We start from the raw sequence: 72,089 nt of genomic DNA on the forward strand, positions 1-72,089 counted from the left end.
CGAAAAAAATGTGTTTATAGATATATTATACATAGATGTACGGTTTACGACGGCTTCATTGCTTACGACCATGATCAAAGCGTTACGATAGATGTAGTTGTAGCTTTAATAATAATAAGGTCCGCCAATGGCAATCATGAACTCATTTATATACATGTATTATAAATTTAAAGCTTCACGTTTTGTCAGAGTACACTTTCGAAATATATTACTTTCGCAACACGTATCGATGGTTTTTCGTAATTAATATCTCCATTTTTTTGCAAACTATTTATAATATTTACATCATTCACAACGATATATTTATAATATAAATGAAAAATGTAGAAAGAATTAATGTAACTTAAAAAAGATTGATATTGACTGTATTTTTTCCAAGTTTTCCTAATTTAATGTGCTAAAAGGGATCATAGAATTTAATTTTGAAGTAATAATATATATAATTAATGCTATAATTTATAATTATTTCAATAATAATTATAATTATTTCAATAATAATTATAATTATAATAAAATTGCTCGGGGGGGTATTAATCGCTCCCCGGATTCGCGATTGGCCTGTATTAGGGTGGTTTGAAGGACCAGAGAGGCAATCCCCTCACGATTTCAATTAGGCGAATAAAGCGAGATAGCAAACGAAAAGCGACTCACCGTTTCGTTGCCCGATGTTCTCGTGGTGGCCTCGTGGCTTCCGGTCCTCTCTGTGGTGCTGGAGAGCGGAAGGCGTGCAGCAGGCTAGGATGTGCAGGCATTCAAGTGCCGCAGCAGGCAGGCAGACAAAACGTGCAATACGGGCAAGCAGGCGGTATAGCAGGCACATGTGCAAGAGGCAAGCAAGCAAGGCCCGAGATTACTGAGACGACTTGTCGTGCTCCAAATGTGCGGTTCACTCGATCAACTCCGAACGGTGAGTGTCCAAAAATGTGTGTTGTCGAGTCCACGTTCAAACAGCGAATTCCTCACGGTACTCCTCGGCTCACGCACCTGCGAATTGCGGCCGGAGCGAGTACTCATAGTTCCAAATAATTGCGGGCCACCCGTGGGCGGGCAGCACGAGTCGGGTGAGTCGCGCAAATATTGACACCTGTCGCGTCCGCCAACGTTTCGCGCGAGTCCCAAATCACGATATCGCAATTACCGACGGTAACTCTAACGATCAGGAGCTTAATGACTAATTGTTTGAGATCGTGAAAAACGGCATCTCGAAAACCGCGTTCGGTTGCATGACAACGCATGCACGCTTGCGACAATGAATATTCGCGTAACATCTCGCATTACAGAAATCGCATCGCTGCAAATTCACAGCATGGATCCTTCCAATATTCGCTTTCAAGAACATTCTGGCAATAACAAAGTCAAGCTAACGGTTCGCAATAACATGGCCTCAAACAAAGGAAGGATACAAGCTGTAAACAATTCTGGCGAAAACATGTAACGATCGTCGAATTGAACCATGACGCAGGCACGGTGACGTAGGTCGCCGAGGGCCAATCACCTTCCCGAAAATGGGTGGAAATTTCTGGAAAGAGCCTCGTTTCGGGAGGTGATAAAAGCCCTTCGCCGTGCCGCGGCGAGCAGAGTACGCTTTCGTACGGTTTTTTCGCTCGCAACACGTATCGCTATACGACCGCTTTATACACCGCTGAGTTACACCGCTTTCCGCGAGGAAATCTATTCTGCTTGCTATCGCCGCTTGCCATTCTAACGCCTGTGCGTGCTACCGCTTTCTACGTTCTTTCAATCTCTGTAAATACTGTAAATATAGAACATTATAGACTCTTAAATTTGGTTACGTGCTGTGAACTTTCTTGTGGTCGTCCTTCACCTCGCGCCTTCCCGTGCAACCTCGCGCTTCCGAACACTAATATACAATGAATATACGCGAATCAACAACTATATCAATATTATATACATGCGACAAACCACTATATTACAATTATATACAAAACGAGCGCCAACCAAAAATTATAAAGAAATTTATATTTGCTGTGTACAATTCTTACATTTTTTTACAATCAAGGTTTTATAAAATAAAAAGAAGAAGAAAAGAAATAAAACTTAAAAAAATTAATTTTGATCGAGAAGTTGATGTGTTTTGAGTCGATATGTATCGCGCTGTCGATATGTATTACTATCACTTTTCCGCGCGAGAGTGGTTGGTTCATTAAGATGTCGGCGAGAGTAGTTGAAGAGACTATACATCGGAGCTCAGGTACCTCCGGGGGGAAGCGGGGCGGGCCGCGCGCACGCGGGAGAAACGCCATAAGAGATGGGCGAAGGGATCGAGGGGAAGGGTATAGGTTCATCGGAGGGGGGGGAACTGCGGGGGAAAAATTCCCCACGCGATTTACTAGTAACTGGACAAGTTTTTATCGCTGTCCAATCAGATTTGAGAACAAACTCAAGGCTGTCCAATCAGATGACAGTATTTTGTGGTAACCTGAAAGATGTAAATTCCCTAGGCGGGTGATGGGGAATTTCGCGCCGCAACGTTGGCACTGGGGTGGGGGGTAGGGGATCGTCAAACGCGGACGCTCCGAGGGGGCGCTTGGATCGGCGGATCCGCATTATCGACCGCGTTATCGGTCGCGCGCGGAAATCCGGCCCGATTCGTCACCGCGTTATCGATCACGTTTAAACTCGTTCGAACGCGTTCAAACTCGTTCAAGGTCGCTCTGCTCGACGTCCCGCGCGGCAGTGTGGGTGAGCGCGCGAAAACGCGTTCGAACGTGTTCAAAGTCGTTATTTTTTTCACAGTCACGATATCCGTTCTTCGTTCTTGTTCGTTTCGGTTTCGATCTTTCTCTACTACGTATCGTAGATGACGCAATCGCGGTGATTGTGGAGTAAACGGAGTCGGGGGATCTAGGAAGCGCGGGATCGAGATAGGTACGGATCTGGAAAAAGGGAAAAAGAAAGAGAGAGAACACATAGATGACATATGTAGTTTTATTTTGAGAAAAATAAAATATATATACAAAAGTCGAAACGCGTTTACATTTTTTTGTGCGTATGTGCGTCGTGACATTAGGATTGGAAACAGAGCGCGGTAATCTCGCAGTCAACGATATTGTTAGGATCGAGGAATTCGCTCTTCAGTATCGCAGTTTTAACCGAAGTTCCCGCCTTGATCGCGTTGGCGGCTATCTCCCGATGGCGCGAATACTTCGCGTCGACTTCCTCGGTCGCCGCGCTCAGCGCCGAGACGACGCGATCGACGCAAAGTTGAAGATCGTATAGCGTGAGCAGGGTTTTAAGCGACATCGCCAGACGAGTCGCGTTGGGTAGCTCCATACGTAAGATTGGCAGGTTGTTGATCGATGCGAATCGCAGCGTCAGTCCACCGATCGATATCGTTGAGGGGGGGGCGGGTTCCATCGGCGAGGTTGGATTGCAGACACGACAGTATCTCGCGTTTACGTTCGACTAGCCCTTTCCACATATCGAGTGTCAGGAAGACCTCCCTGCCTTGTTTGTCTCCCAGAGCGATATCCACGTACGAAGGCGTATAATGTATACTGTACCACGGTGACTTAATCGTGATACCTATGGTTATGTATTTGTAGCCAGTCGTCGTCAGCAGATAACGCGTCGTCAGGATGCGTACCGCAGGCAAGTCAGCGGGCATGTCGGTGGGAGGGTGAGAACTGAACCACCGCGACTCCCGATGATGGTGATGATGATCGTCCGCCGATTCGATCCTTCGTCTTTTGCCGTTGTCGTTCACCTCCAAATCCGTCTCGCGAGGGGAAAGATCCCTCGGCGCGGGTCGATCGGTCAACGTCGACAACATTTCGCGCACACGTTGTAGTAGTATCGTTCGTTTCTGATTTTTTTCCGACGCGTCGTATTCGGCTGACGACGCGTTACTGATGCTTTGGGGAGAACACATCGGTATAAGTAGAAAAATTCTTACTTATATCGCGCGATGTGTGGTAAGGATTTGCGCGGGTCCTCTAGATCCTTCGGTTGGTACGGCGATCGGAAAGCTGAACGCCCGAATCGTCGTCATCGTCCGAATAGCTCGCCAGTGACGTTAAATCGCCGACGCGTACAATTCGATCGAGAAGATCGCGCAACTGTTGCAACAGTTCGGTCTTAGGACAAACGATATTCAACAGCCGTAGATCGAATTTACCGGCAGCCGTGACGGTTTTCGTAAATTCGTTGAATCTGTAGAACTGCGTCCGAGTGGTGAAGTACAGATTGTCGTCGACGTATCGGAAGATCGACGTTACGCCGGTCGGTATTCTGGGAAACGTCGCCTCGAAAGCCGTAAATGTGCCAACTCTCTTGTTGCATTCGTTTATCTCGCCCACCGAGTTACCGTTGAACACCACGAAGGAACGTCCTCTGTGGGTGTTTACCGCTCCGTTGATTATCGTTCGTTCGGGAAATCCGAGTTCTTGCAAGGTCCTCGGCCAACTTGGTCGAAGCGTAAATTCCGGATATTGAACCATGTATACCAAATTATCTACGAACACCATGAGATCACCGGACGGGGCGGCGGTTGATAGGCGGCGGTCACGCGCGTGTAATTGTCGTGAAGAAAGCTCATGTGATTCGAAAGGGCTAGAGGTCCACTGTACGTCCTACCGTCGAGATCGATCGACCAAACGTAACGCCTGTACGAGATGTACATACGATTTTCCAAAATTAATATCCCGTTCACGCGATCAATGGTGCACAGGTCCAGCATTGGCGGCGGTGGCGGTGGCGGCGGCGGCGGCAGCGCCGGCGTCCGTGGGGGCTCGTTCATAACTTTTTCACCGTACAAACGTTGAATGTCGAGAATGTCGGATTTGTTGAGCTTAACCGGATACTGCTTGTCGGGCGTGAACGCAAACATCACCGATGTTCTGCGCTTATTGTGCGGCAATCCGAGAGAGTGGCCGATCTCATGGGTCAGCGTGTAATGCAGGGAGAACTTATCCGCGGGATGTTTACCGACGTGAATATGCCACGGCTCGTCCCCGTCGACGTGTATCTCAGAGACGAACCCCGCTACGTCCGTCAGGAAATGCGCGTGGGCGAGCACGTTACCGGGACCGTCGAATTTGGCCGAGCAATTTGGGCCGTTTACGTCGATATTCGTGTTACCGTGACGTAAAGTTCGAAAATATATTATAATGTCGGGATTCGTTTCGGAGCGTTCGAACGTCAATGCCGAATGCTGCGACCACAGGTCAAACGCGGCCTGCGCGGTATTCAAATCGTCCTGGGTGCCTACAGAAAACTTCCACCGCAGGTGAGTCCTCGGCCATTTGGATAGACTCGCTCTCGTTCCGTGTTTTAGGATATCTTGGAAACCACATCGCGGTTTACGCATCAATTGCAGCGTTTGGTTGTCGAGCGTTCCATCGCCGGGCAGACCGTAGTATTGTTGAAATTCATCGATGGCGTTGCGAAGAACGTCGTTTCGTCTCTGAGCTGGAAACGCGTCCACATCTTCGGTCAGATATCCGTATTTCTGCAGGTAATCGATCGTATGTGCGTAATTCTCGTCCGTGGGAGTGATGCACCTCGCGGTGATAAAACACGCGGTTAACGCGATTACGCGCGCGAGCCACATCGTCGAGAACGAGAGAGAGCGAGAGATACGGCGAAACTGCGATAACGGCGTCTCGCTATATGAGCGCGATCGCCGCGCGCGGTCTACGCGGTGACGTTCGTTGCCGATAACGCGGACAGGTGGCGGCGGGGTCTCGGGGCGGAAGAAATGCGTCGATTCCGACGGGTGAGTCCGTTTGATAAAAAATGCATTTCTTCCTCTCTGTGCAAAGGATAATTTTTTAAAATAGTTTTTATTACACAATATCCTGCTTCTTTTATAAGCGATGACGGCGCGTCGCGATATGAACGCGACGCGCGGTTTACGTGGGATGCTCGTTAGCGATAGCGTGGACAGGTGGTGGCGGGGGTCTCGGGGTGGAAAAATGCGTCGGCGATTCCGGTGGACTTTGGTCGGTTTGATAAAAAAGAAACGCAATTTCTCTCTCTATGGAAAACGCTATTTTGTATATATATAAATATTATAAATAGTTCTCATCGCGCAATATCCTTCTTTGATTGCACATATCTTCTTCGATCGCACTTCCTTATTTTATTGCACATCCTCGATATATAAGGACTCGAGGCTAGACTTGTGCGTAGTCCAACCACAAGTAGTGTTTCAAGCTAGTGACCGGAATTTTTGTATAAAAAAAACGCTATGGAGAAAATTGCCAACTTGAAGAAAATTGCCAATGTGCTGCAAGTTCAGGTTTTGTCCGTAGCTGGGGCTACGGACGACTTACGCGAGGCGATGCTGCAGCTGCAGCATTGCCTCAGGAATATCATCGATAGAGCGCCGCCCTGTCTGGAAGTAACGATTCGCGTTGACGAGGACGCACGGATGTTCAATCGAATGTAAGTTTTGACAAACGCAAAATTATATTGTTATATCAAAAAATAAAAAATAACAGTATTTACATTTAATTATTTATATTATAAACATTTATACCTATATTCATTTATCATCTTTATATTATTTATATATTTATTTATATAAACATGTATATATTCATTTATATATTCTGTTATTAATAATATGTATTTTTTTGCGCAGAGAACTCATCCTATCGGTGCTCAAAAAATCAAAGAACCACATGCGTTTATACGCCGCTCGGATTCGCAGCATGTATCGGGATGCTGCGCGACTCGATACATCGACGGAGCAGCTTCGCAATGCATGTTGCGACGACGATGGCGACGACGAAGACGGCAACGGTGAGGACGGGAATGTCAACCTGATAGACGTCGACGCCGACCTGATAAACGTCGACGACTACGACGACGACGTCGGTGAAGGCTGGCCCACCCCCTCCTCCCCAATAGCAAATAAATAAGCGAAAATGATAAAAAATAAATACAACAAACGAGTAATATAAGTAAATATTGAATAACTATATAGATGTAATGTTTAATATCAAATAAATATAATTCCATAAACAACTGAAGACGAGCATCTTTTATTTGCATTACGAAATCTGTTGTACACCTATAAATATAATTTTAAATAAATATTAAATATTAAATATAATTCTCTTTTATTTGCATTATGAAATCTGTTATACAAAAATCTGTGATTTATAGCTATAAATATAATAGTAAATAAATATTATATAAAGATAAATACGTGCGAATTATAACTTTAGGAGATTAGACGCTCCTGCCGCCGATATTGCGCTTCCGCTCGACGCACAGTGGGCCAAAACGGCAATCTAGCTGGACAAAAGTCGATTTTCGAAGATTAATATTTCTTAAAATAAACGATTATATTTTTAAGAAAGATATCTGATAGTTTATTTTCTACAAAATATTTACCATTTACACTTGTAGTTGTGTTATAACAATCATTTGAATACGTCGTATAAATGTCATCTCGCAAAACGTTAAATCATTACTTTAGCAGCGCTTGAGAAAGAAAGAAGTATTCTGCTTATATTGAAGAATATTAAAACTTCAAATAAGATAAATATAGAGAAAGGTATATATTTTTAAATTTTATTAACAAATTTTAATAATAGTTTTTTAATAATAGCGGTATTTTAAGTCAAACATTGCCGATTTTTAATTATAAAATTTTCAAAGTATGAAACTTAGAAAGGTCTACAAAAAAAAACGCTGTGGATTGCTGCCGTCATTTTACCAGCATATTATTCCTTAGACATTTCTGAGTTTTATCCTTGAAAACTAGCTGCCACTAAGTGCCGCTCTCATAAATACAGCGTTTTTTAGAACTCGCAACTCGTCCGTTTGCGTAAAGATACACGAGACGGTCTCGCGCTGCGCGTGTATTTGGCGAGACTACCGTGTCTCTTGATATTGACATCTATCTATGGTTATCTATAATTGCTGCAACGGTGTACGATAAACAATATTAACAATAACAACGATGACACTAATTCGCAAGTGATAAACGGACATAAAAGTCATGTGAAAGAGAAAGGTAATAAATAAAAGTTATAATAAAGAAATATGGAAATAAATAAATTGTGAGAAAAATAAAGACATAAAAAAGTGAAATGAATAAGGCATGTCGAAATAAATAAAATGTAAAATAAATAACTATAGATAACCATAGATATATGTCAATATCAAGAGACACGGTAGTCTCGCCAAGTACACGCGCAGCGCGAGACCGTCTCGTGTATCTTTACGCAAACGGACGAGTTGCGAGTTCTAAAAAACGCTGTATCTATGAGAGCGGCACTTAGTGGCAGCTAGTTCTCAAAAATAAAACTCAGAAATGTCTAAGGAATAATATGCTGGTAAAATGACGGCAGCAATCCGCAGTGTTTTTTTTTTGTAGATCTTTTTAAGTTTCGTACTTTGAAAATTTTATAATTAAAAATCGGCAATGTTTGACTTAAAATACCGCTATTATTAAAAAACTATTATTAAAATTTGTTAATAAAATTTAAAAATATATACCTTTCTCTATATTTATCTAATTTGAAGTTTTAATATTCTTCAATATAAGCAGAATACTTCTTTCTTTCTCAAGCGCTGCTAAAGTAATAATTTAACGTTTTGCGAGATGACATTTATACGACGTATTCAAATGATTGTTATAACACAACTACAAGTGTAAATGGTAAATATTTTGTAGAAAATGAACTATCAGATATCTTTCTTAAAAATACACTCGTACAAAAAAAATAGGGAACACTTCATGAACCCTAAAAATTAGGCTATTTTCAAACTGCTGTAAGTCGGCGAAAAATTGTCGTAAAAAAAAATTTAAAAAAGCATTTTGAAGCTTGAAGTTTCAACTTTAACGTACTTTTGAAGAATTTTTAAAATTTTTTTATTTTCTCTGTTGTACGCCTTAAAAAAGAACACATTGTTTTGTTCCTTAAAATTAACTTATGTTTGACTACTTGAAACTCAATTAAAAAATTTGTTTTCAAAAAATTCAATTAACGTTTCACAAACTACATAATTTTACCTACAAAATGCTTTTTTTAAAATTTTCCTACGATTTTTTTTGACTGATTTACACGACTTTGAAGCAAACCCTGTATTTTTGAGAAAAAATGACGTAACTCGATGAAAAATTATCGTAGAACAAACAAAAAAAAAGCATTTTAAAGCTCAAAATGTCAGCTTTAACGTGGTATCGGTGACTATAAAAAATTTTTCTGTCTTCCTTGTTTGGTGCTAAAATTAAAAATGTTGATTTATTCCTTAAAATTACACATTTTTAACACTCTGCAGTTTGATAAAAAAATTTTTTTCACAAAATTCAATACAAATACCACAAACTGTAACATTTTACCTACAAAATGCTTTTTTTTTAATCTTCCTACGATTTTTTTTTACCGATTTACACAATGTTGAAGTTAACCCTTTTTTTCTTGAAAAATGACATTTACCGCCGACATTAGCATTAACCAATGTGCACCACGTGGAGGTTGTCGGTCGGATTTTGCACATCGTGTGTGTGTGTGTGTGTCTGTGTGTCACAGCAGAGATAAGGACTCCGCAGCTCGTCATTTCTGCAGTATTTAAATGACTCCAAACCCTTTCTGCTGTGTGTGTGTGTACGTGCGAGCGCGTGCCTTTAAAATTGTGTGTTACCTCCTCTTTGATTGATTACTGCTTGCAATCGCTCTCGCATGTTTATGCACCTTTCAATTGCGCTTTGTGGAATTTTGCGCCAAATTTGCCTAAGCGCTTCTCCCAATTGGTTGAGATTATACGGCTGCTCCTCGCGACGCCTTAATCGTCGCCCTATTTCGTCCCAAATGTGTTCAATAGGATTTAAATCCGGACTATTGGCGGGATGTGGTAATAATGCAATATTATGCTCTTCGAAAAAGCGCCGAGTTACGTTGGCCGTGTGAGGACGAGCGTTGTCTTGCATAAACACAAAATTTCGGTGTATTTGACGCAAAGGCAAAATGTGAGGTCGAAGAATGTCACTCACATAACGCGCACTTGTCATCGCAGGAGGTGGTAAAATCACTAAATCGGTTCGGCTTCTCACGGAAATGCATCCCCACACCATCACGGAACCGCCGTTATGAGCTCGTACTGGCATAACGCAACGGCGATTGTAACGTTCATTTCGCCGACGCCAAGTACGTACACGACTATCATTGCCGTAGAGACAGAAACGCGATTCGTCGGAAAAATACACATTTCTCCATTGCCTCACGGTCCAGTTTATGTGATTCTGCGCAAATTGCAGACGAGCACGACGATGCGTTAATGTAAGTGTTGGCACTCGCGCACGAGAATGAGAAGCAAGACCAACTTCTCTCAAACGATTACGAATAGTTTCTTCGCTAATGTTGCGTAAGGGAATAATTTCATCGCGAATATTCCTTGCGGTAATCGTTCGTCTTTGTAAAACTTGACGAACAATATGACGATCTTGTCGGATTGTAGTTATTCGAGGACGACCACTGCCTTCACGTCTCGCATAATGTCCAGTTTCTTGATATCTGGCCCAAGTTCTACTCACTACGGAAACGGATACGTCAACACGTTGCGCTACGTACCGCATGGAAAAACCTTCTTCCAGAAGTGCAATTATCCGTGCAACTTCTATTGCCGGTAAATGTCTACGCATCATTTCGAAAATTTTCTTTCGCTTGTTACGCGCGAGACTTATCAAAATTTTGTTTCGTTTTTCACACTACAAAAATCGGCTGTGTACTGTGTTTATAAACTTTTTGTACGCATATCTCTAAAAATCAACGTCTTGCTGCAAACTTCGCGCCGTATGCAATCACGTGACTCGTGACAGAATCCCGCCAATATTTAAATCCCAAATGTGTTCAATCAAATCCCATTAAACACATTTGGGATTTAAATATTGGCGGGATTCTGTCACGAGTCACGTGATTGCATACGGCGCGAAGTTTGCAGCAAGACGTTGATTTTTAGAGATATGCGTACAAAAAGTTTATAAACACAGTACACAGCCGATTTTTGTAGTGTGAAAAACGAAACAAAATTTTGATAAGTCTCGCGCGTAACAAGCGAAAGAAAATTTTCGAAATGATGCGTAGACATTTACCGGCAATAGAAGTTGCACGGATAATTGCACTTCTGGAAGAAGGTTTTTCCATGCGGTACGTAGCGCAACGTGTTGACGTATCCGTTTCCGTAGTGAGTAGAACTTGGGCCAGATATCAAGAAACTGGACATTATGCGAGACGTGAAGGCAGTGGTCGTCCTCGAATAACTACGATCCGACAAGATCGTCATATTGTTCGTCAAGTTTTACAAAGACGAACGATTACCGCAAGGAATATTCGCGATGAAATTATTCCCTTACGCAACATTAGCGAAGAAACTATTCGTAATCGTTTGAGAGAAGTTGGTCTTGCTTCTCATTCTCGTGCGCGAGTGCCAACACTTACATTAACGCATCGTCGTGCTCGTCTGCAATTTGCGCAGAATCACATAAACTGGACCGTGAGGCAATGGAGAAATGTGTATTTTTCCGACGAATCGCGTTTCTGTCTCTACGGCAATGATAGTCGTGTACGTACTTGGCGTCGGCGAAATGAACGTTACAATCGCCGTTGCGTTATGCCAGTACGAGCTCATAACGGCGGTTCCGTGATGGTGTGGGGATGCATTTCCGTGAGAAGCCGAACCGATTTAGTGATTTTACCACCTCCTGCGATGACAAGTGCGCGTTATGTGAGTGACATTCTTCGACCTCACATTTTGCCTTTGCGTCAAATACACCGAAATTTTGTGTTTATGCAAGACAACGCTCGTCCTCACACGGCCATCGTAACTCGGCGCTTTTTCGAAGAGCATAATATTGCATTATTACCACATCCCGCCAATAGTCCGGATTTAAATCCTATTGAACACATTTGGGACGAAATAGGGCGACGATTAAGGCGTCGCGAGGAGCAGCCGTATAATCTCAACCAATTGGGAGAAGCGCTTAGGCAAATTTGGCGCGAAATTCCACAAAGCGCAATTGAAAGGTGCATAAACATGCGAGAGCGATTGCAAGCAGTAATCAATCAAAGAGGAGGTAACACACAATTTTAAAGGCACGCGCTCGCACGTACACACACACACAGCAGAAAGGGTTTGGAGTCATTTAAATACTGCAGAAATGACGAGCTGCGGAGTCCTTATCTCTGCTGTGACACACAGACACACACACACACACACGATGTGCAAAATCCGACCGACAACCTCCACGTGGTGCACATTGGTTAATGCTAATGTCGGCGGTAAATGTCATTTTTCAAGAAAAAAAGGGTTAACTTCAACATTGTGTAAATCGGTAAAAAAAAATCGTAGGAAGATTAAAAAAAAAGCATTTTGTAGGTAAAATGTTACAGTTTGTGGTATTTGTATTGAATTTTGTGAAAAAAATTTTTTTATCAAACTGCAGAGTGTTAAAAATGTGTAATTTTAAGGAATAAATCAACATTTTTAATTTTAGCACCAAACAAGGAAGACAGAAAATTTTTTATAGTCACCGATACCACGTTAAAGCTGACATTTTGAGCTTTAAAATGCTTTTTTTTTGTTTGTTCTACGATAATTTTTCATCGAGTTACGTCATTTTTTCTCAAAAATACAGGGTTTGCTTCAAAGTCGTGTAAATCAGTCAAAAAAAATCGTAGGAAAATTTTAAAAAAAGCATTTTGTAGGTAAAATTATGTAGTTTGTGAAACGTTAATTGAATTTTTTGAAAACAAATTTTTTAATTGAGTTTCAAGTAGTCAAACATAAGTTAATTTTAAGGAACAAAACAATGTGTTCTTTTTTAAGGCGTACAACAGAGAAAATAAAAAAATTTTAAAAATTCTTCAAAAGTACGTTAAAGTTGAAACTTCAAGCTTCAAAATGCTTTTTTAAATTTTTTTTTACGACAATTTTTCGCCGACTTACAGCAGTTTGAAAATAGCCTAATTTTTAGGGTTCATGAAGTGTTCCCTATTTTTTTTGTACGAGTGTATAATCGTTTATTTTAAGAAATATTAATCTTCAAAAATCGACTTTTGTCCAGCTAGATTGCCGTTTTGGCTCACTGTGCGACGCTTCCGACTATGCTCAGTTTCGCGCTCGGCGTTATCACTCGCTCTCGCGTTCCACCGTTCTTCTTCGAGTTCGACGCTCTCGTTCGCTTACGCATCGTTCGCGGTCGTCTCGCGCGCTCGACGCTGTCGCTCTCGCGCTCGGCGTTATCGAGCACGATTATATGTATAATGTATATGCGGTGTAGGTATGCGGAAAAAAATGAATAATTTTGTTCGTCGATTTTGCATCAGTTTTTTATTATTGATTAAAATATTATATATATACATAGATGGATACATATTTATATTTGATCCGTGGAGTTGATGCTGGAAAGACAATCACGTCGCTCGTTCCACCAGTCGCGCAACTTCATTACGTTCTCCATAGCGCAGCACCGTTGATGACGTCCGCAGCGAAACGCCCGATCGGCCCGAAGAAATTCCAATCGATCGATGTCGTCGTACTCGTCGTCGATGGTCTCGATCGTCGCGTCGACGTCGCGAACGGCGTCGCCGAGGATCTCCTCCAGCCACCTCTTCTTTTCGAGCCCTTTCACGTATATCCGCGCGCCGGGCGTTTCTCTTCTCTCACCCAGGTCGTCGCACACCGCGCGTCGAATAATCGACCTGGCTAGGCGATAGTCCACGTCCCCGTCTTTCCAACGGAGGCCGTGATGGTTCGCCATCAGCCAGTTAGCCCTCGCTTTCTCGGCGCTCGTGAGAAGGTCCCACGCCATCGGCGCGCGAAACACGTGATGCGCGAGTTCGCGCGTCTCGCTTCGGAGCACGGCCACCTCCTTCGCGACAAATCTGTCGTTCACCACAAATCCCTGCAGGTCGACGAAGATCGTCGTCGTCGTTGCAGCTGCGGCCATTGAGTCGGTGCGCGTCGAACAATTCACACTCAAGCTGCTCATTCTTAACGGGATCTGAGGAACGATCGAAGGATCCCCGTATTTATATATCTCCCATTTCCGGGATGTGGTGTCCCACAATCGCATCTTTCCGTTAGATAATTTTGCGCACCACGTTGGTCAGTGGACCTCGATGACGCGATCGTGAACGATGAGACAAAAGGCGGTGGTCTTCGGCGGAACGTTTTCCTTGCATTCGAATTCGATGCGCACGTCCACGGTGGTGCTCTTCACCGCTTCGTTTTGGCGGGAATAATCGATCACCACGAGCGGAGCTACACGCGCGAATTCGCGCGGGGAGAAGAGCGCGTCGTCGCGACTGTCCCCGTAGTACGCTCCTCGAAATTTCGCGCACATCTCGTACAGCACGGCAAACTTGTCGCTCTCGAAATCCGCGTTCACGTCGTCGTAGGGATAGAATTCCGAGTTGAGATACAATTTCACGTTGGCGAGCGCGCAATGATCGAACCTCCGTAAATTCGTTTCGCCGTCCGGTCTGCAGCGCGAATATGACGTATCGCGGCTTCTCCAACTGCGGCGCGGCTTTCACGGCCCACGAATGCTTGGTCGTGCTCTGCAGCAGGGGAAATTCGTACAGGTCCCAAGAGCGAAAGCCCGCGCTCAGAAATCGTCCGCTCTCCAACGTTCGCAATAGCGACAGTTTAGTCACGTCGTTTAACGCCACGTGCGGCATACGCCATTGTACTTTTAGTAGTGTAATTTTAGGATCCTTGGCCGGATCTCTCGGTACGATTTTCTTCGGATCTACGACGCAGTTGTGGTCGCTACGAGAGCGTATCAGGATAAGCTCGTATCGCGCGTTTATCACCACGCATTTGTAGTCCTCGCAAAAACCCAAGAAAATATTCAAAGGCGTAAAAGTTGAATTGACGGGATGGGCTGTTCAGATTCGATTCGTTCGTCGGATAACACCATCCGGCGTTCTGCAGTCTCCTGGCTCGTTCGGCGGTCAGCGACACGTTCTTTATCGTGCTGGTTATTCCGACGTTTCTACACTGGTCGATCTTCACGCCGTCGAGTTCGTATCGAATCTCGTCGAACATAAACGCGATGCAGTTGTTGACCAATTTCGCGTATTGCCTTTGATCGTCCCTCGCTTCCGACGTCGCCGCGCCGCCGGCGTCGTCATAGAGTCGTCCCTCGACGTACAGGAAACTGTCGCACGGCAGTGTATACAGATCCTGCTGCTGTATGGGTATTCGTATCTCGTCGTTGTGCCCGAACGTCGTGTTGACGTACGGGTTATACATGTGAGTCTCGATTCCGACGATGCGCTCGTCGAAGATCGGCTCACCGCCGATACTCAGAATGTCGGCCATGGTCTTTTCTTTCGTCAATGTGGAAACGACGCGGCGGCGAAGCGTTTCTCACGGCGAAACCCAGCGATCGTAGGAACCTGACGTTGGCGTTGCTGAGAACGGCTTTTCTTCCTCCTTCACCACCACCGCCTCTTCTCTTCCTTACGCTTTCGATTTCGTCGTAGAACGGGCTAGCTCGCTCGTTCGTACAATTCGCGCTCGATCCGTTCAGAACGAGCATCCCTCTCGCTCTCTCTCCTCAAATCGCGGAGATACGCGCACACACACACTAACCGCGGCGACGACGTACGTGCAGTCTAATCGTTATCTCCTCGCCGCAAAAGTCGATCAATCGATCGTTCTGATCCACGATTCGCACCGTGATATTGGTGACGTTTCGCACAACGATCGGGAGGTAAATGATCTGCGTCGGAGTCTCCGACAGTTTATATCCCGGTGGAACTTTTGGCGCGAATTCGTGTATCGCGTGCACCGAGCGTCCGTTGCTGTACGCTCCCGTGGTGATGCTGCATTCGATGCGAATTATGTTCACGGTCATGACGTCAACGGGTCCGTCGGAAACGTACCATTTGTTCGGTTTCAGGATACGATCGCGCGAGAAACCCAAAAGAGAACCGATGTTGTTAGGTTTTGTAAAATTCACTCTGTAGGCGCATTTAATCTCGCTCCTCATGGTATTCTCGTTGGCGCGAAGAGCGAGTATCGTTCTCCCACCACCGTCATCGTCGTCGTTCTTACCGTCGTTTTCGTATATGCCATAACCGTCGTCGTCGTCGTCGTCGTCGTCGTTGTCGTCGTCGTCGTCTTCGTCCTCGTATATGCGATAACCGTCGTTATCATCCTCGTCGTCATCCTTCTCCGTTCGGTTTTTTCTTTTACCCGTCCAGCGCCATCGGCCTGCAGTTTTTCTCTCTTTTCTTTCTTTTTCTCTCTCTCGCGGGCGCGACGTTCGCGATGAAGAAGAGCGGCGCGCAGATATCTGCTCACGGCTCGCAGCTCGTACGACCCTTCCGGAACGACGATCTTCCGGTCGTCCTCGCCGAAGTAGAATCGATTGTTCGCCGGCGTAACGTTCGGTATCGAGTTGTACGTCTCAAAAGTCGCCAAACCCAGCTCGTACTCGCCGTCGCTCAGATCCAAAGCGGGAAAATGACTCGCCGCGAGAACGCTGCTGGTTCCGGTTAACGTGAGCGTCAGCGACATCGCGGGAGAACGTCGATCTTCCGCCACTCCCCCAATCGATCTCGCGAAGAAATCGCAGGCACAGCTGTCCGCAGATTCTCTGCTCGAACGTCTGAAACGCGCGACGATTGTACGTCACGATCGCGCTCTCGCCGTCACCGCCGAGATATCGCGCGAGATCCCTCGGCGGACGAAGATTTCCGAACGCGTCGAAGTAGATCGCCGCGTTCCCTTTCTTCGCGTAAGCGACCCAATGCGTGCCCGGACCCGCCGCGTCGTCGAGATTCACGATGCCGCACTCCGCGTGTCGTACCCTCGTCGGCAGAGCGTCGCGCATGAATACCCCGCGGAAGAACGGTATGCGTAGGCGACGCGCCGATCGATCGAGCTGCTCGTTCGTCGTGACACCGTACGGCGGCAGATCCGACGTCGCCGCTAACGTCGTCTTCTTTCGCGAAATTTTTTTTTCGGCGACTTTCCTTGCGTTATCTCCGCGCTTCTTATACGGCGCGAGGTACAACCCGCGACCCTCCATCGCGCGATTGTATCGCTGCACTTCCTCGAGTTGCCTTTGCGCCGCTTTGCCGGCGCTCACCGCTTTAGCCACGCCAGCCGCGCTACCGATCAAAGAACCGAACGCGCCCAACATCGGTAGGAAGGGCAAGAAGCCACCGCGTTTCGCTGTCGGAAGTATCCTCCGCCTCTTTCTCCTTGTCCTCGTGTTCTTCCCGCTCGATCCCGTTCCTTTCCTCTTTTTTCCTCTTTTCCTTTCTATACCCATGCCTAGTTTCGTCTTCACCTTCATAGCCGCCCATACGGCCGCCGCGGCGAGTCTCTCACTGACCGTCGAGTCCTTCGCGGTGACGCGCTCGCGCGCCCTTTCGGCGAGCAATCAATCGGCGACGTGTCGTTCGGCGAGCTCGCCGGTTTGCGAATACGCGACGTCGTGCTCGCGGCACGCCGCGTCCAACGGATTGATGCCTTTATCGCCGCGCGCTAGTCTCTTCGCTAGACGCGTACCGGGTCCGCAAAACTGATAGCCGGGTATATGCAGCTCGAAAGGAAGAGCGTTTATCGCGCGATTGAGTAGACCAGCGCCGCGCATTCGGTCGCGGTTGCGAGAGGGTTTTTTTTCCTCTTTTTTAATTCAAACGGAAACGTTTCGACGACTCACCGTTTGGAGTGAGCGCGCGGTTGCACTCGTAGCAATCCTTGACGAGCGGCGGTGGACCGTTTATGTGCGTTCGCTGCCACGGACGATTGTAATGTTCCATAGACGAGCGATATCTCTGCACCTCGAGATCCGCTTTTATATTTTCGGGCAAACGGTCCCACACCAAGTGCACATATTCTCCAAATTTACGCAACAGAACGATCTTCGGAACGAATTCCAGCTCCTCGGCGGTCAAATCGAGAATATCGCGCCTGTCCGTCAGTATCATGGGAAACATCTCAATCACCGATGCGCGCGAACGATTCGTTGCTTCTTAGATCGAATTTCTACGGATACAGCGACACGCTCGCGCTACTTATACCTACGCGCGAAGCGTCTGCGCACGCGCGACGAAACAAAACGACGTCCGTGCTCCGCTCTCCCTACCCCGGCGCTCGGGAGCTCATCGCGAACGAGCGCGCGCTTGAGGAAAAAACCGAGAGAGAGAAAGAAAAGGCACAATGCGATTCGTGCGACAGTCGGTGACGATAGGAGTCTCGAATGCGGATCGCAAAACGCTGACAAGGTAGGGCGTGACCGAGGGAGGAAGCGGAAAATCGCGCAGACACGGTCCTTTTTTACCGAACGTCGTACGTTGCATCATCTGCGATCCCTCTAACTGGGGTAAGACAAACGTTCTGGTAAGTCTGCTGGAACAGCCGCACGGTCTTCGTTTCGAGAACGTATACGTGTACTCGAAATCTCTGCAACAACCGAAGTATCGATATCTCGAACGATTGTTCGAGCCTATGGACGAGAACCTATCACGTGTTTGCCGACAATCGCGACGTCGTTCCGCCCGACGAGGCGCTTCCCGACTCGGTCTTCGTCTTTGATGATGTGGCCTGCGACAAGCAGGACAGAATGAGGGAGTACTTTTCTATGGGTCGACATTCGAATATCGATTGCTTCTACCTCTGTCAGACGTACGCCAAAATACCGAAACATCTCGTGCGCGATAACGCAAATCTGTTGATCCTGTTCAGGCAGGACGGCACCAATCTGCGACACATGTACGACGATCACGTGAACATCGATATGTCGTACGACGAGTTTCGCGCCTTTTGTCGCGAGTGTTGGCGACGCACCTACGGTTTCGCCGTGATAGACAAGGACAGCGCGTTGCGAGGTGGACGGTACAGACGGGGGTTCCACGACTTCGCCGTGCTGTAGAGCCGATCAGTACGCTTCGCCGAACGACGCGAGTATGAGCGCGATCGCGGGAGAGAATACCGCGCGAGAAATAGCCAAAACGCGCGCTTCGATTCGCAGGAAGTACGCCGCTCTCAGGGCCGAAAAATGGTGAGCGAGATCGCTCTGGAAAAGAGGTACGAACCTATCGTCAAACCTCTGAAACGGCTCGCCGATAACGTGGAACGTAGGGGTAAAAAACCGGGCAAGATTGACGACGACGACGACGGTGGCGGTAGTCATACGCTCGCGAGAAAAGTGAAAGCGACGAAAAGAGCGAAGAAGGATAGCGAGAACGGCGACGACGACGATGCTGGCGCCGACCTGGAGCGCGATTACGGGGAGGACAACGACGACGTATTCACGCCAATCAGGACAACCACGACAGCGGAAAAAAAAGAGTCGCGTCTAGCACGGCTGAGTTCGGCTCCCGCGACAACGGCCGTGATGAGCTCTACGCCAATCCGCGCCGATTCGGTCCAGTTTTTGCTCAGAGAACGCGAAATCGTCTCGGAGACGACGACTCCACCTTCCACGTTGGAGAAGTCCGTCAGGAAATCTTTGAGTACGGCGGAAGGTCGTGACGCTCTGAATAGCCAACTAGGACCGTTAGGGCGGGAATACTTGGGGGCTCTTCTGGGCGGTGACAAAAACAAGGAGATCGACACTGTTTACGGAGTGCATTTCGGCGAGAAAGGCACGATGCTGGGTAACAAGCGATTCGACGTGAACGCGGATGACTCCATGGTCATCGACGGTGTACGGTACAAGGGCACGCGCGGCCTGTACGAGTTGATTTTTATGGGAAAACCCGACGCTAAAATCTACACGGACAAGGATAAACTAACGTACAGGAGTATACTTTTCTCCACCAGCGCTCACAAACGTGGCAGCAAAGCCGACAATCCCGTCAAGAGTAACAAGGGACCGTAATACAAAAATATAATAGCGCCGCTCGTAAACCTGTCTCACAGAGTTGGAACTACGAAAGGTGCCGGGCTACTGTCGGCCATGCGACTGACCGACAACGCGATCGATTACGTTCACTGGGACGATCCCAACGAGCTGGTCGATCGACTTCGACTGCTAGACGCCTCTCGTCGGGCTGGCTACAACGCTCACGACAACGAAATCCTGTCGATAATCGAGGAACTTCGCGAGGCCGGTTTTGTCATAAATTGATCGGTCGCGTCGATCGCGACGGCAGTACGAATCGCGCGCTCTCCCGCGCCTCCGCGATGTCCGTGAACAAGTTCGGCATGTCTCTGACAAATTGGAGCAACGGTGACGGAATCGACGGTGCGTCCACGGTGAGATTACGCTCGTCGATCGAGTCCCTGCGCAATTACGCGCGCAACAACGCGCTCTTCATGAGCGAAGATTTCTACGACGCGATGGAGCGCAAGATACGGCGGGTGGCCGCGCCGGAGATCGACACCGACGCGACGAACAAGAGCTTCGTCGAGGACGCGATCGAACGATCGAAGAGAAGCGCAACCAAAGAATTGAAAGGCGAGATAGCGGCGGTGAAGAACGACGCGCTCCTCTCCAATCGGGACTCTTACGACGCGAGGGAGCGCCGGATACGGCGGGTAGCCGCGCCGGAGATCGGCACCGACGCGACGAACAAGAGCTACGTAGAGGGCGCGATCGGGCAGCTCAAGAGCGTCGTGATCGAAGAGATCAAAAAGAACGACGCGACATTGAAAGGCGGAATCGCGACGCTGAAGAACGACGCGCTCCGTTTAAGTCAGGGCTTTTACCACGCGGGGGAACGCAAGATACGAGGGGTAGCCGCGACGGAGTTCGGCACCGACGCGACGAACAAGAGCTACGTAGAGGGCGCGATCGGGCAGCTCAAGAGCGTCGTGACCGATGAGATTAGGAAGAACGACGCGCTCCGTTTGAACGAGGATTCCTACGACGCGTCGGAGCGCAAGATACGACGCGTGGCCGCGCCGGATATCGGTACCGACGCGACGAACAAGAGTTACGTAGAGGACGCGATCGAACGGTTCAAGAGTGCCGTGATCGAAGAGATCGAGAACAAGAACACCGTCGATCGAGAGTTCAAAGGCGTCATCGTGACAAACGCGAACCAAGGTGTAAGAGACGAAATCGCGACGTTGCGAAACGATGCGCTTCTCTTGCGTGAAAATTCCTACGACGTGTCGGAGCGCAAGATACGACGCGTGGCCGCGCCGGAGGTAGGCACCGACGCGACGAACATGAGCTACGTCGAAGGAGCGATCGCGGAGCTCAGAAAGACTTTAAGTGATGCGATAAAAGAAGAGTTTGTTGTTGTGAAAAGTACCGTAGATAAGCACGAGGTTGAAATCATCGCAATTAAGACTGTTTTACAGCTTCTTAAACAATGAGCGTGGAAAAACGAAGACTCGTGGAGGAATTGCACGCACCGGCGCGAAAAAACTTTCCACGCCGCCGCGTCGTGGTGCGCGGTTACGACGACCTGTGGCAGGCCGACGTGGTCGAAATGCGTCCCTATTCGCGCGAAAACGCCGGCCACAATTACATTTTGACGGTCATCGATGTGCTGAGCAAGTACGCCTGGACGATCCCGCTCAAGAGTAAGAGCGGAAAGGAGGTCACGACGGCTCTTCGAAAGATCTTTCGCGATGACGCGCGACACTCTAGGAATCTGCAAACGGACAAAGAAAAGGAATTCTACAACGCCGACGCGCGCACAGTCTTCGACGCGCACAAGGTGAATCACTACTCCACGTATTCGGTGATGAAAGCTTCGGTGGTGGAGAGATTCAATCGCACGTTGAAAAACGACATGTGGAAGCTCTTCACGCTCCAGGGATCGTACAGGTGGATAGGTTCGCTGCCGCGCCTCTTGTCGAATTACAATCGTCGCAGACACAGAACGATCGGAATGCGTCCGGTGGACGTGACGCCTGCCGTCGCCGAAAAACAGCTGCGCACGGTGTACAGTCGCGCGAAGATTGCCGCGCCGGCGAGATTTCGAGTCGACGATCCGGTGCGCGTGAGCAAATTCAAAACGATCTTCGAAAAAGGCTACACTCCCAATTGGACCACAGAGATCTTTCGCATAGCCAAAGTACAAAGGACCAATCCTGTTACGTATCTGCTGAAAGACATTCGCGGAGAAGCGATAGCCGGAGGATTCTACGAACACGAGTTGCTACGCGTCTCCAATCCCGACGTCTATCTCATGGAAAAAGTCCTGCGTAAGCGCGGCAATCGAGCGTACGTGAAGTGGCTAGGAATGGACAGTTCGCACAATTCGTGGATAGATAAGGCGTCTGTGTTGCAACAGAAAATAATTAGACATTTGTGGACACGCGCAACGTAATGTACTTTATTATTAATAAAAGTTTACACATTTATTGGTTTGTTTCTTACGTGTTATTAATTTTGTACAATAAAACAATTTTAGAAAGCCTATAATATTGTTTCTTTTTACAGCGGTATTCCGTAATGTCCCCACGGAAGCGTTTTCTCGCTGTCCAACGTCACGTATCGCTTATCGTCGAGCGGACTGAGAGCTAGTTTTTGCTCCGACACTGTGTAAACCTCGTGCAACGTCGAGCGTATGCACGACTGGCGCGTCTTCAGCTCGCGCGCGTTTCGCAGACACGCCACGTAATCCTCGAACGTGATCTTTTTCGCGACTACGTTCCTTTTAACACCCTTTATTCTCCTGGTGTCGTCGCGTCCGAATACCTTGTAAGTGTACATCTTCGCTCTGAGACCCACGAACTCCGTCATGATCGCGCCGTTGTTCTCGTCCTTCATCAGACCGGACACCTTCTTGTTGACGCGCGGCATACCGTGCGCGTTATTCTCCGCGTAATCGCTCGTGTCGAACCTGTCTATGTTGCGTCTCATAAGCTCGTACGCGTCTTCGCACTCCAGCGAATAGATCAGACTATCGGTATCCGTGTAAGCAATTCGACACCGGTTACCATACAACGGCACCATGTAGTCGTAGTGAAACTCGTAGAGACGTGTCTTGGATATCTCGAGAATAGACATACCTAAGTAGACCGGCTTGTTGAATTTTACCTTGAGCTTCCGCAGCTCGATCGCCACCAGATTCTCCGAGAAGACGCTCCTGCTGTGAAAGTTCGGCCTACCGATCAACGCCTCCGCGCCGTACCTCCCGTCCCATCGCGTCACGAGACGCACGTCCACGTGATCACGCACGTTCTCCATTGTTTTGCCGAAGACGGCATTGTTCATCAGTTTGTACAAATTCCGTTGGAACTCGTTGCTCGCGCGCGTCCTGAACGTCGTGTTCAGCTCGATGTACCCGCGAAGCCACGGTGACTGGGCGAATCGCAGCACTCGACAAACGCGCGTCAGACGCAAACCGAGTCGCAGACATTGCTGCAGGTTTCGATAGTGCGTCACGTAGCGCGATTTGTCGTAGAGAGTAGCGAGCAGTTTCTCCTGCCACTTACCGGGCGGTTTATCGCGCGTCGGGCACAGCGGCAGGTCCGCGTGGGCGTCGTGCAGGTCCCGCGGATACTCGAGATCCACTTCCAGAATGTAACCGACGTCGCTGTCCGTCGGCACGGTCGTCACGTCAAAATTCTCAGGGTCGTCGAGCCACTTCGCGTACGGTAGCGATTGGCACATAGCCCAGCCGTACAGATTGTTCACGTCGTAATACATGAGATACGTAGTGGGCTGGGACGAGTCGTACGTCGGTACGTGCCTGTTGTTGGATCGCGCGTACCTGAGCGAACATTGACTGAGGCCGCCGCGTATTCCGCGTTCCACGAACATCGCCATGTCGATGTCGGTGAGCAGTTCGAAACGCACGCCGGTGTACCTCAGCATGGCGTCCCACGTGTACCCTGGCAACGTGTAATAATGCGCGGGATCAAGCCCATAACTCGCTGAACACGCGTCCCGAAAATTTTCAAATATATCCGCCAAAAGAAGCACGTCGGTCTTGAGATACAGATCACTGTACTCGCCGAGATCTCGCACGCGAAAACGTCGCCAAACCCTCGTCGCGTGCTCGTAGTCTCTCTCGCTCGCTGTCTCGTCGGTCAGGGAGCTGTAAAAGACCTCGCGCGGCGGAAGCTCGGTCTCCCGCAGTTTGTCCACGCTGTCGACGTACTCGTACGGAAATACTCCTTTGCGAGTGAGCAGATCGAGATTCTCCGTGCTCAAATCCGCGTGCTCCGAGCGCGTTATTCTCAGCTTGTCCTTGTCCAGATAGGACGCCAAGGTTTCGATACTCGCGGCTAAAAATTTATACGAGTCTACGAATCGAAGCTTCACGAATCGATTCCAACTTCCGTCCGTTTGCGTCTCTCTAACGGTCTTCGAGAAAGATATGTAATTTTCCTTTGTAAGCGGTAGGAGATCGACCCCACATTCAAAATCGTTCGCGATTTTTTCGATGACAAAGTGCGCGTCGTAACCTGACAGATTGTGGAAGAACACGGGAATTACGTACACGTTTCTGTAATTCAGATTACAACGAGAATGCGCCGGACCTCTGTAGCGTCTGTTTAGATTACAGTGATCTCGCATGCGCTTCTACTCGGGTTGGAACGCTTTCTGGCACACGTGACAATGCGTCGCGCGCTGAAATTCGAGTTTCTCGTCCTCCGTAAGTTCTACCATCGATATATTAGTGGAGAATTTAATCTTAGCGTGACGTGCGAGAACGCGAAGCTCGTTCACAAACCACGAAACGCAGTCCTCGCCGCGACGATATCCGTACGTAGATACGGTATCGTCGTAGGTGCAGCACAGATAGTAGCCCAGGCTGAACGGTACGTGACGCTGATAGGCGTATCTTTCCGTTCTTGCGCTCCCTTCGGCATTCTCCCTCTCCCGGTGTTCGAGAAGACACTCTAGATCCGCGTACACCACGAAGGGGAGTCGCTCCTTTCTGTCGTGATTGTCGAACGACAGCCACTTGTCGTCCTCGGTCGGAAAAACGATGGCGCAGTTGTTCATTCGGCCGCAGTCGACGCTGTGAGCGGTCAACTTTTCTTGCGTATAGAAATAGTGTAGACCTCTGCGAAATAACGTGCGTGCGATTACTATGTGTATATGTAAAATAACATCGCGTCGTTTCCCTGTTTTTCCGGATTTTTTACTTACCGATCGCAAACGTACTTTGCACACCGGCTTACGGTCAATTGCGAACTCAACAATTGCGCCAGATTTTTTATCCAGGCGAAATGGCCCCTGTTGACACCGCGTGTCAACGTGTCTATCCCTCTTATAGTCGGTTAACCGCAGAGGGACGATCGCGTTGTCGTCGGCGCCCCGTCCGAACCTAATCTTTTTTTCAATTCCTTCCCGAGTTGTAAATACGTTGATCGACACGTTGTTCTGACGTTCGAACTTTCCGATCTGTTTAAGATCTATGGGAAACTTGATCCCGTCGAGATTCAGCACCGTCGCGTAATCGGGATACGAGCCGCATCGTTCCGCGTTGTGCTTGGCGGGATACAGAGCCGCGACCACCGCACGCGCGAAACACGTGTCATTCTCCGACAGCACGTTGACCGCCTTTTTAACTCTTATACCTAGCGGTATCTTCATCCAGCATCCCACGCGCATGGGATTACACTTGTTCACGTTCACCAATAGGTTCAGTATTCGCGACAACGCCCATCCGCTGTCGCGTTCCTGAAATTCGTCTAACGCCGCTAGAATCGCGTCGCGCACGTGCCTATCGTACCACTCGTCCAGATCGGACCCTGGGAGGAGCTGTTCGTTCCGCGTAGCGATACTCTTCACATCAGTCTTAACGTCCGCTACGAATTCCCCATTGAATATGACATTGACCTTCAAACACCCGTGCCTGGTCATATTATCCCGCACTTTTTCAAGCACGGTGCCCTTCGCATCGTCGAGAAATTGCGCGGGTTCGATGTACGTTGAGTTCGTCACAGCGCTGATTAGTACGCGACTTTGGAACGCCGTATCGATCTCGACCCACGAAAATCCTCTGTCGACGCTGCTACCGCCGCCTCCACCGTCCAAACCGGCACCTACGGCGCGTTCGAATCGTCGACGCAGATCCTCCCTCGAACCTTCCAATCGCGCTATTAGAGCCACCAGAGCAGTCACGGCTCCCGTCTTTTCCCGCTTTCCAGAGCGTTTGACTCGACACCTCTCTCGCAAGAGCCGGAGACACTCGTCGCATCGTCGTCTCCACGCGCGGTACCCGTCCGCGTCGCGAACGTCCGCGGCGAGCAACTCGTCGCACTGTTTCCGCATCGCATCCAGAAGGGTCCTCCACCGTCGGGAACGTTGAATTTCACTTGATCGAAAAGACGACGAGACCTGGTGGTTTGAATCCGACGTATCCTCTCTCCTCCATCCACCGTCTCAAAATAAAGATAATACTCGAGCGGTAGGCAGCGCATATAATCGTTCGCCCTAAGGGAGTTTGCCGCTGTCGTCTCTATCCACGCTCGCTCGCGAGTAGTTTGCTCTCCGATCTCTCTCCGCAGATGATGGGTAGCCAGATTCCATCGCGCGTCCTCCTTCACCACGCACACGCGTGTGACGACAACGGTGTTTCGACTCTCGTCAATTCGTCGTCCGAATTGGATGAAAACTTGGGCATGGGCTTGCGACAGCGCAGTTCGTCGTCCGAATCCTCGGACGAGAGATAATGGTGATCGTTCATTCGCGAGTACGCATCACTAATACCGCAATAGCGCCGCTAACGCGTCTAAATCAATTAGACGTTAAATTCTCCACCGTCCTCTCTACCATCCTCTATTCTTGTCAAATATATATGGCACGTTCAATTTTCCACCGTCCTCTCTACCATCCTCTACTCTTTTCAAATATATATGACAATAGAAAAACCTCCGGTTCGATTGGCGATCGACGATTCCGATTTCCCGACGAATCAGATATCTCGTTACGTCGACTCTCCACAAATCCGATCTGCAACAATTCCTCATGAGCGGTTCGCTGATTTTCACGATCGGTTTCCTGATTTTAGGATTGAACACCGGTTTGCAAAGTTCTACGTACTCGTCGCTCATGTCGCGTTAAAAAGAAAAAAACAACAGTAACTTATCCCGTTCCAATGCGCTTTACTCTGTCGCGCCAATTCAATTTATACTCGTTTGTTATCTCAACGGAGGATGTACCTACCGGGATACGCCCTTCCGGGAAGGGGACATCCGCCACAAAAGGAGGAACTGACAAGAGCGACCTCGAACGAGTCCAAACGCGCGCGAGCGCAAAAAAATATAATCGCGATGACGCGCGAATCGGGTCGGACCAAGATAGTACTCGCGTCTCTCTTTCTTGAGAAGCCTCATCCTCGCGCGCGAACGTTCTCTCTCTCGCGCCGCGATTGGTGGAGCGGGACGCGCGATTTCCGCGCGCGGTCGATAACGCGGTCGACAACGCGGTGACGAATCGGGGCGGATTTCCGCCGCGACCGATAACGCGATCGATAACGCGGTGACGAATCGGGCCGGATTTCCGCGCGCGACCAATAACGCGGTCGATAACGCGGATCCGCCGATCCGAGCGCCCCCTCGGAGCGTCCGCGTTCGACGATCCCCCACCCTTCATCCCGGTGCCAACGTTGCGGCGCGAAATTCCCCATCACCCGCCTAGGGAATTTACATCATTCAGGTTACTGCAAAATATTGTCATCTGATTGGACAGCCTCGAGTTTGTTCTCAAATCTGATTGGACAGCGATAAAAACTTGTCCAGTTACTAGTAAATCGCGTGGGGAATTTTCCCCCCGCAGTTCCCCTTCTCCGATGAACCTATACCCTTTCCCTCGACCCCCTCGCCCATCTCTTATGGCGTTCCCCCCGCGTGCGCGCGGCCCGCCCCGCTTCCCCCCGGAGGTACCTGAGCTCCGATGTATAGTCTCTTCAACTACTGACGAGTTCGATAAATAAAGAAATAAAGAAAAACAAAAAAATAAAGAAAAATAAGTAAATAAATAAATAAACAGATAAATATAAATATAAATAAAAACAAAATATTAGGGATGGTAAAAATAAAAAAAAGGATGGCGGTGGAAAAGATTAAAAAAATGGAAGAAGATAGTGAAGAAAAAGGGAGAGCGGGAGAAGGAAAAGCAAAGGGGAGGTATAGTGGAATAAAGAATGTGAAGAGTAAGGTGGAAAAAAGAAAGATGAGAACGAAGAACGAATATGTAATAGATTATTATCTTTCGATAAATAAAGGAAAAAATAAGAAAAATTAGTAACAAAGGACGAGTATGTGATAGATTATCTTTCAGTAAATGAAGTAAAAAATAAAGAAAATTAGAGGTGGTAGTGGAAATATTGAAAAAATGGAAGAAGAGATAATTAGTGAAGAAAAAGGAAGAATGAGAGAAGTAAAAGCAGAGGGGGGGGATAACAAATGTGAAGTGTAAGGAAAAAAAAAAAAAATGAGAGCCGAGGAAGCGAAGTGTGATAAGTCTTATGCGAGAAGTAAAAAGAAAGAAGAAAACAAAATATGGGAGAGACAGATATGTGAAGTGAGCGGAGAGAAAAAAAGAAACGAGAGGTGGCGAATGAAAAAACACATTAGTACAGTGGATGAGAAAGGGAATACATTTTAAGGTGGTCCTTTCGCGGACCCAGCTAGTCAAGTAACAGTCCGTCATGAGGTAATTGAAAACAAACATAGTGACAAGCATTACACAACATCCCAATAATTATAATAATATAACATGATTTTACACGCACGATTTAATCGTATTTAATTATTTACTAATTAAACAAATATCACAATAGTAGTGCGGTTGGACTCGATTTAGGTTAGATTGTGACCGAACTTGTGGTCTTGAACTGGAATAAACTTACTTGTAATGAAATTATACGGTCGCCACTGTGTTTTAAACGCTGACAAAGAACGTTTAGGGCCGTCAAGAATAATGACAATAGGCTATTAGGCTTCCTTCCTTCCAAGATGGCTATCTTTACGTCGATGGCTCGTCCTCTGGATCCGCACTCGCTTTCGCGTCGCGTAAGATGCTTATATATCCGGTTATTAGGAGAGGAATGTTTTAATGAATTGTAATTCGTATTGTATTAACAATAACGAGATGTATTTAAACTTTCGGTACAAGGTACGCTGAAATGAGGCTAACGACAATGCCACTGCCGGGTCTATCCCACGATACGAGTCGGAATATCTGACATGGTGTGCCGCGTAACTATCGCTCGCTTTGTACAATGATATATATAAGTACGCGTTCACGCGAACTAATCTTTCCCAATTACGATGGATCGAAAGTTACTTTTATGCAAAAGATAATGCTTCGATTTTCGATTTACACGCTAAGATCAAACTGGCAGAGAATGTCTCTTAGAGATAGAACATCAATCTCGCCGATCTTTCGGGAAAGAACCTCGATCTGAAAATTTTCTCCCTTATATACTCTGTTTGGCTGTTCATTCCCACCATCTCTCCAGTGGCCAATGAGCAGTCAGATCGCTTCTCTAACTATCTCGCTCTATCATGTAGTCGACTCGTTCACCTGGATTCTCGGAAATCTCTCGAGAAGTAAACAACTTTGGTGTCGGATTACGTCAAAGGCAAATGCCGACGTTCGCGTAACGGAAAACTACGACAAAATATTATTTCATGCGACTACATGTTTTCAGATTACCTTTTTGGTTAAATAAAATGTTTTTAATAAAATATATGACTCTATGAATCCCGTTTCCTTTTTCCTTTCGATCACGCAATATCACACATGCATTTTACATCGAGTACGGTTTTTCCCTTCTCATTAACATTTATCGCATCTGATATCGCGTTATCATTCATTAATTCTCTTTTTATTTACAGGTTTCATCCAGGCATTCTAGGATCAACAGGATTCGTCAGGTAAGTATCCCGGTAAGTATAATAAACGTATCAATGACGTTAAAATAATAAAATAATCAAAGTTTTTTCCTTTTCCGGAATTTCAGGTAAAATAAAATAAAAAGTAACGATCTAACGCTACGTGTATTTCTATTCAGTCTTAAAAGATGATATTTTATCGTTTAGAACGTAAAAATGTCGGCAATTAAATGAAAATGACCTTGACTTTGGAAAAATAAGAAAATTGAGAAAAGCACCTCAGAATAACAGTGTTTGCAATCATTGAGACTCATATCCATGGTCAACTAAGCATCATAAGGGTTGCTCTCAATTTTCACCACTAATTTGCATGTTTGAGAAATAATGTAAAATTTAGAAATATTATCACATGGTTGACTTTTAAGAGTCGCTACAATCATTTTAAGACTGATTAAAAGTTATTAGGACTGTCAATTAAAAAGTTCATCTGAACGACTAAGTTAAAGTCTCTGGCGACGTGTTGCCAAAATGGAAATACTATGTATTTTATCAAATCTATCTTATGAGCAGTTTATTTAGACTCTTACAAAGTTATTGAGACTAGTCGCACTCAATTCGCACGATAATTAACGAAGTTGATCTGATCGGCTGAATTAAAGTTTCTGGCGGCGTGTTGCCTAAATGGAATTAAGGTGTATCTGAGCAAATACATTACATGGGCAGTCTTTGTAGACTTTAACTAAACCATTGAAACTATTCGCAATCAATTCGCACGATCATTGGCAAAGTTCATATGAACTGACAAATTAAAGTTGCTGGCGGCGTGTTGCCAAAAGTGAAATAAAGCAAAATTAATCGAAAATATCATATGGGTAGTTTTTATAGACTCCAACAAAACTAATTAAAACGATAATAAGTAATGTTTATAATAATCGGCAAAGTTCGTATGAACTACTGAGTTAAAGTTTCTGGCGGCGTGTTGCCTACCAGTTAAAGTTTCCAGCCGCGTGTTGCCAAACTGGAAAACGGCTTATTTATCGAAATTAAAGTATGAGGGCATGTTCTACGTGTGAAATCCAATCACTCTATGTTATTATTACGTTAATTAGCCCGTTAATTAAAATTATCACAAAAATTGTGAAAACTCAGAATAAGATCGTTTGTATGTGCCTCGCGCTATTTTATGACTCTACTTGTCATCATACAAATGAATATTTATTCAAACAATACGATTTATATAAGATAAACGAATAAAATATTATTTATTAAAATATGACTACTTTATATGTCACTCGCTAATATACTTTCTTTGAAAAAGTTTTACTTATATTCTAAGTATAGAAGATATATATTTTTGTCAAATCTGACTTTATCTTATGAACTATCGCATGTTTCAGGTACCGACCTATGCTGGCAAAGTCTGCGAGTCGGTTGGCTCGGCATCCTCCTCCGGAGTCGTCTGGCTCTGCTCGTTCAGCTGATCATCTTGCTTGTCAGACTCGCTGCTATCTACTACGATTGTAGTCGCAGATTCGGCACTGATATCAAGTTTATTTTCAGGGTGATCAGGATTTGGAGTGGATGTGTGATGCGGGAGTCTGGGTGTTTTAGCTCCGCCTTGGTTTTGGCTCCGTCTCCTTTCTGCGTCTTCTCCTGCCTCGACTGCATCTGTGCGGCTGCTTTCGCCTTCAGAATTAGTTCGAGAGGTGTCGGTGTAGTCGACGAACCTTTAGGCGTCGGTTGCAAGGTCAGGCATGACAGTACGAGTAAAGCAATATGCGATTGGATCTACTACTTATTTAACCTCATATATCAAAGCAAAACATTCGGCAAGCCCTTATTTTCAAGGTATGTACGAAATCCGGAAACTTCAGGGAATATTTTAAGACATGAATAATGTATTCATCTGATCGCTAAGTACATGTATTATTCGTTGAAAACCTCGGCCGTGGCGATTTGCATCATTCTATCTTTCTCGTTCATTAGATGTAAACAAGGATAGAATGACAATGGCACGCTCCGCGAACGCATATTTAGAATGACTTATTTCTTGTAAAGTGTCGGTAACTTCACTTGATTTTTCGTACACATGTCTTTATGCCCTTATTACTGTATATTTAACATATATCAAATTTAGGTACCTATCTAATACTTGTTCTCACAAAAGGACCACCTTAACGGAGAGAAATGGTGATGTGGGACGAGTGTTTTAAGGTAAATGGAACGGAAAAAGTTTGGACGTGAAGCGCGCGCGTTAGCGCGCGTGTGTGCCAGTCCCTCTCTAAAAAAGGCGTGAAAAATCGATACTCGAATGTATCGCGGTTATTGTTGCCTTTTTTCCGCGATGCCGATTGGTTTTCTCTCGATTGATTGCCGTTGCGCCGTGGCTTGTTTCATCCCGTGAGGGGCTGTCATCGCGGAGTGTGTCGTACGTTTTGATGACAGTTTGAACGTTAGCCTATTGTCGTGTGAGTGTCGTGTGAGTATATTATTGTTTATTATTTTTATTTAAATCTTTCTTTTTTCAATAAAAAAATAAAAAAGACTGAAGATTAAGGCTATCATTACATCATATCATTGTACCTAGCAAAGAAGTGCCATTGAAATACAAATGTAATAATTATTATTATTTTTATTATTATATTATTATTATTATTTGTGCTTTTTTTCCACAGGAAAATAATTGGAGATGATATATGATGCCATTTTAAGAAAAAGGACCTGATCCACAGTTAAAAATAAAAGTGTGCAAGTAGAAACTTGCACATTGCTTCCTCATAGCTTTAAAGTGTGCAAGTAGAAACTTGCACATTGCTTCTTTGTAGTTTTTAATTGTGCAAGTAGAAACTTGCACATTGCTTTCTCATAGTTTTTAAGTGTGCAAGTAGAAACTTGCACATTGCTTCCTCATAGTTTTTAAGTGTGCAAGTCGAAACTTGCACATTGCTTCCTCATGGTTTTTAAGTGTGCAAGTAGAAACTTGAACATTGTATTCTCATAGTTTTTAAGTGTGCCAGTAGAAACTTGCACATTGCTTTCTCTTAGTTTTTAAGTGTGCAAGTAGAAACTTGGACATTGCTTTATCATAGTTTTTAAGTGTGCAGGTCGAAACTTGCACATTGTTTTTAAGTGTGCAAGTAGAAATTTGCATAGTGCTTCCTTAGTAGAAACCTTTGCTCACAAAGCTCCTCTATGAGGAAGCTTCTATTTTATTCAATGTATAATTTTATTAATATTTATTTGTTTTGGCTTCTTCATAGAGGAAGCCAAAACTGTGAGCAAAGGTTTCTACTAAGGAAGCACTGTGCAAATTTCTGCTTGCACACTTAAAAACAATGTGCAAGTTTCGACTTGCACACTTAAAAATTATGAGAAAGCAATGTGCAAGTTTCTACTGGCACACTTAAAAACTATGAGAATACAATGTTCAAGTTTCTACTTGCACACTTAAAAACCATGAGGAAGCAATGTGCAAGTTTCGACTTGCACACTTAAAAACTATGAGGAAGCAATGTGCAAGTTTCTACTTGCACACTTAAAAACTATGAGAAAACAATGTGCAAGTTTCTACTTGCACAGTTAAAAGCTATGAAAAAGCAATGTGCAAGTTTTTACTTGCACACTTTTTTATTGTCCTAAAACATCATTTTTTGAATTCTTAATTATTGAGACTTGAGATGTTCTAACTGTTCCCCTTAGAAAGAAATAAATAGTGAGTAAACTAAAGTTTAAAATTAACCTATGTTTGTAAAATCCCGACAATAGATTTCCTCGTCACCCATGAGGTACTTAGATACTATTGTTGATGCGTTTTTTTTTTAAGTGGTTTTCCCTGTAGGCCTAGTCCACTAAAAAATAATATAATGCAGGTTGTTGAACGGAGCATATTTTTTATTGATTTCTGTTCGTTATTTAAACTGATTATAATAGATACATTTTATTATATACTGCGTTTAACGCAGAATGCATTTTCATAATAATTATTGCACCTAGCGCAGAATGCATTTTCATAATAATCACTGCGCTCCGCGCAGAATGCATTTTCACAATTTTACTGCGCTCTGCGCAGAATGCATTTTCATAATAATCACTGCGCTCCGCGCAGAATGTATTTTTATAATACCGTTTTTATTCTTCCGGGAAGGGTAATAATATTTTCTCTTCTATGATTCTCAGACAATGTCTACGCATTTTTGGCATATCTGTTAAATATTTTTTATTTAAAGGATTTTCTCCCAATGCTATTGATACTGCAAATGCTGCTGCAAATATTCCACATGACGCAAGATCTGGCTGCTGGTTACTTTTTCAAATATTATATTATTTTGTTCCAGAGGGTATCGTTTTTGAATGTATTTTTGTTCAAATAATGTTAGATCGTAATAAGAATGAGTATCAAAATACAAACTATCTATATATATAAGTACCGTCGTCTGTATGTCTGTCTGTCTGACCGCGAACTACTCATTCGTTAGTGGACCGAATTTTTACCAAGGGTACATGAAATAGGGGTAGAATTTCCCGGGGAGTGCCATAAAGTGTATAATATTTTGCTACCGATTTTCTGGAAACCGATTTTGCTTCCTCATAGAGGAAGCTTTGTTTTCGTAAATTCGTATATGAACCTTTGATTGCGTGTAAAGTTGGCTCTAATCAACCAAATTTAAAAAAATTATATATAAAATAAGGGTAGAAAAAACCAAAGAAAAGATTGTTTTTTGAGTTTTTAATGTCAATATGTTCAGAGTGTTCTAAAACGTCAAAATATTGCATTAAAAAAATGTCGGTATGTGTGTATGTATGTATGTATGTATGTATGTATGTCTGTGCCAAATTTACAGAAATTTCTACAACTCCAGAACTGATCATCCAAATCTCAACGAATTGTATATGAAATAGCGGTAGAAAAGACTGAAGAATATAACAGAATTAATAAAAATTGTTAATAATAAAGGAGTTAGCGATTTCTGTTAAAAAAATAACCAAGTTTACCAAAATTTTTTATTTTTATTATATTCTTCAGTCTTTTCTATTTTTATTTCATATATAATTCTTTAAGGCTTTCATATATAATTCTTAAGGTATTTATAGTCGGGTCTTATATCCAAGATCGTCTTAAGTATAGTCTTAAGGCGTCATCAGCCAATCAGAGGGCCGTATTAGCATCTTAAGACATCACTTCCTGACTTCCTCTATGAGGAAGCCAAGTGCAAATTTCTAATTTGCACAATTTTTTTCTTGGTTGAACTATATAAAATTTTGTTTAACTATATATTCTTCCATTTCATTTTCTCTTTTCAAAATTATCAAAAAATTAGACAAATTTTGGCACCGGTTTTTTTAACAGTATAAATAATAAATATAAAATTCCCGAATATTTATTTTAATTGATATTCATCATTCTGTTTTATGCAAAATCAAAATTCGTGCGAGAAAATATAATGTTACGGTTACGAAAGGTACTTTATTTACCCCAAAGGGGCCTTAAAGGGCGTTTTTGAGGAACGTTCCCAAACCTTTACAAACTCGGCGTTTTGTAGGGACGTACCCAACCCTGTACAAACTCACAAATATCCCGTTCCTGACGGCTTCACATCAAGATAACATAGAAACATAAAAACATAAAAATCATAACGTGTATCCCTTCCCCCGGTCCGCTTCGTCCGATCCCATCAGCAGTTTATCCTCTATTTTCTTCACGATGTCTTCTTCTGTCAACTCCTCTTTTCTCTCGTTTTCCTCCTCTTTCCTTTCCCTTCTCATTTCCCTTTCCTTTCCTTCTTTGATTCTTTCTTCCACCGACTTGTCTTCGTCTATTTTTACTTTCATCCTACTTCCTTCCTTTCTTCTTGCTTCCAATAAATTTTCTTAGCCATCTATTTCTCAACCTCTTTTTCCTTCCTCCCCCCCACTCCTCATCTCCTCTATCGCTTTCATCCATTCCTCCCCCTCTTCCTTTTCACTCATTATCTTCCCCACCACGTCTTGCCAGCTCTCTCCCTCCCAATCTTCCCATCTCGAACACTCTTCCCAGACATGTTCCCACGTCTCCTCCTTCCTCTCACATATCCTGCATTTTTTGTCTTCCTCTTTTCCCCAGTATAGTCCCTCCCTGATCTCGTTGCCCAATCTAAACCTTGCAATTTTGTTCTATCTTGCCTCCTCCCAGCCCTTCTTTAGATAATCCGGTATCCCATCCTTCCTTATTAGCTTATACCACCTGTTGTATTTCGATTCCATAATCTTTCCCATTCTTTCTTGTCTTTGCTTCGATTTCTCCTTGTGTTCTAGTGCCTCCTCCGTCAGTCCCTCCTCCCCTCCCATTTCTACACTGATACCTTCCCAGTAATCCTTTCTCTCCTGCTCCCATCTTCCTATTATCCTTTCCTTCTTCCATCTTTCTTTCATTTCTTCCAAACATTTCTTTGCTATTTTTCCTCCTTTACCTTCTTCCAGTTTTCTTTCGAATTTCCATGCTCTCTTGCTTGCTCTGGCTCCCATTTTTTCCCTTTCTAGTTCATCCTGACCATGTACCCTGGGGTCCTCCAGTTTATCCCGAGTGTCCATCTGAGGTATCTCTCGTGTATCCCTTCTACCTCCCTCCTTTCCTTCCACCCCCATATTTCTGCCCCGTATCCCATCACCGTCCATATCAGTGTATCATACAGCCAGATCCTTCTTTTACAGTCCTTTTTTCACATCCTTTTACCTATTCCCCACACTTCCCTCATTACTCTTGCTGCCTTCCTTCTTCTTTCTCTGATATGTGCCTCCTGCCTTCCATTCGCCATCAGCGTGTACCCCAGATATTTGAATTCTTTAACCTCTTCTAATTTCTTTCCCTTTCATCTCCAGTCATATTTCTTCTTCCTCCCTCCTCCTTTTCTAAATCTCATTATCTTTGTCGTCTCCGTACTCAGCGTTAGGCCTTTCCTGTCTAGGTATCCCTCAAGCTTGCTTATCATGGATCTCATGTCCTGTTCCTCCTCCGCTAGTACTGCTATGTCATCTGCATACATTAGGGTGTATATCTTCTCCCCTTTTACACTCACACCCTCCCATCCGCCCTTCCTCATGTGATCCTCTATGTCTGCAATTAGTAAGTTAAACAGTATCGGGCTTAACGGGCAGCCCTGTCTTAATCCCTTCGCCATCCAGAATGAGTCCCCTTTTTCTTCTCCCCTTCTTACATTGCTTTTTGTTTCTCTCAAGACTTCCTTCACCCTATCTATCAGTCCTTGCCTTACTCCTCTCTCTTTCATTGCCTTAATTAGAACTTCTTTATCTACTGAGTCAAACGCCGCCTTGAGATCTACGAATAGAACTGTCATCTTCCCTTTCTCCTTTCCTAGGTGTCTGTTTATCAAATAGTTTAGCGTAAATATCTGGTCCATCGTCCCCATTCCTTTTCTAAATCCTGCTTGGTTATCGGGAATCAAGTTCTTCATTTCTACTTCATTCCTTATCCTTTCTGCTAATACCGCCGTGTATATCTTATACATTGAGGGCATGATCGTTATCCCTTTGTAGTCCTTTACCTCTTTTCCTTCTCCTTTCTTCACTAAAGGTATTATCTCACCCTCCTTCCACTGTTCCGGCCAGCCTTCTCCTCTCCATACCCGTTTACATATTTCCCAGGCTCACCTCACCATCTCTTCTCCTCCATATTTCCATACTTCATTCGGGATTCCGTCCTTGCCTATTGCCTTTCCTGTTTTTAGTTTCTTTATTACGTTTCTCACCTCCTCTAACTCTATCTCTTCCTCGTCTTGTCTGTCCCTCCCTCCTTCTCCTTTCACTACCCTGTTCTCCACGCCTCCCATTAGTTCCATGAAGTATTTTTTCCACTCTTCCAGCCCTATGTCTTCGTTTATCCTTTTCCTTCTTTTCCTTACTCTACCTATCAGTTCCCATACCTTACTTTCCGATCTCGTCTCTCCTATCTCTGTAATCATCCTTTCCTTCTCTTCCTTTTTCTTTCTTTCACATACTTCTCTGTATTTCCTCTTCCTTTCTCTATATCTTTCTACCTCCCCTTTTCCCCTTTCTCCACTTTCTTAGTTCTGCCCTCGCTTCTTTCTTTTTCTCCTTGCATTCTTCATCCCACCATCCTCTTTTGTTCTTATTAGCTCCCCTGACCTCCCCCTTTTCATTCTCCTTTAGTATTCCTCTTATCTTCGACACCTATCTCCTCCTGCAACTTTCTGTTTCCTCCTATCTTTCCTAACCTCTCAACGAAGTGTTTTCTTCTTTCTTCGCTCCATATTCCTCTTCTTCTTGTCCTTTCTATCTTTTTCCCTCTCTGTGTTCTCTTCGCTCCGCCTCTTATCCACAGTATTAGAGGGTGATGGTCTGATTTTACTCTATCCCCTATTTCTAGTTTTTCTATTTTTTCTCTGCTATCCTCATCACCTATAATATAGTCTATAACTGTTTCACCCTTTCCTCCCGTGTATGTGTATTCTACTTCCTCGTCTCCCTTCGTGCCACCATTTAAAATCATAAATCCTCTTTCTTCTATAAATTCTAGTAGCGTCCTACCATCCTTGTTCACCTTCTTATCTTTAAATTTTCTCCCTCTTTCTTTCCCACTTTCTTCATCTTCCTCTTCCCTTCCTCCCTCATCTCCCGTTCTCGCATTAAAGTTACCTCCTATTATGGTCCTTACTCCTATTTTTCCCTTCTCTATGCAATCATTCAAACCTTCTAACTTTTTATCAATGTCTTTGTTTACATATATTCCTATTATTTTCCATATTTCCTCTCCTATTCTTAGCTTGACTTCGACCCTATTTTCCTCCTCTTCCCTCCCTCTACCCTTCTTTATTTCTTCTAACCCTTTTCTTATACCTACTAGCATTCTTCCGCATGCTCTACCTTTCTTATTCCTCCTATTCGCTATTTGTACTCTCCAACCAAATTCCTTTGGTAGTTTCTCTTCCATCTTCTCCCATCCTTTCTTATCCATCCATGTCTCCATCATAATAATCACATCCCATTTCTTTACCCCCTCCCAAAAGTCCCTATCTTTATTTATTATTCCCGCTACATTCCAGAATACCACCTTCGTCTCTTCCCTCACCCCTCTTTCTCCCTCTCCTTCCTTTATGTCTACGTCTTCCTCAACCTGGATTCACTTCCTGCTACTCTCTCTCCCTCCTCCCTTTTACCTTCCCCATCCTCCTCGAATTCTTTGTTTTCATTCTCTTCGTTATGACCTATGAAAGTCTTCCCTCTCCTCCAATCTGCCTTTGCTTTCGTTCCATCTCCATTCCTTGTTGTCCTCCCACATCTTTTGATAACCAATTGTCACTCTTTTTCCTTTCTCTCTCTTCTCCCTTGCTATCTTTCTTATCTCTGTTTGTATTTGTCTTTCCTGTTTGGTGAGATCGTCATCCAGAAAGCTTCCATATTTCCTTCCTTGTTCCTTCTTTTTCTTCATGATGTCTCTTTTAGCATCCCAGTTTTTGCATTTCAAGAGTCTCATTTTGTAGTCCCCGTATCCTATTTCTTGTATTTCTTCTATGATTCCTATAAAATATTACAGATAATATTTAGTTCTTCCATCAACTTTTCAAAATTCTCTTTTCTCTCTTTAACGTTTCTTACCTTCTCCTCCTTCACGATTATGTTATTTTTTCTCCTTCTTCTTTCCGTCATCTCCACACTTTTTTCTATTTCCTTGATTTTCCCTATCAACTCCCTGCCTTCATTCTCCTCTGCGCCCTTCATCTCTAATTTTTCTATCTTCTCCTCCATTATCTTTACTTTTTCTTCTAGCGCCTTTCTCTGCCTTTCCCATATTTCCTCCCTTCTCTTCCATTTCTCCCTTACTCCCTTTATTTCGTTTTTTATTTCGTTTTTTATTTCTTCTTTGTCTTTTTTCCTCTCCTCCTCATGTTCTTCCATTTTCCTCAATATCTCTTTTAATAGATCCTCTGTCGCCATCCTTCCTTTATCCTCTTCTCCTTTTTTTATCTTCGCTGGCGGTGATCTGTTGGTCCTTCTCGTTTCGTTAAATTTGTCGAGAATGTCTTTCTCTGCTGCCCTAGCCGCTTCTTCCTCTAACTCTTTTCTTTTCCTTTTCAATATGAGATCTTTGACTGATCCTAGGCTGTCCGCTTTTCCTCTTTGTTTAGCAAGCTCCTCCGCCTTTGTAGGCCTGCCTCTTGCTTTTCTCTCCCCTTCGTCTTCCCTCTTCTTTCCTATCCTTCCCTGCTGGTCAATCTCTATTCCTAATTCCTTCTCTGCCTCCATCCGCCGCTTTTCCCTTAGCCTTTCCCTCCTATTGGTTATCTTTCCTATGATTGAAAGCACTTAGTATTTATCCCCTCTATATCCGCGCAAGTCTATGCCCGCTTTCGCGACCCCGCCTTTCTGTCAGTCGCCCCTCTATACTATTCGTATTCTACCGCCCGGTCACCTCTCACCCGTCTTTCCTTACCTTTTTTCTCTTAACTGCTTCCTCCTGTTCTTAACCCTTTCGCCTCCGCCTTCTCGCTTCTCCGCGCCTCCCTGTTCCGCCGCTCTTGACCTCTCTAACTTTCTCCAATCCTTTTTCCACCTCGATATTACTCTCTGCCACACGCACACCTGTTGCTATCTACACGCCGGAACCGGAAAACCGCGAGAAAATATAATGTTCTCCCATTATTACAAGATATATATATGTATATAACTTTCTATTTAAAAATACATGGATAGAACAGTTTTTACGGAGAAGTGATTACAAACGAGTACATTTAAGAATAATGAAATACATGCGCCTTTATCTTAATTTTTATATTTACTTCAATGCGGATATGTACATGTGCGCTAAAGAATAACAATTTTTTATAAAAACTATACTCTTCATGCTTTACACTTTCAAAAACTATCAGTGAATATGATACTAATCCTAAAAATTACACAGATTGCTGTGAACAGTGCTCAAGCGATCGCGAAATTCATTACAGATTAACAAAAATTAAGATGCTAATACGGCCCTCTGATTGGCTCTGATTGGCAACACATTGGCATCGAAAACTCAAAAAAACAATTTTTACTTCGGTCTTTACTACCCCTATTTCATATATAATTCTTTTAAATTCGGTTTATTAGACTTAGCTTTATATGCGAGCAAAATTATGGACCTTTGATCGCGTATAAAGCTGGATCTAATCAACCAAATCTTAAAAAATTATATATGAAATAAGGGTAGAAAAGTCTGAAAAATATAATAAAATTAGAAATAAATCGATATCTCCAAATTTGCTGAAGTTAGAGCAACCACGGACATTTCTAAAAAAATTCCAAATTTTTTTAAAAAAGAACCCCTTTACCGATCATCGCCAAATTCAATACCAACCTTCCTTGAATGATACTCTATCGATTAAAAAAAAATACTTGCACACTTAAAAACTATGAGGAAGCAATGTGCAAGTTTCTACTTGCACACTTTTTTTATGGATAGAGTATCATTAAAGATAGATTGGTGTTGAATAATTGGCAACAATCGGTGAAGGGGTTACCAATTTTTGCCTAAAAAGTGTACAAATCATACATGTAATCTTATATATAAGGTATCATTAAAGGGACGTTGTTTTGAATTTGTCGGAGATTAGTGAAAGAGTTACCGATTTCTGCCTAAAAAATGTATAGGGCAGATTGAAGCGAATCGGATTAATATAAGTTTTAAGACAATTCTCGTTAGTGTTTTATTTTAAACGAGCTATTTTATCGTCTTAATTAGTAATCCGATTTGCCTCGGTGAAGAATTAGAAATGGAAACCGATTTTTCTAATTCTTCCAATTTTTCGGGAAATAATTGACCGAATCTCAAAAAATTGTGTATGAAGTAAGGGTAGAATTTCCCGGGGAATGCCATAAAGTGTATAGTTTTTCGTTACCAATTTTCTGGAAACCGGTATCAGAAATTTTTACAATTTTTCGGGAAATAATTGACCGAATCTTAAAAAAAAATATGAAGTAGGGATAGAATTTCCCAGGGATTGCCATAAAGTGTATAATTTTTCGTTACCAATCTTTGGGGAAATCGGTATCAGAAATTTTTCCAATTTTTCGTCAAACAATTGTATATGAAGTAGAGGTAGAATTTTCTGGGGAGTGCTATAAAGTGTATTATTTTTCGTTACCGATCTTTTTGGAAACCTGCTATAAAGTATATAGTTTTTTGTTACCGATTTTCTGGAAACCGGTATCAGAAATTTTTACAATTTTTCGGGAAATAATTGACCAAATCTTAAAAAAAAAATGAAGTAGGGGTAGAATTTCCCGGGGATTGCCATAAAGTGTATAATTTTTCGTTACCAATCTTTGGGGAAATCGGTATCAGAAATTTTTCCAATTTTTCGTCAAACAATTGTATATGAAGTAGAGGTAGAATTTTCTGGGGAGTGCTATAAAGTGTATTATTTTTCGTTACCGATCTTTTTGGAAACCGGTTACGAAAATTTTCCAATTTTTCAATATTTTCTAACCTTATTCCATATATAATTCTTTAAAATTTGGTTGATTAGTTTTTTAATTATATAAAAAACATAGTGTAGTGTTAAATGTAATATGAAATCGATGTTTGAACTTTGCGAAACTGACCGAGTGTCGAGCGTTTATCTAATAAATGACTGTATAAGTTGTTAGTTTCATTATATTAATATGTCATATTTCATTTCGTTATTAATTTGTCTTCACAAAATATATAGAAAAATTAAATCGCGGCGCTTAAATAATGGAACAAGAAGCAATTGAAAATTGTAAATATCCGTTCTTAATAAAAAAAATTTAAATAATATTTGTTATATTTATTATTTATTATTTATTATTTGTATAATACATACATAACATATCTGCATAATTTATGGTTATTTAGTACTCGAGGATGGTCTGGACGATTTGTTAAATTTTATGATAGACTATGAAAAGGATCAAGCGGAGAAAGAACTTCAAAAGCAAGCAGAGAAAGAGTGTAGTAATGAGAATAGCAAGCGAAAAAAAGACAAGAATGAGGCTGGAAAAAGTAATAAACGTAAAGGAAACGATGAAGATAAAGACAACAAAAAGAATAAAATACAAAAAATGTGAAGACAGATTAATATTTATTATATCTTATATACAAATATTGTAAATTGTTTTGCTTTTAGTTTATATCGTCAATTTAAAAGAATTTGTTTTTATAGAAAATAAATGTAACGTACAATCAAAAAGTGATGATTTTAATGGTTCGTCGTTTCAATATTATCATCAGTCTATAGATAAAAATATATTCGACGCCAGAACGTCTCTGCTACATTAGTTTATTTTAATTTTTGACAAAAACATTTTGATACAATAATTACATCGTTAATTTCAGATATTTTCAATAGAAGATTGACAATATTTTACGAACAATTATATAGATATCATAATTTTATATTATAAATATTGTTAAAGAAACATTGATACACAATAATAATACATATTTTTTTTATTTTTATCTGTATCGTTTATTGTGCTATAATTCTTATGCAATATGGTATTTATTTTGCTAACATCAATTATAATAACTAAATAAGTAAGTTTTGTGTGACAATAACAGTGTCTATGTGCTCTTTACAAATTTTTTCCATGGCACTGGCTGAATATATAAAGATAGTATTTCGATACATAACGGTAATATTTTACTGTCATGTAAAGATACTATGTCTTATCTAATTTTATCCACTACATCAGTTATTTTTATTTGATACTAACAGTGAATGTTTGCCTGATATTGTCCAGTTAGTGATTGCAGATATTGCATCAAATAATAATGTGAGTGTATTGCGACGATATAATGTAAATATTTGCTCAAATTCATGAAATCAAATATAATAGAACTCAATCAAAATATTATTTTCCACGTGCGCAAAAGTGCTATCGATCGCATTTACCGAATTAGCTCAAGATTTTACGATTCTTTTACGATTCTTTTATCCCATAATAAATCAGTATTATACGTAATAGTGATTTATTATGGGATATTGTCGAGGACCACCCCTGCTGCGGCCCCGCTGAGTATACCAGCGTTGCCGGCTCTGACCGCGTCCTCTTTCTCGGCGATTTCCTGTAACAAGGAAATATGAAATATTATAAAAATACTCTAAATAATAAATACAAAATTAAAAAAATTAATTTTTATTAAATACAAAATTTAAAAAAATTTTTATTAATACATACTCATTGGTCCCTGCTGCTGTATTTGCGCCAGCGGTTGCACATTGGCTTCCTGTTGTTGCGCAAGCGGCTGCTCATGTACTACGTGATGCTGCTGCGCTAGCGGCTGCTCCAGCAGTGGCTGCTCGACCTCCTCCTGCTGTTGCGCCTCCTGCGGCTGGTCTCGCTCTTGCAGACGTCTTTGGAGCTCCGCAATTTGCAACTGCTGCAGTTGCAATTGTTGCATTAATTCTTGCAGCGTTGGCAAGTTATTATTATTTCTTTCTGAAAATAGAAAGAAATTATTAAAATCGCAAGTTTTGCCGTTAAAAATTTATAATATTTATTTATAACCTAATACTTACGTGACATTTTAAGAGACGCATTCCTTGCTTCACGCGATGAAGAAATTGCTACTCCTTTCAAGTTCCCGCGCCAAGCACGTTTTTTTTTTCTAATTCTTACGGGTGATGTATGTTTGAACATTAATAACTATTGGACCGAATTTTTACTACAAAAATATGAAATAGGGGTAGAATTTTCCGGGGAGTGCTATAGAGTGTGTATTTTTTCGTTACCGATTTTCTGAAAATCGTTTTTTTTTTTAATTTTTTTACCTATAAAAATTATCGAAGCGTTAGCAAAAATAAAATTTAAAGACTTTAATATAAGGGATTATACATTTTTGAAATATTTGACAATATGCTAATCTGTATCTATAATATTATCTATTATTTTTTATTTTTTAAAAAAGAATTCGAAGATGTAGGTTAGAGTTTGAGGAGAAAGAATATCAAAGGTGCTCCTAATTAATAAGAAATTTTTACAATTTTTCGGAAAATAATTGACCAAATCTTAAAGATTCATAGATCAAACAGGGATAGAATTTTCCGGGGAGTACTTAAAGTGTACAATTTTTCGTTACCGATCTTTTTGGAAACCGGTTCAGAAATTTTTCAAATTTCTCGGAAAATATGAAATAAGGGTAAAATTTCCCGCGGATTTTGCCATGATGTGTATTTTTCGTTACCGATCTTTTTGGAAACCAGTTCAGAAATTTTTATAATTTCTCGGGAAATAATTGACCGAATCTGAAAGAATTATATAGACAGGGGTAGAAAGAACTAAAGAATGTAATAGAATTAGAAAAATTGCTAACAAAAATGGGGTTTCCGATGATGTGTATAAAATTATATTAATTTTGGACGAGCCTTAACTACGCACTGTAATATCTAACGATATTAATATTTTGATTTCAGAAGATTGGACGAAGGAAATGGAAGATTACAAAAATTGTAATTATAAATATTAATTAATAATTAATTGAGTTTTATTCAATCTTGCAAAACGTATATTTCGTGGGTGTAAAATAAAATTCCTTTCAATAACATTGATATTTTTTAATTAATAGTAAATAAATGTAATAAAATTAATAATAAATAAATCCTTTTCATAAAAATAAATATAAAATTAACAAATGATATCATTCATAAGTTGATCAGTTTTAAATGAAATATATATAGATAAGATATGTAGGATAAGTTGCTACTTTCACATATTATATGTCAATTGATAAACCAGTCACTTCAATTCGTAACTGTCGCAAGCGATTATATTTTGTGTATCAAGAGTTAGGGCCAAAGCACATGACATGGCGTAGCGATCTACGACAGTCGTAGTCGTGGACGTAAGTAACGCACAAGCTTTGGCGTAGTGCGTTATGTCGTATGGAGGTATCAGCTAGCTGCGTTTAACCGAAGGTGAGTACATATCCTGATAATTTCTAAGTAAATTAATAGTAATCGTCAAATTTAATTGTTGAAAGTAAAATTTTTACTAATTAGGCTGTAACAACCTAATTATGATGTAATGTTCTATTTTTGTGCTTATATGTTAAATGACGAACAATGGTAATTTTAGGTTAACAGCAATTTTTCTTTATATAAGAGTGCTTAAAGAATCTTTTTTTCTTTGCTTGCACCTTGTTAATTTATGAATTTTTTTTAGATTACTGTTTAAATAAAGTTGTATATGGTAATGGTAATTTTTAGGTTAGCGGCAATTTTTCTTTAATTTTATAAGAGTGGTTAAAGAATCTTTTTTATTTGCTTTTTCCTTGTTAATTTATGAATTTATTTTAGATTGCTATCATCATGTCAGATCACGACAATTATTGCAATAATTTTATTCATGATATCGGATGATCACACTCAAGATCCTTATCGTTCGAGACCACTCGAGACCTTCGCGTTCGGAAGTTTTTCTAATGATTCTGAAAACATTATTATTGCAGAAAAAAGTGGCGATGAATTTCTTATAGAATTATATAGAGAACGATCATTTTTGTACGAAAAAAGAAATGCTAATTTTGAGGATACATTAATGAAACAAAATGCTTGGAACGAAATCTCTAAAACAATGATTGAAACAAATTGTGGTAATTTTTGTATTAAAATTAAATTTCACTAAGTTATTTTTCGTCATTACACATGTGTTTATTAATTTATTATTTTTAAACTTCTACTATAGGGGTGATTTTTATACGCCTGATTATTGCCAAAGAAGGTGCATTTCATTGAGAAAGCAATATAATCGTGAAAAGAAAAGGATAGAAAATCAGTGTAAAGTGGAAGTGGTGCTCCAAATATAACTTCTCGTCAATTTCCATTATATGCTCAATTAAAATTTTTGGACCAAGTCATCAAAAAACGAAAGTAATTTCATTCCTGTAAATATGTAATTAGTGTAATCCCTTATAACATAACATTTTTTTAATATAATTGTTGTTCGTTTCAGAACTTACAGTAATGTAACCAAATGTCAACCAGATGCAACTTTTGTTAACAAAGGTTCGACGAAACACATTATGCGAATACTTTGTCTCTCCAACTGGAGAATTGGAGTGGCAGTATGACTTTATCCGTAGAGGTGTACATGCAGATAATTAAAATAAGTGTAAACATAAGTAACTTATCTATATTCAATCGTTGAGTTCAGTTTAAATACTTTTTTAATACATACAATATGTCAAAGTATTATACATGTACAACTGAGCATTAATGAGTTCTGTTACCCGGTGAGCTACGGTGCAGAGCGATGCAGGCGAGCGCGCTACGTTACCGTCACGGTCGATAAAAGGTTCAAATACAGAACCGCGAACGCGTAAAAATGGTCAGTCACGCTGTATTGCTCGCGCGTGCATTTGATTAAAAAAACATTTTTAATACAATTTGATGCACACAATTAATACGTATTACATACAATATAACAATCATAGGTGAATATGTAATTATAATTGTATTATTATGCATCTGCAACTATTATTCCACCGACTAAGTATGTGTTTACTGGAATAATATAATTACAGATAATATGATAATTATAATTACAACATTATTACTTATAATTATTCTATTGTATACGTAATGCATATGTAATTATATGAAAAATTGTTTCGCGATATTTTATAATTTTTACGATGTCGCATTATCTTCCGTATCTTATTTATAAGTAAATGAAATATTAAAATTAAAAACTAAGTAATGTTACGGCCGATATTCCGAGCAATATTAGGGTATTAATAAAAAGCTATAATACATTTTGAATTATAATTATCGAGTCAACGTTTCGACCTACTTGGTCTTTCTCAGGGCATTACATTCAAACTTACAAGTGATATAAATAAAAATAATAATAACTGTTGAAGTTCACATTATCAACAATGAAAATTATAGTCATCGCCGATGGAACGATTACGACACGCAAAAGAAATAAGGTCAAGGCCAACTTCGAATTAAACGCCGTCACAGGCCACATAATTACAATAATTGTTACCGATTACAATAAATCCTGATCTGAGTTGCAGCTGACGGAGGTGCTAATTTCGTGCATTTTCTGTATGAAAACGTTCTGCTTCCGAGCGTCCGAAATATATTCCCGGCAGAAGATGTACCGAGATTTCGATTAGTTCAGGACAATTCTGCAGTTCATACTTCCCGCATTGTGCGAAGATGGTTCGAACAACATCCAGAGATTGTGGTTCTTGATTGGCCAGCTAAATCCCCGGATCTCAATTTGATTGAGAATGTGTGGGCGAAAATTGTGAATACGTGGGATCCTGGCCATGAGAGAACCAAACAAGCTCTGTTTAAGCACGCGAGGAATGAATGGGAAGCACTTCGAGGCAAACCTGAGTTCTTCACCAATCTTCGTCAGTCCATCGATCGACGACTGCATCAGGTGATCGGGAGAGATGGTTACTGGACGAATTATTAAAATTCACTCCAGGGCCAAGCAAAACAATCGGTTCTTTTCAGAACCACCAAATATTAAGACAAGGAACACCTCAGCAACATCCAATCGGTTCTTTTTAGAACCACCAAATCGGTTCTTTTCAGAACCACCAAACATTAAGACAAGGAACATCTCGAAACTCGAAACATCTCGACAACATATATCAAGTTACGAATATTTTTCTATCCGTTTAATCCTTAATTTTTTGTATAAAAAAGAAAATAAAAATAATATAATATTTGTGAAAATAATGGTTAACAGCTACGTGATAATATCGCAGACTTTATATATTTCTTCACAATTTATAGCACATAAAAAATGGCTTCTCTTTCGCAGAAAATAAATCCAATTACTATAAACACGAGATACCATCACTTACATATAAAAATATTTTCTTCTTATATAAGAAAATATTTCAATGTTAGGAAAGACATTTTGTAAAAAGCAAAAATGGATAAAAATCGCATTATAAACTTAATGTTCAAATTCGAAGAATCTAGGAATTCAAAAAATAGTACAAAATAGATTTCGTATTCGATTAATCCTTAATTTAAATAATTTAATTTTAATAAAAAAAAATAGGACGTGTTATCGCTCGTCGAAAGCAAAAGCTAAGTAATGTTACGGCCGATATTCCGAGCAATATTAATTAATTACGGTATTAAAATAAGAAGCTATATATACATTTTGAATTGTAATTATCGAGCCAACGTTTCGACCTACTTGGTCTTCCTCAGGGCATTACATTCAAACTTACAAGTAAAATAAATAAAAATAATAATAACTGTTAGAGTTTACTTTATCAACACTGAAAATTATAGTCATCGCCGATGAACGATTACGACACGCAAAAGAAATAAGGTCAAAGCCAACTTCGAATTAAACGCCGTCACAGGCCACATAATTACAATAATTGTTACCTATTGCAATAAATCCTGATCTGAGTTGCAGTTGACGGAGATGCTAATTTCGTGCATTTTCTGTATATTTTAAAAGGGGCAGTCCTCTGTATATGATCCTGGTATCAACCATGCTCAACGTCGGAAATTGTCATGTCCGATATTAAATGGAAGTAGAGATCGGTGTTGCGCTCAGAACCTTTTAAAATATACAGAAAATGCACGAAATTAGCACCTCCGTCAGCTGCAACTCAGATCAGGATTTATTGTAATCGGTAACAATTATTGTAATTATGTGGCCTGTGACGGCGTTTAATTCGAAGTTGGCCTTGACCTTATTTCTTTTGCGTGTCGTAATCGTTCCATCGGCGATGACTATAATTTTCAGTGTTGATAATGTGAACTTCAACAGTTATTATTATTTTTATTTATATCACTTGTAAGTTTGAATGTAATGCCCTGAGAAAGACCAAGTAGGTCGAAACGTTGACTCGATAATTATAATTCAAAATGTATTATAGCTTTTTATTAATACCCTAATATTGCTCGGAATATCGGCCGTAACATTACTTAGTTTTTAATTTTAATATTTCATTCACTTATAAATAAGATACGGAAGATAATGCGACATCGTAAAAATTATAAAATATCGCGAAACAATTTTTCATATAATTACATATGCATTACGTATACAATAGAATAATTATAAGTAATAATGTTGTAATTATAATTATCATATTATCTGTAATTATATTATTCCAGTAAACACATACTTAGTCGGTGGAATAATAGTTGCAGATGCATAATAATACAATTATAATTACATATTCACCTATGATTGTTATATTGTATGTAATACGTATTAATTGTGTGCATCAAATTGTATTAAAAATGTTTTTTTAATCAAATGCACGCGCGAGCAATACAGCGTGACTGACCATTTTTACGAGTTCGCGGTTTTGTATTTGAACCTTTTATCGACCGTGACGGTAACGTAGCGCGCTCGCCTGCACCGCTCTGCACCGTAGCTCACCGGGTAACGGAACTCATTAATGCTCCCTACACTTTTACTTATATAAAAAAATATATACAAAATGTACAAAAATAATTAATGTAAAAAATATGTTTTTGCTTCAATAAAATGTATTTGTAATGTTCTAAATTCGATCTGTAAAAAACAAGATTATTATTGTAAATATAAATTGCTTTATTTTTTAAATAAATGATTCAATATAATAAAATACAAAGTAAGTAATTAACTACTTATTTTTAATAATGTTACATTTGTAATAACGTAATACGCACCGTAAAAATAACATTATTTCTTAATATCTTATTAACGTAAACTTTGTCATAAATAAATTAATCATATCTTTATAATGTAATTATTTTATCACAGAATATAACATTAAACTATAAAGTAAACATTACTTTGAATGAACAATAAAGTAATAATTATTAATTAAATTATTAATTTAACATTCAAAAATATTAAACGATTAAGAAAATGTTAAAAAAAATTACGTTTTTGGTAATGGTGTAGATAGAGAATTCATCATCATTTTTCTTCTGATATTCTTTTCATGTTCTGGAATACCGTTGAACTGCACTTTTATGAATTCCATAAATGCATCATCTGTTGTGGATGCTTTTGACGATTCCATATAACTCACAATTCTGTTGCCCACATTAAAAAAATTGTGTTCTAACTCCTTAGTTTCATCCAGTTTCCTTCTTCTTGGCCTTGGAGAACATATTACATCTTTGCCATAAGTATGTTCAGCATCAACAGTTGGGCTTTGTGTTTTGATTTTCTTTATTACACGAAGAAAAAGCGTTAACGTTGTCTGGAACATGTTTTGCTTCCTGATGAACCTTTGTTAACAAAAGTTGCATCTGGTTGACATTTGTTTACATTACTGTAAGTTCTGAAACAAACAACAATTATATTAAAAAATGTTATGTTATAAGGGATTACACTAATTACATATTTACAGGCATGAAATTACTTTCATCTTTTGATGACCAAGAATTTTAATTGAGCATATAATGGAAATTGACGAGAAGTTATATTCGGAGCACCACTTCCACTTTTACACTGATTTTCTATTCTTTTCTTTTCATTATTATATTGCTTTCTTATATTGCAATGAAATGCACCTTTCTTTGGCAATAATCAGGCGTATAAAAATCACCTATAGTAGAAGTTTAAAAATAATAAATTAATAAACATATGTGTAATAGTCCAGGAGCTAGCGGAATTTTAGGTGACTGATTTTCTTACGCCTGAAATTTTTTCCACGAGTTATTATGGTCATGTCTGCCAAATGTAGACAGGTGGCAGAGTCTGTCCGCGGGACATAGAGCGAACAGAATTTTTGTAACTTGTATTAATTTCCAAAGACATTGACTGATTTCATTACAGCTGATTTTTTTACAGTTGATTATTTAAACCATTTCAACAAGAAAAAATGAGTTGTCCGACAAAAAAGTTGGGACATGACCCGTGTCTGCCATTTGGAATTGGTAATTTTTTCTTTGACTTTTGACTGATTTTCTTACAGCTGAATTTTATTTTACAGTTTAATAATATATTAAGGATGAAGTATATAACCTTGTCCGACAATTTTAGTGGGACAGAACCGCTCTCTGACGTCTTTGTTATGTTAATTAATCATCAATTAATGACTGAAGTATTTATGTCGGACAAAGGGGTCAAATTGTTCGAAATTTTATATATTTTCGATTTTCACACGTGTCTGACAAAAATATCGGGACATATTTGCTCTCTGACAAAAATAATGTTGAAAATATGATTATCGGACATGTGATATTATTTACTGGAGTATTTCTGTCGGACAAAGTGGTCAAATTGTTCGAAATTGTATATACTATCGATATTCACTCGTGTCTGATGAAAATAGTGGGACATATTTGCTCTCTGACAATAATAATATTGTAAATATTATTATTGGACATGTGATATTATTTACTGGAGTATTTCTGTCGGACAAAGTGGTCAAATTCTTTGGAATTTTATATACTAACGATATTCACTCGTGTCTGATGAAAATAGTGGGACATATTGGGCCCTTAATGATCTGATTGGAACAAAATGGCATCTGACGAATCCACTCACTTCATGTCGGTAAGCAAATTAAATTTTCGCCGAGGGTATGAAAATGTCATAATTATATATATAATTTCAAAAATAATAATACTAATTAAAAATAATTTTTATTTACTTATTTATTTATACATATATATATATATATATATATATATATATATAATATATATATAAAAAATTCCATAATTCGAATTAAAATTCGATAATTTATCCCTCTCTGCACAATTTTATAGTTAAAATGTTTTGTTAGAACTTAAAATTTTCGTTAAAGGGTTATTTTTTGATGCCGTATGGCCTTTATTAAGCAAACAAAATGGCGGACCTATGACGATAAACCCTTTAACGAAAATGTTAAACCCTTACAAAACATTATATCTCTAAAATTGAAGTGTGTAGAGGGGGTGGTCTTTTTGACGAAGAATACCCCATATATATACTATAAAAATTATGCTATATATATAAAAATTGTATTTATTCATAGGTACCTTATATAAATTATACGTAAAGCTCTTAATTTAAAATTATTTGTCGAAACAACTGAGAAACTGTATTCTGTTAAGCCGCGTATAAGATTTTTCTGCTTTTATATCGTGTTGTCCCACCCAAAATGTCGGACGAATATATCAATGTTTTTCTGTTGGCATTTTAAAAGTACACCATAAAAATTAGCTGTAAGAAAATTAGTCAAACATTAATGATTAATTAACATAACAAAGACGTCAGAGAGCGGTTCTGTCCCGCTAAAATTGTCGGACAAGGTTATATACTTCATCCTTAATATATTATTAAACTGTAAAATAAAATTCAGATGTAAGAAAATCTGTCAAGAGTCAAAGAAAAAATTACCAATTCTAAATGGCAGACACGGGTCATGTCCCAACTTTTTTGTCGGACAACTCATTTTTTCTTGTTGAAATGGTTTAAATAATCAACTGTAAAAAAATCAGCTGTAATGAAATCAGTCAATGTCTTTGGAAATTAATACAAGTTACAAAAATTCTGTTCGCTCTATGTCCCGCGGACAGACTCTGCCACCTGTCTACATTTGGCAGACATGACCATAATAACTCGTGGAAAAAATTTCAGGCGTAAGAAAATCAGTCACCTAAAATTCCGCTAGCTCCTGGACTATAATGACTAAAAATAACTTAGTGAAATTTAATTTTAATACAAAAATTACCACAATTTGTTTCAATCATTGTTTTAGAGATTTCGTTCCAAGCATTTTGTTTCATTAATGTATCCTTAAAATTAGCATTTCTTTTTTCGTACAAAAATGATCGTTCTCTATATAATTCTATAAGAAATTCATCGCCACTTTTTTCTGCAATAATAATGTTTTCAGAATCATTAGAAAAACTTCCGATATCTTGAGTGTGATCATCCGATATCATGAATAAAATTATTGCAATAATTGTCGTGATCTGACATGATGATAGCAATCTAAAATAAATTCATAAATTAACAAGGAAAAAGCAAATAAAAAAGATTCTTTAACCACTCTTATAAAATTAAAGAAAAATTGCCGCTAACCTAAAAATTACCATTACCATATACAACTTTATTTAAACAGTAATCTAAAAAAAATTCATAAATTAACAAGGTGCAAGCAAAGAAAAAAAGATTCTTTAAGCACTCTTATATAAAGAAAAATTGCTGTTAACCTAAAATTACCATTGTTCGTCATTTAACATATAAGCACAAAAATAGAACATTACATCATAATTAGGTTGTTACAGCCTAATTAGTAAAAATTTTACTTTCAACAATTAAATTTGACGATTACTATTAATTTACTTAGAAATTATCAGGATATGTACTCACCTTCGGTTAAACGCAGCTAGCTGATACCTCCATACGACATAACGCACTACGCCAAAGCTTGTGCGTTACTTACGTCCATGACTACGACTGTCGTAGATCGCTACGCCATGTCTTGTGCTTTGGCCCTTAGCATACAGAAAAGATAGTTTTTTATGCAATCGATCAAAGACAAATCGCAAGGAAAAGACAAGAAGAGAACATTATAAGAAAGAGAGAGAGAGAGAGAGAGAGAGAGACAGACAAAGAAAAAAATTATGTATCTTAAATTCTTTCCATCTCTCCATCTCTTTCGTACATACATACATACATACAGACGACGGTACTTATATATATAGATAAAATTATGTAAATTTTTGCGGTCCTTGGGAAGTTTATTTAGACAACTAATTTATGAATTTTTAATGGTATTTTTTTACATATGATTTCAAATTATGTTTTTTTTCTTTCACAGATATTTTATCTTACAAAAAGAAATTATTTTATCCTGTTCCTGTTATAAAGATTTTTCCAAGAAGTTTCCTGTGGCTGTTTTTCCGTTCTTTTTTATTTAAAGGTAAATAAAAAGATATTTACAGCAGACTTTCTTTAACAGCAGATATTTCACATTTGTGAATTGTCTGCTGTAAAGATATTCTCTGTTAAACATAAATTAGAATTTTTAAATAGAGCAGAGGTTTTATAAGAATATAATCATATATATATTTTCATATATAATCATATAATGTTGTTCAAGATTATATTTCCATTTTTTATATGATTATATATAAACTTTATAAGAATATAATCATATATATTTTCATATATAATCATATAATGTTGTTCAAGATTATATTTCCATTTTTTATAAGAGTTGCATATGCCACATTTTTTGCAATATTACAGAAACTTACAAATATTGTAAACAACTTTCTGAAAGATTTCAGAAATATTGTTAATGCAATATTATAGAAAACATGATGCAGGTACATTTCTGAAATATTTCAGATGCATAGTTACAAATGAAATGTTAACAAAATATTTCTGCACCATTTCAAAATATTTCAATATTTCAGCAACATAATATGCCGAGTGGGTAAAGGAGACATTTTCAAAATCTATTTTTGACAGATTTGACTATGTAGGTAATTAATTCCTCATTAATTATTGCGAAGATAGCATATAAAACTAAAAGATGACGAAAAGAGGTCTTTTTATAGTCATACTGCTTTCTCTGCTAAACATAACTTAGAATTTTTAAATAGGGCAGAGGTTTTATAAGAATATAATCATATAATCATATAATCATATATTTTCATATATAACCATAAAATGTTGTTCAAGATTATATTTCCATGTATTATATGCTCAGATATAATTAATTATTATATATCTACTAATATAAATAAATAAGAGATATTTTTTCATATGTATATAATCAGATACTCATATATGGCCATATAATATTATTCAAGATTATATTTCAATTTCTTATATGACCATATTTATTAATATATAAAACAGAATAAGTACGAGAGAGATAGAATGGCAACAGAAAAAACATAACGGGAAAAAGAAATAAAGGATCAAACAAATGTGATAATACGAAAATATAATAGTAAGAATAATAGTAAGAAAAATAGTAAGAAAAGAAAAAAACAAGTAAGTTTTAATTATACAGTAAATTTTTCGCGATTGTACACTCACCGGCAGGAATGCCTGGACATTTCGATATCTTGAGATATCGAACATTGTCAGTCAGGCGTATCGTGTCTAAATATTCGTGCTCTATGACTGTTGATTATTCAAGAACCAAGCTGAGAACCAGTAACGCAGTTACAGAAATTGAGGTTAAAAGGTAAGAGGTTACAAAACCATATATTTCTTTTTATCACGACATGATATCCAGTGGTCTACAGTTACTCGAATTCTGCATTAAAATAAATAATATAGAGATATTAACTAATATAGAGATTATTTAAATATATTTGAAATATATTTCAAAATACATTAGACGAGAGTTTCCAGAAACTGTAGACGATTGGATATTAAGTTAATGATTAATTATTCAATATAAGAAACTTGTAATGTTACATCAGCTCATTTATGTGACGAACACTGGTCATGCAATCTCTACTTTGGCTTCGAAGTTGGCTTTCATGTGCAGCCCAGGAATTTATGGCTTGTCTTATTTTTAATGATTAATTAACTAAGAATTTAATTAATTACTAAAAAAGCAATTAAATGTATAAGTTATATATTTAAATTATATATTTACCAAATAAAATGTATTTATTTAATATAATGTATTTATTTATAACAGTTAAGTAACAATTAAGGAATTAAGTCTTGTATTTATTAACACAATCAATTTACATAAACATTGTAAACATTTAAACATAATTGTAGTATATTATTTATTATATGTTATATATTGTAATATATATTTATTTACTGCATTTGTGAAACAAAAAGAGAAAATCAAAATTAAAAAATATTATCTATTTGCACTTCTTTTATATAAATTTTTGCCGATATTTCACATACCAATAAGGTATACAAAATCCGTTACTTTCTAGCACCAATTGCAGCCGCCTTTGCATAGAATTAACTAAATTCCGTGTAAAGTTTGGCTCTAATGATAGCTCATTCCAGACATTATTGACATGAATCCTTAATGCTTCCTTTGTTCGTAGTTGACCAGCTCTCCACGAGGTCTTCATCTTGGCCCAAACGTTTTCAATAACATTCAGATCTGGCGATTTTGCTGGCCATGGAATTCTTTCGAAATCTGGATTTACATCAAACCAAGCCTGAACAAGTCTTGATGAGTGGACACCACTATTATCTTGCACAATTTTTATGGTCGGAAACTCTTTTTCCGGAAATATTTGTCTCGCGCTAGGTTTTAAAACTTCTTCTAAAATCTCTACGTATTCTTCAGCATCCATTCTCGGAGAAATTTCTTGAAGACGCAATAATCCCCTGGAGGACATACATCCCCAGAATCCTATTACAATTCTTCCACTCTGTGCTAAAGGAAGGACGTAATTAGGATTTAAACGTTGACCGTCAGGTCTCCAGACTCGATATCATCCGTCTTCTGCAGATGAGAAAGTTTTCTCATCCATCCAAATTACTGCATCCCATACTTCCTGCGGCGTATTTAAATATCGTCTTGCAAATTCCATTTTTCTATTTCTATGCACCAGTTTCAATTCAATTTTTCTTGCGGCTGGTCGTGACCTAATAGTTGCCCCATTTAATCGGCGTCTCACAGATCTTTCCGAAATATCAAAATTTTCATTATTTGGCATTGCCTCAACGGAATCAAAAGGATTTGCGATCACTCCCATAACAATATCCTCGTCTTGTTCGGGCGTACTTTTTCTTGGACCTGTATTATACTTCCTGTGATCTTCGAGAGCAGCTAAACTAAAATAATATTAAATAATGATTCGACTTAAAATAAGTTACCATAACAACTAAACTAGGAAGTCATAAGTAACTAACCTTAGAAAGAAGAAGAACATTTTTATAATGGAGAGAATAAGTATTTACGCAAACTTAAGCCAAGCAGATAGAGGACAAATAATTGCACTGTATCAAGTAGGACTTAGCAAGCAAGATATCTCTCAAATTGTCGGCTGCAACCGAAAAACTGTGAGCTTATGGATTAATAAATTTAATGAAGGAGGTTTAGCTGATCTCGAAGATTACAGGAAGTATAATACAGGTTATCATGTTTCATGATCAAATGCAATGAATTTGCCAAGACTTTTAAGATGATGCGTCAAGTTGAACAAGATCTTAATCCGAGAGGCACTCAAGCTCCAAATTTGATGTTGTGCTTTCGAAATGATCCTCAACATGATCAAAGAAGATACAATGCTCCACGAGCTAATGAAATAGCCGTGGTCTTTCAAAATGTTGATGGTGAGCCTCCATTTGAGAGAAACATTTGGATTTATAACAAAAATTCGAACGATGTCCAACAAATTTCAATTCTGGACAAAAGATGTGACCCAATGTGTTACCCTTTATTATATCCATACGGTAATAATGGATGGCATTCAGAATTGAAATCTCATAATCCTTGATATCCAGGATTCAAAGTAACGCAAATGGACTATTACGCTCACTTGCTGGCACCAAGAGCAGAATTTAGCCAATTTCAAAGAGCAGGCAAATTGAGGTGTTAATTTATACTTGATGCCTATATGAAAACTGAAGCCAATAGGCTTAATTACATTAAATTGAATCTGCCTCAATTAAGAGCTGAACTTTATTCAGGGTTAATGGATCATCTTAATCGAGCTTAATCATCGATAATCGAGCACAAAAAGAAGGAATTACAGCTGGTATACCTGTAATATTACCATCCTCATTTATGGGCAGTCCAAGGAATATGCAAGAAAGGTACCAAGATGCCATGTCTTTAGTCAGAAAGTTTGGTAAACCAGACATTTTTCTTACGATGACTTGCAATCCTCAATGCCCTGAAATTAAGGAAATCCTTGATGGATGCCCATTAGAGTATCGACCTGATTTGGTCGCTAAAACATTCAGCTTGGATGTCAAAGAGGTTATGAAGGATCTAATCCAAAATGGAATTTTTGGAAATATCATAGCCTATGCAGGCGTGATTGAGTTCCAAAAAAGAGGACTTTCACATTTGCATTTACTTGCAATGTTGAGTGATGAAGATAAGCCTCGACTTCAAGAAGTCTGTTCGAGAAGTCGAACATGTGCCGCGCGCGCCTGACGAATGCGCGCCCGGCCAACACGCGCTTATCAGATTTCGCGGCTCGCCGCGGCGCGTCGCGCGCCGGCTCACATACACTTACTCGCGTTTAAAGTACGCTCGAGTAGCAATTTAAGGCGAGCTGCGCACACACCAGCATCGAATCCTACCGCTATACTCTACGATCTCGTGTCGAGGAAGCGTTGAGAGAGTCGAAACATAATTATTTTGTAGCGTCGAGTGAGATTCCCTCTCCTCCGCGTAGTAGTAGTCGAGCGTCGAGAGACTTCTCCTTCGCTCATTGCACTCCTTTGGAGCCATCGTGGAGACCGCGGCCCCCTCCAAGCCGGACGCCCCTTCCGGGCCCGGCACTGTGGGAGCGGAGGCGCGGAGTGGCCCCACTCCAACAGCGACCAGAAGGAAGAGGTGCCGAACCAGGACGCGGAGCCAGAAACGAAGGAAGCGTCTCTCCTACCCGCCAGCACCGCAGGAGCGGCACGCAAACCGAGCAGAGCCCGCGAAACCGGGAACTCAGGAGCGGCACGCGAAGGGGGCGGAGCCCGCTAAACCGGTGTCGCAGGAGCGGCACCAGGAGACACCGGCCCATTCGAAACCTCGTTTTTCCAACCAGCCAGTGCCGCAGGAGCGGCAGGTGAAGAGACGGGAGCTTGACAAGGGACAGGCGATACGTCCGTGGAAGCTCGTTCTACTGGAGCTCCCGGAGGTGCGTTGCACTAAGCCCGCTGGACTGATCCTCCGGAAGCGAGATTGCCGCATTTTGCGACCACCGGCCCTCCACCTGATCCGCGTCAAGGAAACGCGAAATACGGCGTGTCAGACAGTGCTCACGCGAGCTTTCCTGGCTCCTTCATCGCCAGTGGACCCACCGGATCAACCGACGGATAAGCCACCTCTCACTCCGGGCTCTAAACTCGACCTGAACAATAACTCGGTCCCTTCCAAGCCCCTTGCAAAGAAGGCCATCCGCCAAATTAAATTTTGAAACCGTGCGTTAGCACTTATATTTTGATTAGGCGCCTTCAAGGCGCCGCCTAAGACAACGCAAACATAATGTATGTAATTTAGACACAGAATATATTGTTTTGTTATCAAATCTTGTCTCGATGACTCACCGCCACCGCCCTGATCCCTATTGCGACTCCACCATATCGAACAAAGTCATTGACATGATGGTATGGGCTGAAATTCCTGACGAAGAAAGATATCCAGAACTTAATGCAAAAGTTCTGAAGCACATGATTCATGGTCCGTGTGGCAACCAATCTCAGAGATATTCTTGCACTGGTGACGATGGAAAATGCTCAAAAGGCTTTCCAAAAGAGTTTTGAGACGAAACAAATGCTAATGTGAATGGATATCCCATGTATCAACGAAGGAATACTGGGAAAAAATACATTGTCAGAGGAAAAGAAATTGACAATCGATGGGTGGTGCCATATTCGCCATATTTAATCATGTAATATGATCGGCACATCAATTTGGAAATATGCTCATCAGTGAAGAGCGTAAAATACTTATATAAGTACATTCACAAAGGATTTGACTGTGCCGCAATTGAAGTGCAAACACGAGATGGCACAAGGCTCATTAAAGTAGATGAAGTTAACTCATTCCTAGATGCAAGATATGTTAGTGCTCCAGAAGCAATGTGGAGACTGAATGGATACGATCTATTCATGAAGTCTCACACAGTAATAAGACTGGCAGTCCATTTGCCTAATCGTCAAATGGTTTATTTCAGAGCGGGAAATGAAGAGCAAGCTGCTCAAAGAGAGCTCACCCGAGATACTACGCTGACTGCATGGTTCAAATTGAACCAATCTGATGAAAATGCAATGCATTTTCTTTATACAGATATTTCTTCTCAATACATTTATGAAAAGAAAGAAACTAAGTGGAAGCCACGCAAAAAAGGTGTTAATAAAGTAATTACAAGGTTTTACACAGTGAGCATCAAAGATACTGAGAGATTTTATCTCCGCCTTCTTCTTCTCCATGTGGCAGGAGCTAAATGTTTTGAGGATCTGAGAACTGTCAATGGCGTTCAAACCATAACTAATTATTTAGCCAAATACGTCTCTGAAAATCAGAGGGATTGGGACCGGTGGATCCCTATGTTCCTTCTGGCATATAGATCCTCGAAGCATGAAACAACTGGAATTACCCCTGCAGAATTATACTTCGCTCGGGATCTTAGATTGCCATCAGATCTTTTGCAAGGAAATTCCTAAGGATCTCATGAAGAAGAATCTCCATTGATTGGAAATTTCGTAAGAAATCTAAAAGAAAAGCTGGAGGAAATTCATTCTAGCGTACGTGATCAGTTGGATTTAAAATCTTCCCGGATGAAGACACGTTACGATCGCGGGGTTCGTCTGACTTTATAATCCTCGGAGAATTCGGGGTAGAGCTCCAAAATTACAGAGTAATTGGGAATGTCCTTATTTGGTAATTAAAAAACTTAGCGACGTTGTTTATTGTGTTCGAAAATCACCCCGGCATAGGAGCAAAGTGGTTCATTCGGATAGGTTGGCTAATTATTCGGAAAGGAAACTGAATTGAGGGGTTAGTGTAGGTCAGAGCTTGTGGGGTGGGGATGAGTGTGGTATCCCGTGAAATTTGTAATGTGTACTTAAAAAATTGTGAAACAATGTGTGAAGTGTTATAATTTTATTTTGTCATTTAAATGTTCTTTTGTTTCTGTGCGTTCTAATTGATTTTTGCAGAGAAAGGGAATCCGGTGAGGTCGACAGTTCTTGTGAAGACAATGGCCGAAGACTTCTTCGGAGGGGTTTTCCATTGACAGAAGACTGCCTTGCTCACGGTTTTTTGAGTCGTGGTTTTTCCCGTGAGATTTTGAGCAAATGCTAAGGCAGGGACTCGGGGAGCCTGAAAAAGCGTAGGGTCCACACAAGTCTCCCCCCCTTGTCTGAAGATATAGAAAAACGGCGACGTGAAGAGGTGGCGAGGGAGTTACGGGAGTTACTTCGGGAAAGAGCGGAGCTTCTTGAGGTCATCTCGAACCTACGGAGGGGGGAGCCTGGCCAGCTCTCTCCGGAAGAGGAACGGTCGAGGACCGGAGGTGAAACCACCAGTGACCAAGAGGGACGGGGTCCGGTAACCCAGGGCAGCAGCCCGGGGAGGACAAGTTAACCGTCCGGTGCTCTGGGGTTCGCAGTGAAGAGAAGCTGGGACCGTGGAAAGCTACCCTCCCGGATTGTCGGGGCGACAATCTTAAGAGAGGGGGGGTAGTGTTACGCCCGTGAAGTACGCCCGTGCCGCGCGACATGTGAATCGCTCGCTACGTTGTCTTTCGTCCTTAGCGACGGCTGTCTTGTTGATAATTATGACGTTCAGATTTCGCTTTGGTTTCCGTCACGTTCGGACGTGTTTACCTGTGCTCCTTGTACAAACAAGTCATTAATAAAGATTCCTTTTCTTTGTTTAACGAGCTTGATTTCCTCGTGTGAGTGTCAGAGTACGCGTCGCGCGCGAGTGCGAGTGTGAAAGTGAGGCGGACATTCGTCGAGCGTAACAATATTTTAGATTATTATTATATATATAAATTAATATAATTTTATACAATATTATTATTAATTAAAATATTTTTTAATAAACTATAATAAAAATTATATAATTAAGACTAATTATACAATAACTATTATATGTATATTAAAATAAATATAAAAATTTACACAGTTGAGTCCTTCAACTGTATAGAATCTAATATCTCAGAAGCTAATATAATCATCTGTTCTTCATTATTTTTATTTAAAATGAAAAATTCTTATTTTTCTTTCAGATCACTACACATTAATAAATATAGTTAAAAATATATTATTACAAATGTGGCTTTACACTCTAAAAACTAAATTTAATTTTTAATTTTATATAATATATGAAATATCTGCAGAGAGAGAAAAGATAAAGGCTAGTTTCAGTGTAGAGCAACCAATCGCAACAAGCTCTTCGTCGACTCAATCTGTAGAACAACCAATTGCGACAAGCTCTACATCCAACTCAATCTCTATCTCATGAGACTCCTATATCGAATGGTTCTCAAAATCAACATGCTAGGCTTCCTTATATCAACATCCCAAAATTTGACTGTACTCCGTCGAAATGGCTAAATTATAGAGATTTGTTTACCTCTCTCGTTTTATCCAAGACGCATTTGACAAATGTTGAGAAGTTACAGTGTTGTGCCCCTTTTTGGGTACACTAAGATTCGATCGTTCCAAGGAGGAGGCGGGATGAGTGACTGACAGAACACTCTTAGATAAACGGCACTTTGAATAAAGAATACTTTAATTGAATCTGCTTTACAGTTATTGCGTACAAGAATGCCCGTTACTGATCTGCTCTCTGACTCCGATTGCCATCTCGTCTCCTGTTGTCGCTTCCTTTTGAATCCTCGTCCTGTCCTTCGATATCGCTGAGTTGCTCGATCGTATGTGGGCCGATCGCGCAACTCATCTCTTGCTGATTCGGCGTTGCGTAATTCTTTCGGGCTTTCGCGGTCGCGTTCCCTATTGTTCTTCGCGGTCTTTATTCTTAATACTATTTATTGTTATATTAATTGGGGCCGCACATCCCTCCCCCTTTGAGAGAAGGAAACTACGGTCTGTAGTTTTCGCTACAATTTGTCGCTGCTTATCCTATTTCTATTTCTGTTAGGATGGTTTATTTTCTTTATTTGTTTCTGAGGTTACATTCTTCTTGTTTTCTAGTATAGTATCGCTGAGTCGCCCTGTACGTGCGGTCGGGCGCTTGCTCGTTTCTTATGTCTTTTTATTACATAGATGATTATTCCTACTATGCTTAATATAATTATTAACGTAAGTGTCGATCCTACGGGATATATGACATAGGGATTTTTTATTAGGGTGTCTTGGAATTTTTCCAATTCTTTATTTATGTCGCTTATTTCTAGACTTAATTCCATTAATTCGTTCGGATTCCTAATTACAGGTTCTAATCTAATTTCTTTTTTTGCTTGTTCGTTAATATTTTTATTTTTGTTTGTTAGCGTTAGGTTAAAATCTGCTAAGTGCATTTCTATTTGTCTCATAGTCGTTTGTCTTTTTGTTTTTATAATAATGTCGGGTGTGGTTAGTTTACAATTTTCGATTATACTTAGTTTCCCTGTTCTTTCTATTTCTATTTTTTGTTCTGCCTGTTCATTACATTGAATCGTCAGCTGTTGTTTTTTCGGCGTTGAGAATAGCCACGTTTGTGGTTCGCTTAATGTTATCCATAAGGTTACGTTTGACATTATTTGACGTTTCTCGCAGGTGTTTACATATCCTGGCGTTTTTACGTAAACTTGTACTTCGCATGGTGCGTCGGCTTTTACAAAATATACCGGGTAGTTTCGGTTACATACATATTTTACTCCGTTTCGTTTACAGTCGTTTAAATCGCGTTCCTCTAGCGTTATGTAATTATGATTCTCTTTATCTATTGCTAATATGTTGTGAGTAATTCTTAGGAATGTGAAAATATTTGCGTGGTTATAGACAGGTAATGGTGTCGTTCTTATTATTTCATACACGGGGTATGCTACCACGGGAAATTTGATTATCGTATAAATGTTCGGTTTATCATAATACGCGTTAATTTCTACATAGCTTTGTATCTCGTTCCAATTTTCTAATCTAGTTTTAAATGGAAAGTGGGATCCACGCGTCAATTGTGACGTTGCCTCTTTTAGTTCGGTTATTATTTTTTCTATTGGTAATAGGCGGGTGAGTATGACTCCTTCCCGCGAATATGTGAGGTAGTCGATCGTGTCTTTCACGTCTTCTATTAGATCCTCTGTAATTGTGGTTAGTATTAAAAACTGTTCGTTTATTTCTTCTCTTCTGGCGTATAGTGCTGTGTCCAGCTGTATCCGTCTCGTGACGTTCGTCATCAGTTGTTTGTTGTGGTATAACGATTTTTCTAAGGCCTCCATGTGGCATTTATCACCTTTAATTGACTTTTTGCGGTGTGCCGTAGAGTCTGTTGCTGATTTTGTATCAGTTCAAGCTGCTCTTGTATGTGTTTTGCGTCGTCGGCATCCATAGTGCCGAACAGCGTTTTGCTGATCGTGCCGATCGCGTCTAAAGGTGATCCTCGTTTATTATTATTTGTTTTATATATAGTCTGTAATCGCGTTAGTAATTGCGTTAATTTTTTGTTATCTTTCTCTATCGTATGGAGAATGTTTTTGCACGTCTGCTGCGTGTCCTTTGCGATTATCGTTTCGCATACTTCTTCGGCTTGTTGTAGAAATTCCTGAAGTTGGTGATATCGGTTTCCTAGGGCTGCTACGTCGATTTTAATCGCTAGTTTCCATGTAGCTTCTACCTGTTGCAATTGTCCGGTTCTCTCAAAGTATATTCCCGGCTCGCTGCTGAATTGTCGTATCTCGTACGATGGTGCTGTCTCAGGTTTCGCTTTTTTCGCGAAGTGCTGGACGACGATCAGCGTCCTGTAAGATAAGGACTCATGTTACCTTTCTTCGAATTTTTTCCTTGGCTTGATAATGCCTTCTCCTCGCGTTTTTTCTCTCCTCGCGCGTTTAGTTGCTCTTGAGACGTAGTCCAGAGTACTTTAATCAGTTTTATTAAAATGCGGTGCATTCAGTGTAACCTATATTTCGCGCCGGCGTCTTGTGACGCTTGCATGCATAGTTATTGGTTGAGGGCGGCACGAGCGGGTGCCGTCAGTTTGCCTGGTGCGCCTACTACTAGTGCGTGTGCGGGGCCCTCCTCGTCTCGCTCGCCCCCTCCCTCCTACGTGGAAGCGGCTTTGACACCCCCGGGCACATGGATGCTCCTCTACCCCCTGGAGGTCACGTTGGATGTGGCCACCGGGCGCTGTGTGGTGCGACGTGTTTGATGTTCGGTAAGTACTTATTATCTTATTTTCCTTAGTTTTTACTATCGCCTACTTTCTATTGCTTGTTTTTGTTCTTTTGCGCTGTTTTTACTGTTCTATAAAGGGCTTTAATCGGTTTACGTGTACTCGCGTGGTTTTCCGTCCCTTTTTGATCGTGTAGTTGACGTCTGAATGTTTTTCAATTACTTTATACGGTCCTATCCACGGGGATTCTAATTTTTTCGATCTCCCTCTACGCACCGTTTCGTCGTGCAAGAGAACTTTGTCTCCCACTCGAAAATTAATTTCTTTTGTCTTCTTATCATACGTCTCCTTGGCCTTATATTTTTCGTTTCGCAAATGTTCCTTTGCAACTCGTTGTGTCGCTCTTAATTTTTCTTTTAGCTCTTGCGCGTAATCGTCATACGTATACGTTGGTTTCGGTGGTTGCGACAGTGCCGTCGGTAGTGTCGCTCGGTGCCCGTATACTAATTCAAAGGGTGTAAACCCGGTCGCCGTGTGTGGCGTCGTGTTATACGCGAACATTGCGTATGGCGTCCATTCGTCCCAGTCTGTCTGGTCCGCGTTAATATAATGTCGCAAGTATTCGGCTAATGTTCTATGAGAGCGTCCCAATGCTCCATTACTCTCGGGATGGTAGGCCGTTGTTTGAATTTTTTCTATCTTCAGTAATTTACACGTGCTTTTGAATATCTCGCTAAGGAAATTCGTTCCTCTATCCGTCAGTATTTTGTCGGGGATACCGTATTCAAAGATAATCTTTGTGACAAATTCTTTCGCGATTGTATTCGCTTCTTGATTAGGTACAGGTATTGCCTTACTGAATTTTGATAAATTATCCTGAAACGTGAGGATATATTTATTTCCGTTTTCGGTTACCATCAGTGGTCCTACTATATCTAGAGCACATTTTTCGAACGGTTTGTCCGCGGTGTCTGTTATTACTAAGGGTGCTTTATTTTTTCGCGATAACTTGTTCTTCTGACATAGTTCGCATTTATTAATGTAATCTTCGACGTCTCGAGTTAATCCTCTCCAATTATGCGTCAACCTTATTCGGTTTATGGTGCGTTCCACACCCTGATGTTCTCCTACAGGTGCATCATGGTATTCGTATAATATACGTTGCTTCTCTTCTTCTGTGTATTTTCTTTCGCTCTCCTCTTCGTTATTCTCTTCCTTCTCTATCTTGTTGATATCTGTCGGCACATGTCGACTCAGCGCATCCGCGTTTCTATTCTCTTGACCGGCCTTGTGTACGATAGTGTAATCATATTCTTCTAATTTCAACCTCCATCGGATTAATCGTGATCCGGGGTCCTTTACGTTAAATAGCCAAACCAATGATTTATGGTCTGTCACTATGGTAAATTTTGTTCCATAAACGTATGGTCGGAAGTGTTTCACCGCCCATACTATCGCTAGTAATTCTTTCTCGGTAGTATTATAATTTTGCTCGGCTTTAGATAGTACTCTGCTCGCATACGCCACGGGTTGATCTTGACCTATCTTTCCCTGTGACAGTATGGCTCCTATTGCGTAATCTGACGCGTCGGTCGTTACTACAAATACTTGGGAGAAATTCGGGTATTTTAATACCGGTGCTGTGGTTAGTTTTTCTTTAAGTATTTCAAATGTGTTTTGTTGTTCTGCGTTCCACTCGAATTTGATATCTTTTCTGGTCATTTTTGTGAGTGGCTTGGCGATTGCTGAAAAATCTTTAATAAATCTTCGATAATATCCGGCTAATCCTACGAAAGCCTGGATGTCCTTTACCTTTGTTGGTCTCGGGAAGCTTTTTACTGCTTCTAATTTTGAAGGGTCTGGCGAGATTCCGTTTTCTGTTATTACATGTTCGAGATACGTCACTTCTTTCCGAAGGAATTCGCATTTATCGGGCTGTAATTTCAAATTATAGTTTCTCAGTCTTTTTAGCACTTCAATTAATCTCTTATTGTGCTCTTGTAAATTTGCTCCGTATACTATTATATCGTCTAGATAGACTAAGCATTGTAATCCTACTAGTCCTGCTAAAACGGCTATTATTGCTCGTTGAAATGTCGCTGGGGCATTTTTCAGTCCAAAAGGCATTCGATTATACTCGTAATGTCCGTATTGTGTCGAGAACGCTGTTTTTTCTTTATCTTCTTCTTCCATCGGGATTTGATGATATCCCGAGGCGAGGTCTAGCGTGGTAAAGTATTTTGCTTTTCCCAGTTGGTCTAGGATATCGGTTATGTTTGGCAATGGGAAGGAATCTCCCTCCGTTAGGTCGTTCACAAACCGAAAATCTATTACCACTCTCAGTTTTAATTTTCCTGATGCGTCTCTTTTTTTCGGTACTACTAGCAACGGCGCATTCCACGGGCTCGTGCTAGGTCTAATAATTCCGTTTTAACATCTCTTTCACTTGTCTATTCACTTCTTCCTTGTGCTTTTCTGGCAAACGGTACGGTCGGACGTTGACCGGTACGCTGCCTGCCTTCGTGGTAATCTTATGCGCGACGATATCAGTGTATGTCAGTGGTTCTCCTTCCACATGCAATACATCGCTGTAATCTCTGCAAATTTCCATAATGATTTTCTTTTCTTCTTCGTTTAAGTGTTGTGTGCGTATCAATTTTTTGATTTTTTCGCTACGCGTCATTGTTTCTTCTGCTTTGTTTACTTGGTTTATTTATATCTTTTTTGCTTCTTCTTGCTCTAACTCTTCTAATGTTACTTGCGGCATTAGCACTTCGACTGTCTTCTCCGTCGTATTTAGTATGCTTGCCGAACATAGAAAGTTTTCTGGCATCACTAGGCAATTTCCTATGAACACTCCTGGCACTGTCTCTTCTGCCTGTATTATTCCTAGTGAATTTTTATCGGTCGCGACTTGTACTATTGTCTCGCTTCGCGGTTTCAAAACCATTTTCTTATACGGGAATAATTTTAATGTGCTATTCCCTATGCGTATTGAGCTCGACTCGTAACTATATGACGCTCGATGTTTCTTTATAAAATCTACGCCTAGTATTCCGTCGTATTCTATCGGAAAATCATCCTTGACGACATATATCGTGTGCTTGATCTTTTTATCTTTCAAGTCAATAGTTGCTGTAAATTTTCCAATCGTATGGGCTTTATGACCTGTTACTCCTGTAAGGGCCATTTTATCCTCTTCTATCATTGTTTCGCCTTTCAAATGTTTTACTTTTATTATTGATACGGCCGCTCCGGTATCGAACAGTAAATTTATTTTTTCGCGCTTCGCTTCTCGCATGGGCAGAGTGATTAAGTCCAGCCCTGCATGCTTTCGCGGCTTGTTCGTCAGGTGTGACACCTGATACTCTAACGCCGGTCGGCGCTGCTTTGTGTCCTCTTTGTCTTCCTCATCGCTATTCGCGGCTGAATTACTGTCTTTTTTTCTCGGGCCATTCGTTTTCGGGTGAAAATTTTTATTTTGTCCTCGCGGATTATTAGGTTTGTTGTGATTCGTCCTTTCTTTATTTGGTCGACCATTTAACAGCCAACATTCTTCGCGCATGTGTCCTGCCTTCTTGCAATAATTGCAGACTTTATCTATCGCGTTTACGCGGGGTGTCCTATCGGGTTTCGGTAAGGAGAAACGGTTCGCATATCTATTGGTACGACATTCCCTTCCGAGGTGCCCGTATTTTCCGCATTTTTGGCATTGTAATATCAATCGGTTATCGCGCGGTTGCGGCGAGTACGCATAATTATTTTTGGGACGCGGCGGAATTCCACTCGGCCCGTTTACTTTTTCTTCGGCGCTCGCTCCGGCGATCGCTTCTTGCAATGTTGCGAAATTCTGAGCTCGGACAAGTAACTTGATCTCGTCTCTCAATTCTAATTGGAAATTCTGTAATGCCTGTTGTTGAATCGTTTCTAATATAGTTCGCTTGCTTTCTATGGTGTGATTTCTTCCCTCTATCATGGAGTCGTATAGCTCCATCGCTAGCTTATCGGCTCTTAATCCGAATGCTCTTGCATTTTCTCCGGGTTTTTGCTTGAGTGTATTAAACTCTAGTTGTAAGTGTGTTGTGCTTTTGCGGCTCAAATAGCAAACTTCTAATTCCTTCTTTAGTTGTGCGAAATCTCTTATCTGTCGCGTTTGGAAGTTTATCATCGCTTTTCCTTTTAGCTTTGTGCATAGCACTGCTTCTAATAGCGTTCCTTCTTCCATAGGATTTATGTTTTTTATTGCATATGACGCGGCGCTTAAGAATTCTTGTAGTTTACTCGAGGCTCCGTCAAACTCGGGTATCATGTCTCGTGCCTCTTTTAAACGTAGATATCCGATTGCGCGCTCCGCTTGGTTCCAAATATCGTATGACGTTCTTCCGTACGTTACTTCGAACGGGAGGTTACTTGGCTCGCGTCTCGCGTGAAATTCGCGGCGTTCAGGATTCGCCGTTTCTAGTTGATTTACGCGATCTTGTAAGTTGCGGATTCCGTTTAATATCTCGTCGAGAATGGAATCTCTATCGTCCCGCGGCTGTCCGGCCCGTGCGGGTATCCGGTTACGGTGATTCGCCGGGGTGCCTCTTTGTGATAGCACTCGATTAAGACGGCTTATTTCTTCGTCTATTTCCTCTGGGGTTATCGGCGCGTTGTCATTTACGTTATTCGCGTCGTGGTTGCTATTTGTTGCTTCCGCCATCTCGATTACGTTCTCGTGTCTCGGGGCAGAATAATACTCTTGCGGGTCAAATACGCTGCTATCATACGAGGTCAATGAGAACTCTCGTCTGTGTGTTCGCCTACTGGTCGTACTGTCCGCGTCTTCGGATTGTGCGTGCGCGTATGAGGGGTGGAGTCTATTTTCGTCGGGGCAGTTATTTAGTCCTATTACTCTCGCGTCTAAAATTATAACGGAATCGTCGAATTGGGATTCGCGTTCGATTACGCTGTTCGGGTGTAATTCCGGTTTTGATTCGCTTTCGCTTGAGTAGTACGCGTCTAAATTTCTACGCACGGTTCCTTGATTATCGCTTACGACTTCTTCGGTCGTTTGCACGGTCTATTTCTACGCGCTCGTCGTGACGTCTCGCTATGGAGCCACGATTGGTTTAGTTCCGCAGGTGGATTTTCGTTTTCTGACATTTACGGTGATTGCGCTTTACATAATTTGCTTAATCGACTTACATTACGGTCGCTAGTCGCATGTTGCTGGTCGGTGCTCGTGCCGCCTTATCTGTCGGTGAGCTTTCGTTGAGGTAGGTCGGCGCCTTCTCGGGTTACGCTGCTCGCTTGTCCCTCGTCGGCCGCTACCGTGTCGTCCGCTGCTTTTAAATCTGGCTGCCGTGTCTCCGTTGAGGATGTTGCACTGCCTCACTGATTTACTTATTTTTCTGTTTCAGCTGCCGTTCCCGTCTTCTTGCCACTGGATCCCTCACGCTGCCACCATTTTGTTGTGCCCCTTTTTGGGTACACTAAGATTCGATCGTTCCAAGGAGGAGGCGGGATGAGTGACTGACAAAACACTCTTAGATAAACGGCACTTTGAATAAAGAATACTTTAATTGAATCTGCTTTACAGTTATTGCGTACAAGAATGCCCGTTACTGATCTGCTCCCTGACTCCGATTGCCCTCTCGTCTCCTGTTGTCGCTTCCTTTTGAATCCTCGTCCTGTCCTTCGATATCGCTGAGTTGCTCGATCGTATGTGGGCCGATCGCGCAACTCATCTCTTGCTGATTCGGCGTTGCGTAATTCTTTCGGGCTTTCGCGGTCGCGTTCCCTATTGTTCTTCGCGGTCTTTATTCTTAATACTATTTATTGTTATATTAATTGGGGCCGCAACAGTGCGAAGTTTTCGTTTACGGTACGTCAAAACCATTCGCCTTTTGTATCGGCGACAAGTAACGCGTTTCGCGGGCGTTCCCGTATGTTTCGAACGCTGTGGTACGTGAAATTCGTAATTCGGTACGTAATCGCGATAATTACAACGACACGCCGAGATATACGCGCGAGACGGGTGTTATACCTACGAGCGCCCACGAGAGACTGCCTCGAGAAATATTCCTCTCTCGGGCTCCCTACCTCTGGTAGTTTACCCCCACCATGGGGTCTCGGCCGCTTTCTCTTCGCGGTACTTTTCCGTTCTCCGCGTTAACAATAGGTGTTTACGACTTCTAGCCGCGCCAGATGTTCGCCGCTACGCAGTTACAATAAGTGTTGACTACGCCTGGCCGTACCAGATGTTCGCGGTGGAAATTTCCACTTGTAGTACCATATACGCGACGCCCTGAAACGGCCCCCGGATAGTGGTTTTCCACCACTCTTAATTTTCGACTTTCGACGACGCCGACCCGTGCGCACGTCTTCTCTTACGTCCCTTTAGACGACCCCGGGTCGACTTCTCGAAGAAGACGTCTGGGTCGCTTTCGCGATGTTTGCCGTTGACGGCGACCCCCGGGTCTCACTTTCACGGTCC

The 72,089-nt window shown here is 41.2% G+C and overlaps 3 protein-coding genes across 3 annotated transcripts; all 3 read right to left on the reverse strand.

Moving 5' to 3' along the window:
* Window positions 1-4,474: 4,474 nt before the first annotated feature.
* On the reverse strand, window positions 4,475-5,572 carry LOC139818240 (matrix metalloproteinase-16-like). Its single transcript, XM_071786856.1, has one exon. It carries the CDS (start codon window positions 5,570-5,572, stop codon window positions 4,475-4,477), a length of 1,098 nt encoding a protein of 365 aa, XP_071642957.1.
* An 8,514-nt stretch (window positions 5,573-14,086) lies between these two features.
* LOC139818241 (uncharacterized) lies at window positions 14,087-15,306 on the reverse strand. The gene is made up of 3 exons (XM_071786858.1): window positions 14,822-15,306; window positions 14,524-14,751; window positions 14,087-14,462 (listed from the first exon to the last, which is right to left on the reverse strand). The coding sequence occupies exons 1-3, from the start codon at window positions 15,304-15,306 to the stop codon at window positions 14,087-14,089; spliced, it is 1,089 nt and encodes a 362-aa protein (XP_071642959.1).
* Window positions 15,307-22,339: 7,033 nt separating this feature from the next.
* LOC139818242 (uncharacterized) lies at window positions 22,340-26,137 on the reverse strand. The gene is made up of 4 exons (XM_071786859.1): window positions 25,188-26,137; window positions 25,010-25,096; window positions 24,441-24,923; window positions 22,340-24,359 (listed from the first exon to the last, which is right to left on the reverse strand). The coding sequence occupies exons 1-4, from the start codon at window positions 26,135-26,137 to the stop codon at window positions 22,340-22,342; spliced, it is 3,540 nt and encodes a 1,179-aa protein (XP_071642960.1).
* Window positions 26,138-72,089: the final 45,952 nt, after the last annotated feature.

The sequence above is a fragment of the Temnothorax longispinosus genome, chromosome 8, assembly GCF_030848805.1.
Source record: "Temnothorax longispinosus isolate EJ_2023e chromosome 8, Tlon_JGU_v1, whole genome shotgun sequence".
Classification (NCBI taxonomy): domain Eukaryota; kingdom Metazoa; phylum Arthropoda; class Insecta; order Hymenoptera; family Formicidae; genus Temnothorax; species Temnothorax longispinosus.

Bases quoted from the DNA above. Each gene is read 5' to 3' on its own strand.
- LOC139818242 (XM_071786859.1), bottom strand. From the start codon at position 26,137: ATGCGGAAACAGTGCGACGAGTTGCTCGCCGCGGACGTTCGCGACGCG. The intron at 24,924-25,009 runs GTAAGTAAAAAA...GTTATTTCGCAG, and splicing joins GCAAAGTACGTTTGCGATCG to AGGTCTACACTATTTCTATA. The intron at 24,360-24,440 runs GTAGAAGCGCAT...TCTGAATTACAG, and splicing joins CAGAAAGCGTTCCAACCCGA to AAACGTGTACGTAATTCCCG.
- LOC139818241 (XM_071786858.1), bottom strand. From the start codon at position 15,306: ATGGCCGACATTCTGAGTATCGGCGGTGAGCCGATCTTCGACGAGCGC. The intron at 14,752-14,821 runs GTTTTTGCGAGG...ACGCTCTCGTAG, and splicing joins GCCTTTGAATATTTTCTTGG to CGACCACAACTGCGTCGTAG. The intron at 14,463-14,523 runs GTGGGCCGTGAA...TTCGCGCTGCAG, and splicing joins CAGAGCACGACCAAGCATTC to ACCGGACGGCGAAACGAATT.
- LOC139818240 (XM_071786856.1), bottom strand. From the start codon at position 5,572: ATGTGGCTCGCGCGCGTAATCGCGTTAACCGCGTGTTTTATCACCGCG.